This window comes from Nymphaea colorata, chromosome 4, assembly GCF_008831285.2.
Source record: "Nymphaea colorata isolate Beijing-Zhang1983 chromosome 4, ASM883128v2, whole genome shotgun sequence".
NCBI lineage: Eukaryota > Viridiplantae > Streptophyta > Magnoliopsida > Nymphaeales > Nymphaeaceae > Nymphaea > Nymphaea colorata.
Window position 1 is genome coordinate 11,044,785 of NC_045141.1, and position 72,089 is coordinate 11,116,873.

The window sequence follows — 72,089 nt, forward strand, 5'->3', positions numbered from 1 at the left end:
AGAGGATTAGATGCCCAAAAGATGGGGGCCAACCGAGCTCTGCAGACCCCACTCGTTGAGCCCGAAATCCTCGCCAGAAAACTGCTTCGTCCAGGAACAGCGTTTCTGGTTTCACAGAAGATTTCGTCCTTCCGAGCTTCAAATCGGATGAACAGAGAGGAATACGACCATGAAGCTATTATGGATGGAAAGATAATTAAAAAACGAAGAGAATGGAAGTTAAAACATCACCAGATTCCATGGGGATCCCAAGAATGAGTCGATTCTTGGGTCGCGGCAGTGACAGGCGGCAAAACTCAGAAATCGCCGCCAATTTCCGCCAGATTCCATCCGGGATCTCTCACACCGCCATCCTCCGTTGGATCTTCTTGGTGGGTTGAAGCGCACGGATGTTAGGAAGAGAATGGCACCGGAGTTGTGATGATCTGACGGTCGGATCGCCGGGAAAGTTGCCGGAAACACGAAGCGGTCGGCGGCGAAACTTGTCAGGAACCAGCCGGCGTGTTCTTCATTTTCCGGCTTCGATTCTCCACCAAATCGAAAAGTTCCAAAAGCAAACTTGTAGCAGACTTCGAGGGGAATGCCGTGGAAGCAAAAGCCTCAAAAGATTTTGATGATTGGTCATCCGATCGAAGGGGAGAATGCGTTGGCTTGCTGAGGCCTGTACGCGTTTCCTCCTCACCCGACTTCTCGACGGAATCGGTCTTCTGAGCACACCGAGAGCAGAAATGGTCGCCTAGACACAGTCAGATCGGCGTCTCCTTCCCTGCTGTCGAACCAACCCTCTCGATTTGGTCGTGGTCACCAACCGGTGCCTGGTTCGTCTCTTACGGTGGAAACGGTCGGAGGATGAAGAACCTGCCGGTTCTTCAAGCCTTTGAGCTCCCGGTAGAGAAGCACCAGAGGAGTTTGGGGAAGGGGAGGATCACCGCCGTGATCTCCAGTTGCAGAAAATGAGCTTCACGAGCTCTGGGGTGAAGGAAAGTTGCAGACGAGAGGAGGAAGAAAAAGGCAGCGTCTCACGACGCTTCTCATTCAAAACCTTGATCAAAATACATTTCAAAACTTCCCCTAAAACACTGTAGCAACATTTAAATACTGTTGCGCGTCCCGGGACGGTCTAAGTCTCGTCCCGGGTCGGCGCATGAGCCGGGTCGATACACCAACGTATCGAGTTAAACTCTTAGATCTAGGAACCGGTTTCAGAAAACCAATTCGTTACAAAAATCGTCCCGTCTCGGTCCGTCTCACTCACTGAATCGGTTCGGTCTGAAGGGTGGATCCTGATCCATGGATCTGCTTTGTCGCTCCTGCTTCAGACCCGCTCCGAATCTGTTTGGATCTGGATCAACTGTTCGGGTCTGGATCTCTGCATCTGGATCTCCTGTATCAAGTCCAGGGTCAAACATGGTCTGTTGCGCACCTCTGGTCAAACCGGTCTGGGCTCTGGTCAACGGACCGCTGGGCTCGGTCTGGTGGAGCTGGGCTCGGTTGATAGCCTCCCTAACATTTCTGAAGGCATCTGGAACTCGGACCGTAACCTCACAATGATTCTCGGTAGGGTCTGGGCAAGGCCGTTGGCAGAAGGCAACCTCCCTGTGGTCTGCGGCAGGGGCTCGGCAGCGGCTGTCCGGCTGCTCTCGGCGGTCTCCGTGTGCGCAGCAGTGCCCGGCGCGGCAGTGCCCGGCGCGGCAGTGCCCTGCTCGGCTTCGGCTGGCCCGGCAGCGACGTCTGCTCTACTCAACCGACGCTGTCGTGCGTCTGTCCGGCCTGTGCTGCGGCAGCTGGCTCGGCCACGCCCATCTGCACCTCCTGGTCACTCTAACGGTCGTCCTGGCTGCGGTCAGCGCTCCAATCCTCGGCAGCTCGCTCGACCATGCCCGACAGCCTCTCCTTGTCCACCCGGTGGTCGTCTTGGCCGCGGCCAGCACTCTCGTCCTCGGCAGCTAGCTCGGCCACGTCCGGCAGCGCCTCCTGCTCCTCCTGGCAGTCGTCCTCTACACGGCAAGCACGTCCGTCGTCCGCGGCTGGCTCGGCCACGCTCGGTGGCTGCGGGGCGGCCTCGGCCGGCAGTGGCTGGTCTGGTAGGGTCTCGTGGCGTGCTGCTGCGCTGGGTGCGGCGTCTCCAGTGCTATGACCTGCTTCCACAAGGGTTAGTACAGCCCCTAAACCTCCTACGTCGTATGGCTGAGTCACACACTCGCTAAGCCTCTCGGGCTCTCCCGGCGACAAAGGGTTCGCGCAGTCGAGCATTGCGTTCCGGGTCGTTGGTAGTATGTGGCATTCGGCAGCGAGTGAGGCTAATCCCGGCCTAGTCCTAGGCAGACCCGTATCAGTTCCACCCCGTTGAGACTGAGCTTGTCCCCAAGCTCTCGTACCCTGAAGGTCCTGTACTACTCTCTTGAAGAGTTCCCATGTATAACCGGCCCAGGTGCTCTCACCATGGTGTTTCCCTCTGTCGTAAGTCTGACCCACGAGCCTCGTGGCTCTAGTGCACTGATTGCCCACACACATTACAACTTTTGTTTTGGAAGTAAGGGCGTGTAAAAAGAAAAGCACTTGACGAAAGCACGGTCCATAATCCCTGGGAAGTCTCTCTAGTTGGGACTCTCCCCTAACACGAAGTTCCTTGGAAGTGTTTGATGCCATCATTCCTTGCACTTTCCCGCGATTGAAAATCAGCCCCATGTGTGCTGGTAGCTTGGCTAAGAGCTGACCCTTGAAAGCTGCCAAAAGGGATCTAAGATTGGTGGCATTCTCCATTTTTCTCATACTTCCTTTGCCCTCATTTGTAGGTTCTGCACCTCTGATTGTTAGGGCGTGAGTAACACTTTGGGAAGGCTCCAAAAATTTCTGCCAATGGTTCGTCCAAGACCTGCTAATCACTGTGGCATCTGTCCATTCTTCAGTTATCATTAGCCTTGGTCTATCCCTTGTTGCTATACCGCCCATTGGATGCCCAGAAATTACTACCACTGTGTTCTGCTCTGACCCTCCACGTGTGGACTTTGTTGGAAACCTTGTGGGGGTATCGCCACTCTTCTTAGGTGGCCACTCAGCCGTGGGGACTCCCCACAGAATCGTCCTCATCCTTGGGACCCACAATTGCTCCCTAACGACCGTTGGTAGTCGTAGGTGCTCCACGCTATCAACCCGAGTTGCCCAACTTTTGTTAAGACCACTCTGACCCGATTTTGTAGTGGCCAAGCATAGGAAAAGTTTTGGTTTAAGAACCGGTTTCAGCTCCATAAATGGGTCCTCAATCCAGTTTTGACCTTGACCAACACCGATTCCTACTGCATGTTCACTCTCTAACACTCCACATGTCGTTCTTTGCATTCGGTCGTGATGGTCTTTTCCTCAAAAATTTCAGCTGGTTGGACCATGATAGGCTGCTCATTGCTCAACACCATCTCCACCACTTCGGTGTGCTTATCTTCTGACATTCCATGCTGTTCGAGCCCCATGTTGTTTGGGCTATGTGTCTCAAAACTCTCCGTCTGTTGAACGAATTCGTCCCCTTGGAACAATAATCGGAGCTCATATCCTTCAAGGTCATAGACTGACGATCTTTTAGCTTGTTGAACATGGTTACTTTCATGTTTTCTAAGGCTGCCAGACTCCACCTTGGCTCTTGGTTGGCTAATGACTCTCAATGTATAACATCCCCCTTGGACAACTTTGTTCGTCACTTCGCCCTCTTGGGTCTCTTGAGGGTCCTCATTGTTGGTAGGTGAAATTCCCTTTTCTTCTTCGTCATCTATGACTACCAACATGTGGATTCCTTGGCACTTGTGACCCTTGACCCACTTTTCATCGCACGACACACAAAGGCCTGCCTTAAATCTTTCATCCATTTCCTTTGCCGTGAGGTAACGGATAGGCACGTTGTCCCTAAAAGCCGGTCTTGGTTCGACTTTTGGAAAAACGGGAGGTTGAGGCTTGGGGGGCGGTTGGTAGTGGACCATCTTGTGCTTGTTGATTTGATGTACCTTGGCCTTCTCTATCGCTGCCCTCTTGAGGAGTTGGTCCTCAACCTTGCGTGCCTTGGCGAAACAGTTGCCAATGTTGAGGTTATCGTCGGATAACAACTCAACTCGGATGTCATCTCTTAGCCCGGACATGACCGCACCCATGAGTGCATCATCGGGCCATTCATCTACCATGCAAGATAGATCTTCAAAGCGCCCTTGGAACTCTTCTACCGTAGAAGTTTGCTTTAAGTTAATGAGTTCCATGTGGTAGTTGGTGTAGGTAGACGTGCCAAATCGTGTGAGCAATGCTTGGGAAAAAGCTTCCCACTCCATTCGTAGGCCTTTTTTTTTGTACCACCGGTAGTACCGAATGGCTGGCCCTTCGAAGTTCATCATTGCGTTAATGATCTTACGATCCTCTCTTGTTCCTTGGCACTCAAAGTATTGCTCGGCCTTAATCATCCAACCTTGGACGTCTTTACCGTGAAAACGAGGGAAGTCCATCTTAGGGCCGACCTTGGTTTGCCTTCTTAGGACCTAAACGACCAAACTCTTGGCTGCCATCATCCGAAATGTCCTCATACTCATTTCCCGTTGGGAGGCGTGAGGTGGCTGCCTCGTTGGGTCCCCACGGGCGAGATCCTCGAATGTTGATTTCCCTTGGTCTTTGGGGAAATGACCCGAATTGTTGGTTGGTCCAAGTCTTAGGATCCCGAAATGTTGGTTCCACGTGGGTTTGGGTAGCTTGGTAAGACGTGTTGGGAGTCTCAAGCATCCCTTTGCTTTTTTCTTCTCGACTCACTTCTTGACGTGAAAACATTTCCATTTTACTCATTCTTTGGTTAAGTGAATCGATACTTTCGGACATGGGTCCAATCTTGGCGGTTTGGCCAGCCAACATGCTTAAGTTCCGGTTGATTTGCATCATTTGATCGCGCATGTAGTCCTCAAAACCCGTGTGTTGCGCTTCCATTTGGGGAATGCGCTCAAGTTGGACGAGCTTGTCCTTAACGATGTTAAGATCGGACTCTAGGCGCGAAAAACGTTCTTTGTTTGGGACACTCTTGTCGCCCGCCGCTTGTGCCAACTCGATTGCGACGTCTTCGCTTCCCATCTCCGATTCGCGTAGTACGGACAACGGGTACTTATTCTTGGCCATGACGGCTCAGTCTGCCCCAAGTGGCTCTGATACCAAACTGATGGGACCCCAGGTCGGACCGCCTAAACTAGCTGCCGAATGCCGAACTCCCTTCCCAAGGATCTCTTGAGATAGACGCGGAACACAATAAAAGGAGACTTATACAACTCAATCCCTGCCGGACATGCAACCCCGGCTAAAATTTTTTTCTAGGACATGAAAACTGGAATGGGTTCCCAAAACCCCAAAGGCCAACTCCTAACAAGACGCAAGGAGGGACGAGGCTAGTACAACCGATGCGATACAAGTAAGCACTCACCTCACTCAACGCGCATCACATTCACATAACCAAACCATTCACGCATGCCTAGTCGAGCAAACCACACCCGTAACCCCTAGGTGGTCAAGCAGCCCGTAGGTGTGTCTTCGGCACTCATGCCTAAGAGGACCTCGGTCGGCCGCAACGCCTTCAAAGGCGTGCTCAAGCAAAAACATCCAATCCCCGCTCTATAGGGGGGAAGTCGACACCAACCTTCCCGGAGCTAGTCCGGGGTCACGCCTTGACCAAAAAGTTAGTGTCAAGGCACTCAGCAATCAGCCCACTTTGTCATGTGGGTTGAGCCTCAAGATCGGCTGGGAGGACGAACGCGTAAGTCCCGGTTCGACTCCCTTCTGCTCGGTCCTGTCTCAGCAACATACAGCCGCAAATGGGAGCTGTCTTCCCGCGAGTGACTCCTGCTTCAGCAGCTCGAGGGTAGCAGGGATGGAACCTGCTCCGCCGGGCAGCTCTGTCATAGCTACCGAGAACAGCAAGAGGAAGGGTCGGTCGCTGCTCGGGAGCAATCTCTGTGGTCCCCGAATCTGATTTCACTTCGCTCGGACGGTAGAGGACGAGGGTTCTGGTTCAGCCCTCGACACCGCAACAGGCAAGGGTCTTCTCAGCAGCTCCAGCAGCAACAGCGAGGGATTCTCCTTCTCAGGTATGCCCAACAGCAGCAGAGGGTAGGGCTGCACAACTAGTCGAGCCAACTCGGGCTCGACTCGAACTCGCTCGACTAAGCTCGGCTCGAGCTCGACTCGTTTATAAACGAGTCGAGTTCGAGCTGAAAGTTAAGCTCGAGTAAATAAACGAGTCGAGTTTGAGTTGAAAGAACTCGACTCGACTCGACTTGATTTTAATTTTTTTTTTTAGTTTTTTTCGTTTTTATTTTCATTTCGTTTTTTTTCCCTCTCATTTTTCTTTCCTCCCTTTTTTCTTTTTTGTTTCCATTTCGTTTTCTTTCCCTCTCATTTTTCTTCCCTCCCTTTTTTCTTTTTTCTCTACATTTTCTCTTCTCCCCACGCACACCTTTTTCTCTCTCATTTTTCTTTCCTCCCTTTTTTCTTTTTTCTCACCTTTTCTCTTCTCCCCACGCACACTCTTTCTGGCATTTAATGTCAATGCCTCCCTTTTTCTCTTTTCTCCCCCACGCCGATTTCTCTCTGCAGATCTCTCTTCTCCCGCAGCATTAATGCAATGCCATTATCGGGTGTTGTAAAACGAGCCGCATTTATGGCAGGTGTTGGAGGAACACCGTGAAGGAGAAATAAAAAATCGAGCCGCTCGAGTCGAGCTCGAGCTTCAAAACAATTTCTCGAGTCGAGCTCGAGTTAAAGTAATGAAACTCGTATCGAGCTCGAGTCGAGCTCGAGCTGGTTAAATATAAGTCGAGCCGAGCTCGAGCCGGCTGAACTCGAGCTCGACTCGGCTCGTGTGCAGCCCTAGCAGAGGGAAGTGAAGAGGAGTCGGACAGTGCCTCCCGTTCAGAACGCCAAGAGCCGAGGGTATAAGGAACGCCTCGCACGGAAGAGGAGATCCCAGCTTGCTGTTCGTTCAGTCGTCCTCTGTTCTTCACCGGAGCCCAGCGTCGTCTTGGATCGAAGGTAGCTCTGGACATCGGCCTCCCTTGCAGTCAGCAGCAGCTACAGACGATGGCAGGGATCCGGTCTTGGACTCCCACTCAGTTCGTGAAGGTGAAAGTCTCGACAGCAACACCCCGTTCAATGAAAACCCGCACCTCCCTGTTCTTCTCGAGGGTTTCTGTACGCCGTAACCCTCGCTGGGTTCCTTCGGTTTCTCCTCACAAACAGCAAGAGATATATTGCATTACAGAGAGGATAATGAACCAGAAAAGCACAGACAAGAGCGAAGAAATGCACCGGATGAGGTGCTTGTCCCGAAGAGAAGCTTGAGGGAATCCCTCTGTTCGTGGAAGATGTTCGAGTAGGGTGTCTACTGCTCGTTTGGGACGGAGGTTCAGCCATGAAGACAGCTGCTGATCACGGAGTTGCAGCTGATTCCTGGTGAAGGGAGCTAACTCTGGGTCGCCAGGGAGTGAGGGAACACGAGGAAGACAAAGCCCGACGTCGTGGAAGATCGATTCGTCGAAGAGAAGTCCACCCGAACTCTGTTTGCACAGGTTCTGGAAGAAGATGACCCGCCAGACCTTCGATGCTTCAAAAAATCTCCAAAAATCGTAGAGAGCTCCAAAAATAGTGAAATTTGGCTGAGAGGAAGCCAACACCCAGAGGATTAGACGCCCAAAAGATAAGGGCCAACCGAGCTCTGCAGACCCCACTCGTTGAGCCCGAAATCCTCGTCGAAAAATTGCTTCGTCCAGGAACATCGTTTCTGGTTTCTCAGCAGATTTCGTCCTTTCGAGCTTCAAATCAGACGAACGGAGAGGAATACGACCATGAAACCGGTATGGATGGATGGAAGTTAAAACATCACCAGATTCCATGGGGATCCCAAGAATGAGTCGATTCTTGGGTCCCGGCGGTGACAGGCAGCGAAACTCAGAAATCACCGCCGATTTCTGCCAGATTCCGTCCGGGATTTCTCACACCGCCATCCTTCATTGGATCTTCACGAAACTTGGTGGGTTGAAGCGCACGGATGTTAGAAAGAGAATAGCACCGGAGCTGTGATGATCTGACGGTCGGATCGCCGAAAAAGTCGTCGGAAACACGAAGCGGTCGGCAGCGAAACTTGTCAGGAACCAGCCGGCGTGTTCTTCATTTTCCGGCTTCGATTCTCCACCAAATCGGAAAGTTCCAAAAGCAAACTTGTAGCAGACTTCGAGGGGAATGCCGTGGAAGCAAAAGCCCCAAAAGATTTCGATGATTGGTCGTCCGATCGAAGGGGAGAATGCGTCGGCTTGCTGAGGCCTGCACGCGTTTCCTCCTCACCCAACGCTACAACTTCTCGACGGAATCGGTCTTCTGAGCACACCGGGAGCTGAAATGGTCGCCTAGACACAGTCAGACCGGCGTCTCCTTCCCTGCTGTCGAGCCAACCCTCTCGGTTTGGTCGTGGTCACCAACCGGTGCCTGGTTCGTCTCTTACGGGGGAAACGGTCGGAGGATGAAGAACCCGCCGGTTCTTCAAGCCTTTGAGCTCCCGGTAGAGAAGCACCAGAGGAGTTTAGGGAAGGGGAGGATCACCTCCGTGATCTCCAGTCGCAGAAAATGAGCTTCACGAGCTCTGGGGTGAAGGAAAGTTGCAGACGAGAGGAGGAAGAAGAAGGCGGCGTTTCACGACGCTTCTCATTCAAAACCTTGATCAAAATACATTTCAAAACTCCTCTAAAACACTGTAGCAACATTTAAATATTGTTGCGCGTCCCGGGACGGACTAAGTCTCGTCCCGGGTCGGTGCATGAGCTGGGTCGATTCACCAACGTATCGAGTTAAACTCCTAGATCTAGGAACCGGTTTCAGAAAACCGATTCGTTACAAAAATTGTCTCGTCTCGGTCCGTCTCACTCACTGAATCTGAAGGGTGGATCCTGATCCATGGATCTTCTCTGTCGCTCCTGCTCCAGGACCCGCTCTGAATCTGTCTGGATCTGGATCAACTGTTCGGGTCTGGATCTCTGCATCTGGATCTCCTGTATCAAGTCCACGGTCAAACATGGTCCGCTGCGCACCTCTGGTCAAACCGGTCAGGGCTCTGGTCAACGGACCGCTGGGCTCGGTCTAGTGGAGCTGGGCTCGGTGGATAGCTTCCCTAACATTTCTGAAGGCATCTGGAACTCGGACCGTAACCTCACAATGATTCTCGGCAGGGTCTGGGCAAGGCCGTTGGCAGAAGGCAACCTCCCTGTGGTCTGCGGTAGGGGCTCGGCAGCGGCTGTCCGGCTGCTCTCGACAGGTCTCGGCGGTCTCCGTGTGCGCGACAACGCCCGGCGCGGCAGTGCCCTGCTCGGCAGCGCCCGGCGCGGTAGTGCCTGGCGCGGCAACGCTCGGCTTCGGCTGGCCTGGCAGCGACGTCTGCTCTGCTCGGCCGACGCTGTCGTGCGTCTGTCCGGCCTGTGCTGCGGCAGCTGGCTCGGCCACGCCCGTCTGCACCTCCTGGTCACTCCGGCGGTCGTCCTGGCTGCGGTCAGCGCTCCAATCCTCGGCAGCTCGCTCGGCCACGCCTGACAGCCTCTCCTTGTCCACCCAGTGGTCGTCCTGGCCGCGGCCAGCGGCAGCTAGCTCGGCCACGTCCGGCAGCGCCTCCTGCTCCTCCTTGCAGTCGTCCTCTACGCGGCAAGCACGTCCGTCGTCCGCGGCTGGCTCGGCCACGCTCGGTGGCTGCGGGGCGGCCTCGGCCGGCAATGGCTGGTCTGGTAGGGTCTCGTGGCGTGCTGCTGCGCTGGGTGCAGCGTCTCCAGTGCTATGACCTGCATCTACAAGGGTTAGTACAGCCCCTAAACCTCCTACGTCGTATGGCCGAGTCACACCCTTGCTAAGCCTCTCAGGCTCTCCTGGCGACAAAGGGTTTGCGCAGTCGAGCATTGCGTTCCGGGTCGTGGGTAGTAGGTGGCATTCGGCAGCGAGTGAGGCTAATCCCGGCCTAGTCCTAGGCAAACCCGTATCAGGTCCTAACACGACGGAAGGTGGGCCGTATCACCTAGTTGTCACTCCATAGCAACCAAGTGTTGAGGGGCCGGTGCCCTTTTCACCAACAGGGTTCCTTATACAAGTGTTGTAGGTGATCGCTCCACGCGTGTGGGGAGAAACACCAAAGACTTCTAGTCTACCATAAATTTCAGGCTACCTACTGCTGTTGACCTGTGGCTTGCTATTTGCTTCTTTGGGACTAGGTAAGTGCCTATTCCATATCCTATTTATGTCAAGTCATCCCTAGCCAGGCCAGGCCATCCTTGGCCAGACCAAACCAAGCCGTCCCTACCAGGGGCTAGGGCAGGGTCTTACAGCTAGCTACTAGCCACTAGGGTGAGAGCCGCCGCGAAAATTGGCAACGACATTGTAGGTTATTGGCGATGGTAATGACCATCGCCAATAGCTTAGTTTGTTGCAACGGACCCACCCACCATCTTTCACACTAATTCCACCAACACTATCTATGTCTCATCATCTCTCTACTAGTCCTCAACCCACCACATTGGAGTCAACCTCCTCTACCTCGACACTATTTTAGTGGTAAACCATAATACTCTCCCACATAGGCCGATGTAGAGACACAACCTTTTCGAACTCACCCCATGATGACCCAAACTCAAGATGGAATTCCATCTGTCCTAAGGCATTTTCTTCCACACACCCACTTCCTAGTGCCTATCTTGCCTTTAGTTCCACCGATAGTGAGCCAACATCTCTCAAACACGCTCTCCAGACATTTGTTGGGTTGATGAAATGCACCAAGAAATATCTACCTTATAAAAGCTAGACATGGGAACTTATTCCACTGTATCCAAGGAAGCATATTATCAGAAGCAAATGGGTTTATGAAGTAAATGTTGCATGCGCAAATGGGATAAAGTTCAATGGTTTAAAGCTTGCTTGTAGCCAAAGGTAGATTTCTTGGATACTTCCAACATGTGATGATGTCCGCTACAATCCATCTTGTTTTTAATATTACTTCATCCTTCAATTGGCCTATTTGTCAACTTGACATCTATGTCACCGGTGTGCGGGGTGCGGATGTGGGTGCGGATGCGGGTGCCGGTGCGATACATCTCAAAAAATTGTGATGCGGCGCGGTGAGGATATTTATTATTATTATTAATTTATTATTATTATATATTAATAATATCGAATTTGATAAAAAAAACTAAAAAGAAAACTGAAATCAATACCGAGAGGTGCTGATGGGATTGGATGCATTCGAATGCCTCACCGGTGGGAGTCTAACGTTTGTCCTAGTCGACTGATTGTGCATTCTGATGAACAATCTCCATTGCCATTGCTTGACCGTCCTTATTTGTACGTGCGGGGAGAATCAGAGAGGAAATGGGCAGGAGTGAGCATGACTCAATGATTGGGACTGATGCTATCAAGCTCTGCTTCTGCATTTGCCGATTAGGGAGTATCTAATAACTCGCCGGAATCTGACAACCGAAGGACAATCGGCGGACGGTGACCAATGGAACATCATCGCCCTCAACCAGGGAACATTCTGACAAAGTTTGGAGACATTCCGTCCAAGATCAAGGGAGAAACTAGCACTGAACGGAATTTGGTGATTTTGGGCGGTGATCCTCGCCAGAATCCGCCAACAGGCGGCTGCATCCCCAAATTCGCTAGAATCTTGGGTTTTACTTTGAATTTGGTGACCTTTTCCTATGATTCTGCTTTCTTTTGAATAATCCACCGTTTGGAATTGATTTGTTGCTGAATCTATGCCAAAATGATTGGATCATTGGGAGAAATCGCGCGACGAAGCAGGAATAGTGTTTCACAGCAATAGGCGATCGCTAATTCAGTTGGTGTTCATTCCTAGATAGTTCCGAGCTGCTGAGCATAGAACGATCATCCTCCTAGATGTCTGGAGAGTCATCCCACGCGGTTACAAATTTTTTGGAGCATAGGTGAAAGCTTGGTGAAAATTTTCAACTGTAGCTACTGGTTACTAAGAAGGGTGCAGGTTGGGTGCGAATCTGGGTCGCACCCTCGTCGTGTCGACGCGGGTCTTCACCAGAGTTGCCACACCCTGGTGACATAGCTTGATATCAACAATGTCTTTTTCAATGGACAATTTTTTGAGAATGTTCATATGATTCAACATCCCAAATTTGAAGATCCAACCAGTCCTTATCATGTTTGCAAGCTAAAAAAGCGAGAGTTAAATAGGCATCCTATGCCTAGTATCTCATCTTAGTTCATATTTTAATCTATTGGATTCAAAGTTTCTCATACAGATAATTCTTCTTTTGTATGCATATCCAGCTCTTTCGAAATTTATTTAATGGAGTACGTTGATGATTTTTGAATTAACATTAATCAGTCATATGCATTGCAAGATTTCATTCAGCTGCTTAGATGTGAAGTCTCTCTAAAGGATTTAGGCAGTCTTCATTATTTCTTGGGCATTGATGCTACACAATGGTGGATCTTGTATTGAAAGCCTTAGTGGCTACATGCAAGCCCCTCTCGATGTCATTCAACACTTCCATGACTTTGCAAGCGCTTGATGGATGCAACATGGACTATCCAACTTTGTGCTAGAGTGGCCTCCCTTCGATACCTACCTATAAACTCGCCCAGATCTTTCTTATGTGATCAATTGTGTATGTTTGTACAACCATTAAACAAATTCTTCAGTATGTCAAAGAGGATAGTCAACTATAGTAGTTTGATCTCTTTGTCCTATGCCTTTTCAATATTTGTTTATTCTGACATTGATTGGGCAGGTAATCCAGATGACTACAAACCCATTGGTGCATATGCAGGTTTTTTTAGACCCATTAATCTTCTCTCGTGGAACTCTTACAATTACTCTATTGTTGCTTGCTCAAATAGTTAAACCTAGAATTAAGCATTGGCCGATGGAGCTGCTGAGTTTACATGGCTTCATTTTGTCATGCATGAATTGGGAATTACTCTAGCTTCACCACCTATTGTATGGTGTGACAATCTTGAATCTACGAACCCTGTCGTGCATAAAAAATTGAAGCATGTAGAAATCGACATTCACTTTGTTCAAAACAAAATTATGCCACATAAACTTATTGTTTGCTATATTCCTTCCAAAATTTAGAAGGCAAATATTCTTCTTAAGCCCTTACCTCTTGTATATTTTAATCTGCTTCACGTCAAGCTCAATGTTCTTCACCACCACTTGAGCTTGAGGGGATATTGATGATCATGATATAGATGAGCACCAACCTTGCCATCATCTCTCTAAATCTCCCAACCGTAGACAAAATATCAAGAATCTTGGAGAAAGGAATGATGAGAATAGGAAAACTGTTATGGAGATAGGAAAACTTGCCACTATTGACATTTCCGCTTTTGAGTTTCCGACATTGCCACTATCAAGGGGAAAACTTGCCAGTATTGTGGAGATAGGAAAACTTTTAGCAAATGTGTGACGTTCATTTGGTCTTATGAAATATTTTTGGAAGAACTATAGCAAACCACATCATCCATAGTAGATATTGATGTTTCCATTAATATTTATTAGAGAACCTTATTTGAGAATTTACTATTATACAAATTTGAAAACCTAGGTAGAAAAATGTGAAATTATGCATGACATCGAAGCTTAGACTCCTTTTGGTTAGCCATTGCAATGAGCTAAGCAAAGTATTCCTTCAACCGTAGTCAATCTTTTTCTTATCAAGTTCCTATTTTTCAATCTGTCTGCACACTTGCTTGTTCCTACTACTTACCAAGCTTCATCAATGTTTAGCTGTGCATTTCCAATCTTTTGCTGGAGTATTTGGATTGGGTGGCTGCATATTCAAAGCTTATGGCAATATGAAACATTTGAAGGATTTGAAGGCATGTACCATCTTTGAGATTTGGTATTCTCATCCATTGCTTGTGGTTAGTCTTTGAGTCTGGTATTGTCCCACTAGTTTTCCTATTTTGCTTCTTGTTTGCTTAGATCTAACCTATAATTTCAGACTTGATTTCGTAATTAGTTATAGAATTAGGCTTTTATTTCAGTTTGTTCCTTGTTTTTCCTTTTCATAATTGAGTAAGAGTGGTTATGGCCCTTAAAGAGGCCAATTTTGTTCTGTAGATGCATAGATTGCCTCCTAGATGTCACATTAGATCATCTTGAATGCTATTTTTGTTTTTCTTTTCATGTCTTAGAGTGAGTTATTAGACATGCGTTAAGTCTGCCGCTAGTATCAAAAGTAGCTTGCATTAGAGTGGCACATTAGGTGCAAGCTGGTGATCTTTAGTTTTTATGTCAATATTTAATTATTTTTAGAGCTTATATTATGAATAAGTAGTTTGAAAGTGTCACTGTAAGTCCCATTGATATTCTCTTTTTACTTTCAGTATTATATATATATATATATATATATATATATATATATATATATATATATATATATATAATTGTGCATTTTAGCATTTGGTAGGAACAACTAAAGGAAAAGATTGATAGCTTGCTTGCAAGAGCATCTGATACACCTGGAAGTGGTGATGTGTTATCCGAGGTGATAGAAGAAGAAAGATATGGTCAAGCATAGACAATGGGATAGGTGTACGCCCTTCACAGTTCTTTGATGCCGGTGTAAGCAATACAGAACTTTGCAAGAAAATGCTGAATTGAAGCGAAAAGTTGACTCTTTAGAAGCAAGATAAGATAAGCTCAAAGATCCCTTTAATTAGGTACTTGAAACAATGTCAAGCTCATTCAGTTACACTTTCTACTAATTTTTTTCCAATGGTTTTTAATTGTTACAAGCAATTTCATGCATGTAATGCATTTTTCTTTCTCATTGCAAGCTTACCGATACCTCCTCAATTCCCCTCAGTTCTGCCTCAGTAATTACTGATGATGGATTTTTTGTTAGGCCCACTATCCATGTCTTTGTACTTACATGTTTCATGGAACATATATTGTTCAATGTTTCATGGGACATATATTGTTCAATGTAGATTTTTGTGGGGTTTGTGAATCTTGAACCCTTAAATGCCTTTATGACATAGCATTGTACTATCACTTTTGAAAGGTGCCTTTTTGTTAGATGAGAAGTGAGCTTCTTTTATTCCAATTGTAAATATCAAAGGGACAAGATTTTGATTACAAGGATAGAATCCCAAAAACAAGATTGGGTGAACGATAATATTGACAAATCGACATGTAGTAACAATCATCTTTCATTTCTGCATTGTTCTTCAAGAGCACCAATGCTTATTTAGTTGGTTCTACTTATTGCACTTGGTCATGAAATATTGTTGATCTTGTCAACTTCAATTGGAATGTAGTAGTCCTACGTAACTTTATTTTGGTTAAAACGCAAACAAATTTCATGTACATGGTACAAGCGATAATTGGTTTTGATTTGTAGGTGAACCCTAACAACGTGATATTGTTTGCAAGTGTGGACAATGTTATGATCAGCTTACCAATGTCACTTTGGTGGAGCCTACCTTTTGTAGAATTTACTTGCCAGTCAAAATTTTGTTTGAGATTAATTGTGCTATGCTTTTAGACTTTATAAAAATCATGTAATTTTTACCCAATACTGGATTATGTAATTATCAGCCAGTATATTAAAAAATTAACTCAATTTTTACCGATGGTTAGCAAAACATCGATAATAACTTTTACCGATGGTTAGCATTATCAATGTTGATGTTTTTAGGAGAAGTCCATTAGTATAGGAACTAGGTTTATTTTCAATTAAAGTGTAGTAAATCAGGATTGGTGATAGTTTGACCAGGTTAAGAGTGGTTTCACCAGTAGAAAATTCTTCACTGCCAATTGCTTAGAGGTCAATCTTTATGGCCCCACTTAGATTTAAGTAACTTTTAGTTTTGTCATTGTTCAGATGTAGAAGATATTAGATAATTATTCTCATTTTTATGCAGGTTAATTTAGGTTAGAGGTACTTATTGCCACATTTGGATTAGATTTACTAGTAGTAAGTAGCTTTACTTGCACTAATTAGTTCAATTGGATTTGCATTAGGATAATTTAGCATTGCATTAGATAAATTAGGTTATCGTAAGATATACTAAATTAGACTTCCTTTTTAGTAGTTACTTTTGCATAGAGTAGCTTAGTATTACCTTGGCAACTGAAGTACACTAGAATTATTTATCTAAGGTAATTAGCTGTTAATAGGGGTAACTACATGTATTAGGTTAATTTTAACCAAAATTAGGTGAAACCCTGAGTAGCACCCACCTAGGTGATCACATGGCTCCCTATGAACATCTTCTACGACCTTTACGAAATATGCCCCACTATGGTGTATTAGACCTTAATTGCTTTTATCCCTTGTTTTAGTTTAAATTAAAGTTAGTTTAGCTTTAGAATCATGTCATTCAACTTTTATTTTGCTCTCATTTGTATAAATATAATTAAATTATTGTTAATATATCATATAGTAAGACATCAGCTTGGCACACTCCCTTGTAATGTATACCTTTATTTTGTAGCGTACTTTATCTTGTTTTATTTCTTGTCTAGAATAGTTTAAGAATAGTTTTCATTTTTCTATATTCTATGTTCAGTTTAAGTTATACTCGAACATGTTTAGCTTAGCTTTACATAATATTATTTAGAATGTACCTTAAAAGATTAAGTTTTAAATTGTGATTTTACCAGAAAATTCCGGCAACAGCTTGCAGGCAACATCCTGTACATGTTCTTAGGCTTTTTGACCTAGAATTTTTGTTGTAGATTCTTTTCAGCAGTTACACTATGTAAGTGTCTCATTAATCTGCCCTAAAGACTGGGTGTAATTCATGACACATCTTGCTTAGAGTTTCATGAATTTACCCTAACCTTTGGAAAGATTCATGGAACAATCCTTAATGCCAAATGATTCTTAGGGTGTTAACTAATATTATACTTATTTTTATGTGAATCAAAGCTTGTTTTAACCTTCGAGCCAACTATATTGGTTCTTATATGGGCAGTAGTGGATAGTACGGGTAATCTCCTTTTTAAACTGTTTTTTTTTTTTTTTGGTAGTCTTCTTCAATTCACTACAAATTCTTTTGAAATGATAAATTCAACCATGTGGCGTAAAATGTAGGATTTCAATACTACGACAAAATGAATAGGTTGAGAATAATATTATGAAGTTGGTATATATATTTCCGTTCTACATTGAAATGTCTCAATGCTGAAGTCCAACCTCGCTAACGTTGACTTGAGCAACTTTATTAGAAAGAACTAGAACAGAGAAACCCATATGCAAACTGATGTTTGCTACTGAAACTAAACCTGCTCAGAGGTTCTCTATTTTCTTGACCAACAGGATATAGACAGTTTAGAATCCTGATGCCATCAATTTCCCTCTTCGTCTATTTTTATAGTTTGGAAAAAACACTACGCAAAGAGAAAAAAGAAAAAGAAATGATGTTGCCTTTGATTGAATGCTGTAGTTGGTAAGACTTAGAAAGTCAACTCTTTCAGCACAAGCAACTGTTGGTCCAGCTTCGATTGGCCCACCAAACCGCATAGAGATAAACAACAAGTCTTTGTTCAGATTCTTACTCAATAAAGAAAAGCTGTGAGTGCTTTGATATATTAATTTTCTTTGACCCATCTCTCCATGTCGTCTGCCTTGATTGATGGTGCCATGGCTTGTTAATGTACTCGCCTTTGTGTTTGAATGTTGGTGTTAGTGGTACTTTATTAAGATCAATGTAATTACTTGAATACGCTTGGATATTTTTAGTTAAAAATGATTCAAACTATTTAATTTTACTTGATTTAATTTTTTACAACTCAGTTTTCATTCTATTCTTTAGAGTTACTGTTTATTAACATATAATGTTTTTATTTATATCTCGTGTTTATTTAAATGTTGTTTTTATTTTGATTATATATATAATGTCATATCTTTATACCACATTTTCTAAAGCTAATCCTGTGGTATCTTTATACCAGCACCCGAACCGACTTAGCTGTTGGTATAACTATGGAAAACAAGACAGCAGATCAGGGACTCTTGCGAGGAAGGAAACGTGAGAATGTGTGGCTGGTGCAGCCAGAGAGGGAGCAGTCCCAGTACAGCACTACAGTTATAACTACCACATTCAGCGATTCCTTGGAGTAGCGTTAAAGTTAATTCTGTGCAGCAGTTCCTGCGCCAGGAACACTAGTAGACAGAAGAAACGGTAAAAATACATGACTTTCAGGTAATTTCTTTCCTAGTCGATTTCTGTCGACCTTTTGGCGGCAAGATGAGTTCTTTGTTCCGATCCACTTTCTTGATCATGCAGATCTTCCTCGTGATCATCATCTTCTTCTTCTTCTCTGGATCACGTTCTACGAGCAATAGAGCCTTAAGACAAGAAATAGGGCCAAATCCAAATGAGGTTCTTGGACTCATTTGGCCTGAGGAGAGAGAAAGAGTCAAGGAACGACAGATTCAAAAGTCTCCTGGAGAAGAAGAGGGCAAGAGGAAACTGCGGGTCTTGCGGAAGGTCGGAGCCTTTCTTGGGCTCAACCACCATGATCAGAAGGTAATGCAAAGACTTGAGGAGATCGGGCCATCGCCGGCAGCAGCTCCACGGTCCGCTAATGGTGGTGGGGATGTTGCTGAAACTCCATCCCCCGTCCTGCCTTTCTTCACAAACAAAAATTCACATCGTCACGCTCTGCGCCCTGCTCTCGTCTTCCATGAACTTAGCATTCCTAGAAGTGAAACAGATGGTAGTGGGATTCAAGTTGGTAGGGGAGCCATAGCGGCTGTTGTGTCTGCAATTGGAACCGCTGCAGCTATCTTCATTATGGTCTTCTTTGGCTTCTCGATATTCAGGAGAAAGAAGCAGAGACCAGTGAGGGCACTGCTGCTTCCTGGCTTCTGGGTAGATAGCGGGTCGGAGAAGCCTAAAACAAGGAGCTTGCTGAACTTTGCAACCAACGATGTGTTTGATCAGGGCCCTGAGCATTTCTACTTGAGTACGCTATGTGAGCTCAAACAGAAATCCGGCGACAACCCAAATGTGATGACGACGAATTCAGACGATTCATTTGGCCAAGATCAGGTGAACAGGTCAAGTAGCCGGAATCAGTTCCCACTCCACTGCGACGGAGTTGTTCTTGAACTGGCGTCGGTGGAAGAATTGGCGTTCCATTCTGCCTGTGGATCCCAATCATCCAGCGGACGGGTTTCTGATGCTTCGAATGCTAGCTCAGGCGCATCGTCCCTATCGTCACATCCTCTGGATTCCCCAAGGTCGGAGCAACTTCCCCCAGGAGGGCTGCCTTTGTCACCGTCATGTAGAGGAGCAACGCCGGAAAGCGCTTCAGTTTCCCCTCTGAGATTGAAGCCATCTCCGTCCCCTTCATCACTTAACTCTCCTTCTCCTATAGCTGCACCTCAGGATGAAGCACCACCAGCACATTCTGCGAATGTTGGTCATCCGCCGGTTGATTGTAGGAGCGGTACTCGGACTCCCCCTCCTCCACCACCTCCGTTGCCACGTTCTCCGTTCTCGCGTCGTGTTCCACCGCCTCCATTGCCGAAGGGATTAAGAACAACTGAGACCAAATTGGTGTCCACGTCCCAGCACGAGCAATCTGGACCAGCTGGTAACACGCGGCACCGCCGGCCGAAACTGAAGCCGCTACACTGGGACAAAGTTAGGGCCGCACCAGATCACTCAATGGTGTGGGATGAACTCAGAGGAGGGTCATTTGAGTAAAGGATCCTATCTCAAAACCTTGTTACTCCCCTAGAGACCGCGTCATTAGACTTTGGTTTTTCTTTTTTTGGTAATCTTCCTTCTTCGCTTTTAGAAGGTGATCATGGAACCTGACATTCTACTTTTGCAGATTTGACGAACAGATGATTGAATCTCTTTTCTGGTACAATATGCGTAATTCTTCACTGGATGCGGAAGTCGGAAACAGAAGTTCTTCTCTGAACAAGCATATCTTGGACCCAAAAAGACTGCAGAATATAACTATACTATCAAAAGCAGTCAATGCTTCTCCAGAACAAGTTTGTAATGCTTTAATTCATGGTATACATATATTAGTTTTCTACAGGAAGCTGTTATTTCTGCGATGAATTTTATATTTTGGAAACAATATTTTGCCGCACGTCCCTGTTTTACAGGGGATGGGTTGGCTGTGGAACAATTAGAAGCACTGGCCAAGATGGCACCCACTAAAGAAGAAGAAGAGAGGCTGTCAAATTACATTGGGGACACAAGTGAGCTTGGGTTTGGAGAGAGATTTGTCAAGGAAATTCTGAATTTGCCGTTGGCCTTTTCAGGAATTGAGGCAATGCTCTACAAGGAGACGTTTGATGATGAGGTCCATGGCCTCAGGAAGTTACTTGTAATGGTAGAGGTAAATGGTAAACCAACCATATGATCTGAAATGCTTCATTACAAAGACTTGTGCCCCTGACTTTCTCTCTCTCTCTCTCTCTCTCTCTCTTTCTTGTCTTATATATATGTAGGATGCCTGCAAGGAATTGAAGTCAAGTCCCCTCTTTTTGAAGTTACTGGAAGCTGTATTAAAGACAGGAAACAGGATGAATGATGGCACCACTAGAGGGGGTGCGAAAGCTTTTAAGCTTGATGCATTGCTTAAACTTGCAGATGTAAAAGGAACAGACGGGAAGACCACCTTACTTCATTTTGTTGTTCAGGAGATTATCCGATCAGAAGGTGTCAGAACATCTGATATAAAAGATGATACCAGAACATCTGAATTTACAGAAGATGGTGTCTGTGACGAGTATAAATGTGAAGGCTCTGTGGAAATAGAAGAGCGCTACAGAAGTATAGGCCTTGATCTTGCTTCAAGACTGAGTAAAGAATTGAGCAGTGTGAAGAAAACAGCTGGTGTAGATCTAGATGTGCTAGCAGGCTCTGTTTTAAAACTATCAGAACGTCAAACGAAGCTGCGGAGTCTCATCCAAGAGGACATTTTATTGATGGATGATAGAGCAAAGGAATTCGTTAAAATGATGAAATCTTTTCTCGGCCTTGCTGAAGACGAAATTAAGAAGCTGCAGCAAGATGAAAAACGTGTTCTGCATATGGTTAGGCAGATAACGGAGTATTTCCATGGTGATATGAGCAAGGATGAAGCCAACCCACTTCACATATTTGTGATTGTGGGTGATTTTCTTCGAATCTTGGACCAGGTGTGCAAAGATATAAACTGTTCAAAGCCAAGCAGTTCTCGGTAAACTTCTAGGACGCCTAACTTCCCTGTGTCCATTAGGGGTTTAACTGGATTATGAAGGACCAAAGCTTCTCGTTCTGAGGAAAATTTGCAGGTCAAGGATTTTATGTTTCTCCATCACGAGTAGTCAGAAGAAGATGTTCATATGCAATAAAAAGAAAATTTACAATCTTAGCTGCCATTAAGAGCTTTTGTATGCATTGCTTGGCGCCATGCCCCCACTGTGTCTACAAATTTTGCAGGCACGGAAGCAAGTTGACCTGGTGTTGTGGGGTCTGGCAGTCGACCCCGAAAAAGAGTAATGTATTCAAATTGTAATACTGAATAAGGAAGCAGAAAAACACTGAGGTGATGAAGGTCAACATTGAGAGTCCGCTATCAAACACAGGACGTTCCCAATTAATAGATCAAGAGTGCAAAGTTCCCTGCTTAATGAACTTCTTGAATCTTACTTATGCAGGGAAGATATGAATATCTTCCTTGTGTTAGACAATAAGAAATGGATCGGCTGCTTTAGAGGGTTTTTGTAGAAATGTCAATGCATTGGATCCGAATCGGATCTACTTTTAACCATGTCTAATCTTTTGAAATTCACATCTTCAGATTTGAAGTCAGACTTGAGTATGAACGAAGAAAGTCATACCTGAATCTGAATCCGAAGATTTATGTCATAATTCAAAACTGTTTTTTATATTCATATCCGAATCCAATTTTTGAACTCAATCCGACTGATTTTCAAAATGTAAGAGCATTAAATGTAGGATGTTTATTTAAAGCTAGTTCTGATCTGAATCTGATCGGATATTTATGCATATCATCCAAATCTGACTCTGATCGGATGCCATTTGCTGATCTGATTTCTTAATCAGATATTAGACTTTTTTCTCATCTGACTTTTTCAGCATGGTCCAATAAGATATCTAATCTAAATCACATCCCTAGATGTTTGGAAGTGCCCATTCCAGTAAGTCATGCAAATGGTTAGGCAGCAGGCCATAGGATCGTAATTCTTCTTCCTGGCCTCCAGCAAGGTTGATTCAGAATGTGATTCATAAAAAACAGCTACTGCAACGAGTGCCTTTCCGTTCAACACCATGATGTTACATATTTTCAGGAAGAAGGAAACAAAAACTTCGATGTATCATAGTTTCTAGATTTCAGATGCTTTATTGGGTAATACATTTACCAGAGTTGGCTCTATCGAGCTATCAGTTTGCAAGCTTCTATTGCGACATTCTTTGTTGCCCATAGTTCATCATCAGAATCACTGTCGCCTCCTCTACAGAAGGGTCCTGAATTGCCTCCACTGTTCTCATAGACCTAGTTGATCATTGGGTTGAAAACCATTTTGTCTTGTGCTTCTCCTTGGGATACAACTTTCCGTCTGTCAGCTTATTGTCCAACCACTCCATGGTTTCGTGGATCAAATCGATCTTTTTTTGACATCTGAATCAATCCTCTGATCTTCCATTTTATCTTTTCAGGGACAATGTTGTTCATGTTATAAATGTAGGTTTCTTGGTTTTTATTGGCATCAGTTCGTTCCTTCATTCTCCTTCCTTCTCTGCAAATTCTACTACTCAATTAGGTCCATTATTATCTCAAACTATCCACATTAGTCAAGATGGCACTTATACCAAAAACTAACACACATGGAAAATACATATCAAACACTAAGATGCCCAATATGTAATTGAGAAAAATTACCCTGAAATGTTAATTTGAAAATAAGCAATTTTTGTGGGTCTGTATGGGCCATTTGTCAACAAAATGCCCACACCTGCCTCCGCCCATGCATGCACTAAATTTTTGAAATTAATTTGTCTACAGAATTGCATAATGGTAACTTAAGCCGATCAACTAACAAGCAGAGATCTAAGTTACTCAACTCACAAACACAAAGCACTTTATCACTTTCAAATCATTATAAAAGTTTAAGGGCCACACAATTGTGGAACTTATTGTAATAGAGGAAATAGAACCCAGAGTTTATTACAACCCTTAAGTACAAGTAGAAAACAAACCACCTAAAAAAAATTAAACTATTTAAATCCTTAGGACAAGTTGGATTTGTCTAGATCTTGCTCCAAAACAGTTCTATCTACCCATGTTTGCCCTTTGCCATTCTGTTCCAAAGCCCTACTAAATCAGGACTTGCAAAATACTGCCACAGACCAACAACACCAACAAAGATCTGCTAAACTAAAACTAAAATACATAAAGAGGAAAGACCTAATCTACCATACCTAATTGCTAAATAAAATATAAAACTAAAAAGTAACAACAAAGATGTACCAATGCTGAAAAGTTCAGAAGTTATCCACTAAACTATTGTCTCCACTGATTTATGCTTCTAAAAGGAGCCTTTATTGACTATTCAACTACAGTGAATCAACGTGATGCTCAGTTACTGGTTTAGTTGGGGATTCTCATAGGAAATTTGGTATCATGTTTAGACTGATATGATAATGAAGATTATGTGAAAAGTCAGACCCCATGTTGCAGATTGCAACTTCTGGACATGAATGCACCTTTCAATGTGATTACTCAAAACCGAATATAGTGGGATGTGACAATGGCTGCATCTGTTCCAAAAGTTGGTTCCACATCATGCTACAATGACCATGAAGGACCCAATTTCAAATTTTTAGCTGATATCTTCCCTAAATTCGACGAGCTATTCTCCATGGAGAACTTGTCTTAGTAGAACAACTAAAGAACTTGACTCATCTAAGGCTGTTCATGAGCCGAGTTCAAGCCAACCTGAGCTTCCTTGGACACACTCAAGTGGCATAAGCCACATCTAGCTTGGCTCGAGTTGTATAGCTGGAGCTCAGCTCAGCTCGAGCTAAGAGAGCTCGAACTCCGCTTGGCTAAGTTTGAGCCATGGTTCGGCTCGATCTTAGCTGAGCCCTAGATAAATAAATATATATATATATATATCTTTTACTATAAAATGAGACCTTCAAGTTTGAACCTTGAAGCTGAGGGTTTCCAGCCTCAAAGAAGACCATTAGGGTCATTTTTCACTTGTGATTTAAAAGAAAAAAAGGTATTTTTTTACATATTCTTTCTCCACAAGCTTATTCAAGTTCACCGAGTCAAGCCTACCTAGCTCATTCTTTACTCACTGAATTAAACGAGTTCATTTTTTATTTGAACTCAACTCATTTATTAAAGAGTCAAGTTCAAGTTGAGTTTTACGGGGCAAGTTCATGTAGAGCCCGAGTTGGCTCAACTCGTTGAACAAACCTAAACTCATCTCAGAAGCACTCAAGGAACATTTCACTTAGAAAAAGAAAATGAAGGAAACAATGAAGTGATTCCATCAACCTTCAGTAACTCTTCAAGAACCTAAAACTTCTTAATAACTAAAATGCATAAGAATGATCAATTGCGAAAGACAACCCTTGCTTTTCCTATATATGTTCTATAACCTATAACGTTAATAAAAATCCTAAGAAACTGATAAACTAACTTAGGTTATTTTAAACATGTGATTTGGCATTTAAGAAAAAGTTCATTTGAAGCTTATCTGAAGTCTACATGAAATGATCCCTAAAACTCACGGTTTAGAGTCTAGGTTTGGGGCAGCAACGACTACTCCTAGTTTGCAAATCAAATATCAACATAATTACTCAATTATATTGCATTTTTTTCTGTTGAAATTTTCAAACCATGTTTGCCATCAAGAAGTGGGACATCATTGATTCATATCTAACATCATACCAGCGAGAAGGGCATAGTAATGGAACTCGACTCACTTGCTTCATCAAGTTGGTTTGAGGCATGTAGAGGAGATGAATCGAGCACTTCTCACTAGGAAATGCTGCAGACTATTGTAAGATAATGGCCTTTGGCACAAATTTATAAGAACTACTTGTTTAAGCTCACTTTTTTATGGTAAAGCAGGCGATTAGAGGGTCTTGAGGTGGGTAGGTATATCGTATGGCTGGAATTGGGCCCAAGACAAGATTGAATGGAGGGTAAGCAATGAGAAGCACACTCGTTTGTGGACAGATTGTTAGAGTTTTCATCATATTGATTCACATGATTAAGAATGAGCTCCATATCATGATTATGGGGAAAGTAGAGATGTTCAGCAGTGAGGGTATTAAGTGTCCAATCCCATTGATTTCTACCATGCTAAAGTAAGATTAAATGATTTAATAAGAGAGAGGTCTGGAAAGGGCAAGCTCCTAGAAAGAGTAATCGGTTTACTTATATATCCTATAAGGGTAAACTTCCTACTCTTAATAGGCTAAAGAAGCAGGATATAGATATGCACCTTACCAATAGGTGTGTTGTTTGTGGTGGGACTCAAGACTTAATAAACATGTCTTGATTAAGTGTAAGGCAGCCAAAGTGGTGTGGGAATGGATAGCTTGCAAGTTTGGGGTCTTCAAACTTCGTCAATGTGATATAGTATTTGAAATTAAGAGATGGATGAAAGTAAACAACATGGAGAACCAGATGTTGGCGAATAGTTTTATTGGTAACTTGTTGGAGGCATGTGGAATAGAAACACAGGTGTGCATAGAATGTAGACTATATCTGATTATATTTTGCAGCAAGAGGTCTAGAAGACTTGTGTATATGCTTTTTGTTGTGTTAACTGGTCCAAAGAAGCTGAGCAAAAAAGTGAGTATATGGCTCAGCTTGTGCGTCTGCTGTGAAGAGAAAAAGGAAGACAGTGGTGTAGTTCTATTTTTCAATATCATAAATGTAAAGAATGGAGGAATATTGAGAGTAGATAAGTTGAGTTGTGTAGGTGACAGGTAGCTAGATGTGGCTATAATGGTTGATCCTCATGAAAGGGAGATGGAAATCCTTGACAGAATGCCCTACATCCTAAAGAATATGGGAGGAGAGTTCGCATTATCTCATCTAATGAAGATTGAGTAAGGAAAGTGCACCAGTTTTTGGAAGGAAAGAGAGTATCTTAGAAGTGGAGCTTATATGTTCTCTCCGATGTGCTTGGATTAAGGAGGGCCCAGCACTAGTTGAATAAGTGTCTTTGGTAGGGAAGAGATGCAAATTGATCTTGTCTTTTTATTGATTATACCAGCAGCTATAAATGCGGTCAATTCTTTTTTGGTCTCTTGGAAAAGGTTGATTGAGTTCTTTTGTGAATTCCACTGCTAAGGTTTTTTTTTTATGACTGCCTCGTTATGTATATATTGTTTGCATTGATAAAGGCATGGATGTATCCCCCAACAACTTCTTTATTTGAACACCTCATAATAGTCGATTTTTCTGCTGAAGCAAAAGGTTTATGGTAATTAGAACTTTAAATTTGATACAATCATCAAACTATCTCTCAATAGAGCAATTTGCTTCTCTATTAAGTTTGTAAAGCTAATGATATGCATAATCACTAAAAATCAAGGCTCAACACAAGAAAAGATAAAGTTTGAAAACTGAGGCTCAACAAAGATAAGATAGAGAAACAAAACATGGGACATAGAATAGTGTGAAAATATTTTGATATATGGAGGTTTGGTCATGATATGTCCATGAAGGTAGATTCTACCATAAGTAAACATTATAGTCTTTTAACTAGTTTGGTCTACGATGTGCCAATAAACCGGCTGTTGGGAAATAGGCTCCCTTCCGTTTATTGTAGAAAAATTAAGATGTGTACAGGTAGAAAAAACGATATTCAAGATGTTGAGCATCAGCCACAAAAGGAGATAAAAAAAACTCAGGCACGCATAACCCAGCTGCCCCAAAACCAAAACCAAAGGTCAAACCACCACAAGAGTAGATGTTTCTGATTAAAAAGCAAAGGACATTAAGCACAAATGGTAGCTGTAAAGTTAAGCATTAGCTGTCATCATCTCTCCCATCTATTTCCCCATCTTGATGCATATGCTTACCAGCCTCTATAGTGGCAAAAGTACCCTTACACATTGGTTGAGTGCCCTAATGTGTTGTCATTTATGATTAATCGGCATTCTGCCTTCCAGCACAGCTTTGAGTCTACGCTTACAGCCTTCATTGTTCGCTATGATCGCAAAATTTCCATTAACTCTCTCAATAGATTGTAGCCAGCTATTCAACATGTGCAGTTCAGCCTCATCTTCCCTAAAGCAAGCTTTAGTAAAAAGGGCCTCACTAGATTGCATACTTCTTAATCTCCACATGCCCATTACCATGGTTTTAACACCCATCTTGCAGGTGACTGATAAAAAAGGGATATGAAGAAGAATGAACAAGGAATTTTAACGAGGTTCGGTGCTGAAATCACCTACGTCCTCAAAGTCTCTCTACTCTCTTTTCAACATGTTACGAGAGATAGAGGTTCCACTATTTAAAGAATACAAACACAATCTTGTACTCCTAAAATCATGGAGTTGATATACAACTTGTTTCCTTCAAAATATCGCTTCATATTTTATCTCTTTCCATAGATAAAGAGATTTGGACGTCAACCTCTTCTTCACCCACTCCTGATTTTTTGGCAATTGGTTGCACCTTATCATCTTCTGATTTCCCCAACTTATGCGGATGATCATCTTTAGCCACATGAATTGATTCTCTAACAGCCCCCTCAAGATCAACGCTTGGTTTTCGACGTTGAGCTTGGTATGAATAAAAGCATGACGATCTTTGGCTAAGGGCTTAGTGAATATATCTGCAATCTGATCTCGAGTAGAAATGTAGCTAATTGTGAGCTCCTTCCTTGCTAATTTATCTTGAACAAAATGTAAGTTTATTTCTATGTGTTTGCTTTTGTTATGAAACACTGGATGTGATGCAAGGCAAGTAGCTCCAATATTGTCGCACCATATATTCGGTATGCTACAATTGGGTACATTAAGTTCTTTGAGTAGGTATTGTAGTCAAGTTATTTCTGCAACAGTATTTGCTAGAGCACGATATTCTGATTCTGTACTTGACCTTGAAACTGTGGATTGTTTTTTCGCACTCCAAGGTATAAGATTTGGTCCAATGAAAATAGCATATCCTGTAGTGGATTTTTTATCATTTGGATCTCCTGCCCAGTCTGCGTGAGAATAGACATTTATGGAATAATATTGTCCTTTGCATATAACAAAACCATAATCAATAGTTCCCTTTAAGTATCGTAGAATTCTCTTGACTGCTTTCCAATGTTCATTAGTCGGAGCATGCATAAATTGACAAACTTTGTTTACTGCAAAGGAAACAACTGGTCTAGTAAGAGTAACGTACTGAAGTGCTCCCACAGTGCTTCTATAGATACTTGGATCTTGAAAAGCTGTACCGGAGTGGAGATGCAGTGTTGGAGAGACAGCCATGGGAGAGTTAGCAATTTTGGCATCAAGTAATTTTGTTCTTCGCAATAAAACTCCAATATACTTTCGTTGTGATAATAGAACTCCTTGCTTATGGTTTTCAACTTCAATGCCTAGAAAAAAATGTAAGTCTCCAAGATCTTTTAAGGCACACTCTTGTCCAAGCATGCGTTTAAGATCATGCACCTTTCTTGGAGAATTTCCAGTGATAATGATATCATCTACATATATAAGAATGAAAACTATATAATTCTCTTGTCTTAGAATGAAGAAGGAATTGTCTGTTTGCGCACCTTTGAATCCCATTTGTTGAAGAATGAGGCTGAGTCTTGAAAACCATGCTCTTGGAACTTGCTTGAGTCCGTAAAGGGCTCGTTGAAGCTTACAAACATAGTTTGGAAAATTTGAATCTTCGAATCCTTGTGGTTGATCCATATAAACATTCTCATTGATGTGCCCATGAAGAAAAGCATTTTGTACATCAAGCTGCCGTAAATACCAATTTTGTGTGATAGCAAAAGAAATAACAGTTCTGATTGTGGTTGGTTTAACTACAACTAAAAGTCTCGAAATAATCTACTCCTTCTTGCTGACTATATCCTTTTGCAACCAACCTCGCTTTGTATCTTTCTAAACTTCCATCTACTTTACGCTTTATCTTATAAACTCATTTGCATCCCACAATATATTGCTCATTTGTACGAGGAACAAGAGTCCAAGTATGATTTTTCTTCAATGCAGTAATTTCATTTCTCATAGCAGTGATCCAATTTGGATTCTTGCTTGCTTCTTGAAACTGTATATTATCTTGATCCTGAGAGAGCTTGGCTAAGAGCGTCTGTGGAAGAGAGTGTTTTGTTGAGTAAACCTTTGGTTTCAATATGCCATCTTGGAATCTAGTTGTCATATGATGAGTTCTTGTGAGAATTGGTGGAGGAGTCGTGCTTTGATTTGCATTCTCACCTTGACAAGCCATGCTTTGATCTGGATTCTCAGATGGACCATTTGATTGATTAACACCAGTAGGAGTTTCGTGTGTCTTCTCAATATTGTCATCACCACTTTGAGATAATGGATATTGTATAGTGACAATCTGGTTGTCATGACTTTCCTTTCTGTAATTTTCCTTGTCAAATCTCTCTCCATTTTGATGGAAGGAGAACCAGTTTTCATAAAAAATAACATGACGTGATATAAAAACTCTTCCTGTTATGATATTGAGACCAAAATATCCATGATGCCTTGGTGTATAGCCGAGAAAAACGCATTTTTCAGATTTATGCTCAAATTTATTTTTTTTGTACGGCCGCAAGCATGGGAAACATGCACACCCAAAGATTTTTAAGAAATTGTAATCTGGTTTGGTTTTGAACATGACTTGAAACGGACTTAGTCCTCCAAGAATTTTGGTGGAAACTCTGTTTATAAGATATGTGGCTGTATGGAAGGGATAAGACCAATACTTGTTTGGTACGCATGCATCAGCCATCATAGTGAGCCCGGTTTCAACAACATGGCGATGACGTCTTTCAACTGCACCATTTTGTTATGGAGTGTGAGGACAAGAAATCTTATGTCCAATGCCATGTGATTCAAGAAAATCAGTAAGACCTTGATATTCTCCACCCCAATCGGAATGCAGAAATTTAATTTTTGCACCTGTAACAAGCTCAGCATGCGATTTAAACTTTTGAAAACTTCATATAAGTCTGATTTGTTCTTGAGAAAGTATATCCAAGAATATCTTGAATAGGCATCAACAAATAAAGCATAATATCTATATCCATCAATACTAGTTATGGGCGCAGGGCCCCAAACATCAAAATAAACAATATCTAAGAATCCATGTACTGGTGTAGAAGTCTTGTTAAAGGGTAGACGATGACTCTTACCCTTTTGACAAGCTTCACACACTTTATGTTGCATAAAATCATCATAAGGCAAACCAAAATTATTCAAGATGTTCATAACATTCTTTAAAGAGGGATGACCAAAATGTCTATGCCAAGTGTCAACCGAGTCCTTGACGCCAACATCTCTAGTGGTGAAAAAGACTTGCTTGTTCTTGTTCAAGGTCAGTTTGTATAAACCTTCTTCAGTTCGACCTTGAAGCAGCACTTTCCTTGAGGTGAGATCAGGTGAAATTCAAAGAAAACATTATTCTCCTTAACAAATTTGTGTACTGACATGAGATTCTTAGAGATGGTAGGTACATGAAGAATATCACTCATGACAAATCTGTCAAAAACAGTAGAACCAATGTGGTTAATAGCCAAACCTGATCCATCTCCAATAAGGACACCATCATCACCTTGATACTCGAGTGTAGAGATAAGTTGTTCAAGTCACTGGTCACATGATGCGATGCCCCAGAATCTGGATACCAGTTTTGACTATTGGTAGAGCTTTGGTGAGGGGCCGGGGCCACATGATATGCTTTTGGTGCCAAAGAATGATTATTTTGAGCATAAGAGGCAAGTTGATAGCAGGAGCGTGCAGAATGGCCAGGTTTTTCACAAATTTGGCAAGCGATACGAGGTTGATTACTTTGAGATCGGCCTCCACGATTTCTAAAATTGCCACCACGGTTTGCTCTTCCACCACAATAAAGTGATCCTCCACGGTTTTGATGGTGAGAAAAGAAACTAGTCTTGTTTGTCAAATTAATAGAAGCATTTAGCTGATCAGTTTCAACACCAATACTCTCTATTATATTGTGTTCTTGATTCAAGAGTAAACCATGAAGCTCTTCCAACATCACTGGTGTAGATCGGGTCTCCATTGAGACCCTAAAAGCATGATACTCATTTGGCAGTCCTTTCAATAAATACATGATAAGATCATCTTCATCAACAGGTTTAAAGGCAATAGCTAATTGATGGGAAATAGATTTTGCATGCTGAAAGTATTCATCTACTATCTTGTTTCCTTTCTTTAGATCCTGAAATTGACCTCTAAGATGAATTATGTGTGAACGAGAATGGGAAGCATATGATCTTTTTAGGACAGACCAGATTTCATATGCAGTTTCCAAGCCAATGACTTGACTCAAGAGGTTTTCACTCAATGAGGTGATAATCCAACTTAAGACAAGCTGATCATGCTTTAACCATAATATATAATCAGGATTAACATCATCAGAATTTCCAACAGTTTTGGGCGGACAATGGATTGTTCCATCAATATAACCCATGAGCCCGTAAGTGATCAAGATGGGTTTGAATTGGGCAGCCCAAAGCATATAATTATCTGTTGTAAGTTTGATAGAGAGAAACTGAGAAAAGTTTGACGGCACCTGGTTGAAGTTGAAGCTAGTGTTGAGAGTTCTGTTCAACATTGAAGAGGTTGACGATGAAGATGTTGTCATCACTAAATGAAGCCGATGAAGCCACCAAAAGAAAACCAATGAAGCCGATGAAGTCAAACGGATGAAGGCCAAAGACGCGAAGGCCAAAGGCTACTGTGTCTTCGTTTAACGTATTGCCGGCACTTTGAAAGAGTGGGCACTGCTCAGATAGCGGGACACGCTGGTGGGATTCATCGAGCAGCTTTGACACGGTGAATGAAGATGTGTCGGGGCACGCCGAGTTCGTCGGATTTTCCCGGAATCCCTCTTTCGTGCCGAAAAAAGCACAAAAATTGTAGCAGACTTCAAAAATCTATTTCTCCCTGATTTCTGAACGGTTTTGGATGGGTAAGGGCTCAAAATACTCGGAATTTCGTCAGCTTTCTCTTCAGATCATCAAAAACACGTTTTGATCTCAGGATCGGACAGATTTAACGCCGAAAGTAGTTGGACTCCACCAGAAATAAAGAACACACGTCCGAGGGAAGAATCTCTGTGGAATGATTCACCATCCAAGGATCAATACCTAGAATAGATACCGTGATGCTCTGATACCATGATAAAAAAGGGATATGAAGAAGAATGAACAAGGAATTTTAACGAGGTTCGGTGCTGAAATCACTTACATCCTCAAAGACTCTCTACTCTCTTTTCAACATGTTACGAGAGATAGAGGTTCCACTATTTAAAGAATACAAACACAATCTTGGACTCCTAAAATCATAGAGTTGATATATAACTTGTTTCCTTCAAAATATTACTTCCTATTTTATCTCTTTCCATAGATAAAGAGATTTGGACGTCAACCTCTTCTTCACCCACTTTTGATTTTTTGGCAATTGGTTGCACCTTATCATCTTCTGATTTCCCCAACTTATGCGGATGATCATCTTTAGCCACATTAATTGAATCTCTAATAGTGACAATTTGAAGTACATTGGCTTCCATGTTTAAGCTTAAGAGAATGCCCTCACACAGGAGTCCAGTCAGCAACCAAGTCGACATGACCTTTTGTTCCTTGTCCTCTAGCTGCATACTTTCAAACACCTCCTTAGCTAAGTACCAAACAACAGAGAAAATCTGTTCAATTGTGAGTGTGGTCATTCTCTCATGTGCCAATTCATTAATAAACCACCACAACTTCCAAACAATGATTGAGAATAGCAACATCCAACATCTTCTAAGCCATTTATCCTTGAAAGACACCTTGTTTCAAAGCTGGATTTCTTTATTTATACTTTGTTGTGGGAGCCTACTCCTGCCAAACTTTGAAATGGTCTTGCTTCACACCATTTGCATTGCCGAACACTTGAGGAGGACATACAAATTGCTGTCCTCCTTTCTTTTGCATGAGTGGTATCTATTTGCCAAATGCACTCTGTGCCTTTGTAATATGTCTTGAGTGGTCAGTCTCGTGAGGCTGCCAATGTAAGTAGTCCAACTTGCTGTAGCTGAAATATGTCTATTCCATATACCTTTCTGTCAACCCTCATGACTACCCTTTTGTCTTATGGCTTCACAAATCCACCTAGAGCTTAGTTCCTTGAGTTCCTGGGCATTACTAACTAGTAGGTCAGCCCCACTAGCTAGTTGAATATACCCAGTCGCGGCTAATGCCTTGCTCAGCAGAGCTAGTCTAGCCTCACCCATCTCCTTTACCTCATCCATTCAATGCTTCCATTGATCAATTATGACACCATATTCCTCCCTACTCATTGATTTCACCAAAATTTCATCATGCCACCAATATGGCTAGAAAGAGACTGATTTTCCATCATTAATCTTCCACTTCATCCATTTTTCTATCTTATCCTAGCCTTTTTCTAAGTTTTTCTAAGCCCAAGAGCCCCTCCATGGTTTTCACACTGCCCATAAATTCTTAGATTTAAGATATCTCGCCCTGCACTACTGAGCAAAGAGGAAGTTTTCATTAAAGGAAAAGAAAAGCCTACTCGCTAGTAGTCATTAACATCCTCAAGAAGGTGTATACTAATCCCTCCTTCCACTTTGGTCTTGCACAATGAACGCCAAGCTATTTAGTGAATATGTCAGTTGTCCTAAGTATCAGCCCAAATGAACCTGGCCGTGCATCTCTCAAGCTTCTTCACTACATCTCGTGGGAGAGAGAAAGATTGCATCCAAAACTTATCCATGGAGCTCAGGTTATGAGTGATAAGGTAAGCATGTCTTGCATAAGATAGGAGTTGGGATTTCCAAGGTGTCATCTTCTTCTCAAATTTAGCAATCAACCCTTACGCAATGCTCCACATTTAAGTTCCTCGTCAAAAAAGGAACACCCCAGATATTCCTAGGGCAACCTAACTACCTACCAGCCACCAATGTTGGCCAACCTTTGCTCTAGTGGAGCGTCTATGTTAAAGGTAAACAAAGAGGATTTGGAGTTATTGATTATGAAGTTCACTCTCTCTTTTAATTGGTTTAACATTCTCTTGATGTTGGTAAGTGATTTTCACTGAACCAACACTAAACAGCATGAGATCATCTACATCTACAAACATTAGGCAACGGACATCTGGTATGCTCTAACTGAGGAGGGGAGGTGAATGGCCCTCACTCTTTGCCCCTTAAGATTCCTAGCTACAATTTCCATTACTAGGATGAATAGGTAGGGGGGACATTGGGTCGCCTTGCCTAACACCCCTCGAAACAGTGAAATCTCTTCCCACCTTTCTATTAATTATCATTTCATAAGAGACTAAGGAAACACAAACCATAAGTTTTTGCACACATAACCGTGTGAAATCTAAGATACCAAAGGCAGTTTTGTAGGAATCTCCAAGATATTCTATCATATGTCTTTGAGATGTCAAGTTTAAAACATGCCACTGCTTCTTTCCTATTGTCAAATAAATGAACCAGCTCATTGGCCATAGTAAACTGATCATGGATCACTAAACTTAAAAAAGGCCCCTTCAATTATCCCAATCAATCAGGGCAGGATCTTCTTCATGTGTTGAACCATAACTCTAGCAATCACCTTGTAAAGGTTATTGCAGAGGGCAATGGACCTAAAGTCCTCAATCCGCCGAGCTCCTCTTTCTTAGGGATGAGCATTAAGTCAGTTCTGTTTAAGCTCGCACCATCTTCTCTGTTCTCAAAAAATTGTCCACCACTCTCTAGATATCTAGTTCAATCTCCTCCTACATGATTTGACAAAAGGAGTTCAGGAACCCATCAGGCCCCGAAGAACTATCCTCGTCAAGAGTCATAACTGCTTTCTCAACCTCCGCATAGGTGGCTGGTCCCAAAAGGGAGGAGTTCCCTTTTGTGTTGAGTTTTCCCTCCCAAATGTCATTGGGGATATCGCCACTCATTCTATCATCATTAATGATGCATTCAAAATAGCTGCTAGTTGCTAACTGCTTCTAACACGCTTTCGGGTGTAGAGAAGATTTGGCCTGCCACCTCAAGATCTGCAATGTGATTCCTCCTTGACCTCTTCAAAGTGTAATGCCTGCTCCAGCTTCTTCTTGATGGATTCCTCTTCCCTAGATGCCCACTCATCCCCTACCTCACTATTCATTTGAGTTTGCCTCAACCGACATTGTAGGGACTCTATGTTCTCCTCGATTCTCCCAAAGGAAATTTTATTCCAGTGTATAAGACTATTATTAAACACCTCAAGCTTTTGAAGGTCTCGCAGTGTAGGACACCCCTGCACAGCTGCCCCCCAAGCTTCACTAATAACATGGCTGCCTTCCCTAGTCAGTAGCCAGGGTTTTATGACTATCAAACGTTTGTTTTTCCTATTCTGCCAGATGACTCTCCATCTTGACTATGATCACCTTATGGTCTTATGTGGCTCGGGGGGGACGTAGAAAGAATACATAGGACATTCGTACGTCTCTCTCAAGTAGAATTTGTGAAGCTCCAATCAATTTTACATAGGATCCTATCCTTTCCTTGGTGCCCATTGGACGAAGTATAGTTGCTCTGGTTGTCACATAGCTCCTTTAAATTGGAAGATAGGATGAACCTATTAAAGTCAATACATGCTTGAGCAATTAGAGCCTTACCAGTTTTATTAAGTCTGTTTCGCATAGCATTAAAGTCCCCTTATATCAACGTAGGAATTTCCTGGGCATTAAGAAAATGACCCAGCTCTGCAAACTATTACTTCACATAAGAGGGTTATTTGGCATGTAGAGAGCTATTATCTGAAAGATCTATTGTGCAATGGTAAAAGAGAAATAACATGCCAACCACCACTAGTTTTTAACTCATCCATGGTTATGAGCATACTCCTAGTTCTAGAGACATAAAATATGTGTTCGCCCTTCATTCCCATTATCTTTCGTTTGCACCCCTTCCATGTACAGCCGATGAGAAACACTGTTGATTACCATCTCCTTAACTTGTACATCAAGGAGAAAGTAGATCATTGGCCTTTCAGAATTGCAAAGATTTACGAAGTCTTGCTGGGCTGCTGGCCATGCAGCCCCTCTCATGTTCCAGCAAGCGAGTTTTATCGGTGCATCGTCGACTGATCTCCCTCCCCCCTCCCTTCCATAACCACTTCAATTCCTCCTGGCTGTTTCTCATTTTCTTTTTCCGGCCTATCTCCTTAATTAAGTCATATCTTTCTTTCCTTCTCTTTTGTCCAACCCTGATCCATTTGTTTTCCCCATCCCCTTGCTTAGTCTTTTCTGCTAGAGGAATTCTATCAATGGACTACTGACCGTGCTTCTTCTATCTATACCCATTAACATGGATACCTCTCCCCACGTTCTCCTGGGGTTTAGTTCCTTGGTCTCACCCCCATTAGGTTTCAGCATTGCTGGCCTCCTAGATTCAAAGGTGAAGACGGGAGGGAAGCTGAGTTGCTCCATCTTATTTTTGTTAGCCAAGGCATCAAAAGGACTTGGGAGCTAAGGCTATGGAAGGGTTACCTGAGGGTTGGTGATTCTTCTCCAGTGCCTGAGTATTGACTGTTCCTCTCCCATTGTTGCCTTGCAGTCCTTTCCCCTTGGTAAGCTCCTTTTGATGACCAAATGGTGTGTGTTCTGCCTCCCACTCCCTGGACTCGTTCCTCATCTTTGCATCACCTAACATGGTCAGTTTGGCAATGTGTGGTCCTCGCTCTCGTTGGTGCCCCTTCCAGGCTTTGGTCACCATTTTCACCATGGACCAGGGGTTTATTGTGGTTTGCTCCCCTCCCCCTCTGTATGTCCCTTACACGTTGACCTCATATGGGTGAGGGCACTACAAAAGTCATAAAATGAAATCCTGGATTCGTAAACAATCTCCTGTAAGATAGATCGACCATCCCCCAAATCCAAAGAAATCCACAGCACCATGGAGAAATTGATCGGCACTTCGATCATCTCCCTTGCAAAACCAACTTCCTCCCATTTGCCCAAACAGCTATCTTCCTCTGCATATTCTCCTTTTAGGGCCCTCGCTATGCCCTTGTAGCATTATTCATTCCATAGGTGAATCGATAGCTAAGGGAGCTGGATCCACAACAAAACTGTTTCTAGCGCATTAATCTTCATCTCCTGGCCAGGTTGCCATCAGCTGGCGATTAGAGTGCGGTTTGCCTACTCTCCATGTCATTCTCTTTACAGCTTCAGCCAAATGGTGTGTGTTCCGCCTCCCACTCCCTGGACCCGTTCCTCATCTTTGCATCACCTAACATGGTCAGTTTGGCAATATGTGGTCCTCGCTCTCGTTGGTGCCTCTTCCAGGCTTTGTTCACCATTTTCACCTTGGACCAGGGGTTTGTTGCGGTTTGCTCCCCCTCTGTATGTCCCTTACATGTTGACCTCATATGGGTGAGGGCACTACAAAAGTCATAAAATGAAATCCTGGATTCGTAAACAATCTCCTGTAAGATAGATCGACCATCCCCCAAATCCAAAGAAATCCACGACACCAATGAGAAATTGATTAGCACTTCTATCTTCACCCTTGCAAAACCAACTTCCTCTCATTTGCCCGAACAACTATCTTCCTTTGCATATTCTCCTTTTAGGGCCCTCGCTATGCCTTTGTAGCATTATGCATTCCATAGGTGAATCGGTAGCTGAGGGAGCTGGATCAACAACAAAACTGTTTCTAGTGCATTAATCTTCATCTCCTGGCCAGGTTGCCATCAGCTGGCGATTAGAGTGCGGTCTGCCCACTCTCCATGCCCTTCTCTTTACAGCTTCAGCCAAATGGTGTGTGTTCCGCCTCCCATTCCCTGGACTCGTTCCTCATCTTTGCATCACCTAACATGGTCAGTTTGGCAATGTGTGGTCCTCGCTCTCGTTGGTGCCCCTTCCAGGCTTTGGTCACCATTTTCACCCTGGACCAGGGGTTTATTGTGGTTTGCTCCTCCTCTGTATGTCCCTTACACGTTGACTTCATATGGGTGAAGGCACTACAAAAGTCATAAAATGAAATCCTGGATTCATAAACAATCTCTCGTAAGATAGATCGACCATCCTCCAAATCCAAAGAAATCCACGGCACCACGGGGAAATTGATTAGCACTTCGATCTTCACCCTTGCAAAACCAACTTCCTCCTATTTACCCGAACAGCTATCTTCCTCTCCATATTCTCCTTTTAGGGCCCTCACTATGCCCTTGTAGCATTATTCATTCCATAGGTGAATCGGTAGCTGAGGGAGCTGGATCCACAACAAAACTGTTTCTAGCGAATTAATCTTCATCTCCTGGCCAGGTTGCCATCGGCTGGCGATTAGAGTGTGGTCTGCCCACTCTCCATGCCCTTCTCTTTACAGCTTCAGCCAAATCTTCTTTTGAATCAACCCTGATTAGAAACCTTCCATTTCCCACTATGGAGAATAGTGGGTTCTTTATCTTCCCTCATTGGTTTTTTAGGGAAGAGAAAACAAAACTATAATCCATCCCTGATCTCCCACCACCTCCAAGCAATCCAGCAATGTCCGTAAATTTAAAGGGCTCTTCCAGTCGCTTCACTGCCTCCAGGTTGAGTCTCACCACAGGGTTTTTGCCCTAAAAGCTGACTTGTGCTTCCTCCATTTCACCCAGGCAAGGCTTTTCTTGGATATTCACCACCTTCACCCAAGAACGCCTCCATCCATTTCCCTCACCTGCCTCATCGCCTGCCAGTGCACCCTGATTAGGGCTTTCCTCCGCTTCCTCAGTTTCACACTCCATTTCCCTCCAAGAACTCCACACCCGGTAACATGCACCCAATCAGGTTGAATAGTTTGGTCTACGATGTGGTCTTGCCAAAAGGTGAAGTGAATATTGTATGGAGCTAATCAACTACGAAATTCAATTCAGCTAAGGTGGTAGGTTGATGTGATAGACGTTGAATGAGAACAAGGTCGGTTGTTCTTGGTGGAGGTTCCCCATTAACATTTTTTGAAGAGACTGGCTCCGAATATAATGGTGGTACATTTTGCTGGTAGGTAGAGGGATGACTATCTCTGGTTTAATGGTTATCATCCTCGACATGCATGAGTTTGGTAATAAGTTACTTAGTAAATTTCATGAACTTCAGATCAACCTTTGGCTCAAAAAATATTTTTTTGTTTTAGAGACAATTTTAGGCAGAGGAAGACATTCTAAGGAAACATCTACCAGGTTGAGACCTCAATTTTATTGCCAAAAAAAAAATATTTACATGAACAAAATGGAGGGCTTGCGGCCCTACATCACTGCAACATGAACAAAAAAAGAGGCACCAAACACGAGGGATCCCACCATTCCTAGCAAAAAGGCACCACCAAGTGTATGGGTCAGCATTCTCGAGCAGTCTATATAGCAGGCAACTCCTGACGGATACGAAAACTCAACTAAGAAAGATGCAGCACTATGGAGCCATTGAGATAACTTCTTACAAGTCTATTCATCAGCCTGTGTAGCTTCTGTTTGCTACATTGAACGATGAAGGCCCTGTGACCACATATTCAGGTGCCAGAACCAAGAAGGTGCATTAACGAATGGGGTTTTGTTCTTAGTGTTCGCTTATATCTTCGTTGAACTTTTCCATATGGAGTAATTATCTCCCATTAAAGTAGTCAATTTGACTTGAGCTTATTTGAATGGTGAAAGAAATAATATGATTATTCACAAGTGCTTTATCAATTTTATTCTTCAATAGGTTGAAGGTTATTCAAAGTATCGCTAAATACGGTAGCCAACAAGAAGTAGAGGAGGAAACTTTGTTAAGCTTGGACCTAACCGTCATGCCACATTGAAACTTGAAGATGCCATTGTATCTTTCATTAATGTTGTGCCAATAGTTAAAGAATGAAAAATTTATATTGTTAAATTAGAAATTGCTAAATTAGATTTGAATTTGACCTTGGGTTTCCTAATCCAATATCTAAATAAAAAATTGGCCATGTAAAATGCAGAAGCGCTTAGATTTTCGAGAAGCCACTTTGGTTTATAAAAGGATGAACTGAAACTAATTTGTCAAAAGTTGTTGGGTTTTTGAGAAATTGCAACCTTTTGTAAGACATCATATCTACTTGGTAGAGGGCATCCAATCTCTTTCCTTTTTCTTCTTATTCACTAAAATAATTACTTTTTTTAGTGCACTTATATTCCAGTATGTGAAAGCTTTATCATTCCTCTTCTCGACCATATTATATTATGACATTACCGATGCTTGATAGATTGAAGAATAAGTTCCAAATCTCAAAAAAATATCCATCAAGCTTCAAGTACTATGAAGAGATCTTGAAACATTATTTATAAAAGGCAATAAATGTCATTAAAATGTTTTTCCCAGAATTCTTAGGATTATCAAATGAATAAGGAGCTACGGAAACAAAATTGAGGAGACAAAATAACTAAAAATATTTTAAGAACTTTGATATTGAAAATATTGTTACGTTTTAGTAAGAAAAAAAAAAGCCCTGCTGAAGGATCGCCTCCTAACTTTATTAATTATAAACTGTGCAGCCAAAGCAACACAACAAAAAAAAACACCAACAAATGGCGACGATAGAGTAGGAGGAAAACCAGGGCCGAACACATTCAAAGACAAAAAAAATGCAAGAGGGAGACAACCCTGGGGATTAATAAACATGATAAAGCGTAGAGGTTAATTCTAGCACAAGATCAGCATATAATACATAGAACTTATGGCCCGTTTCTGAGATCTTAGAAACCCGGAATTATTAAGGTACTTGCACTAAGCTCATACTGTAACTAAAAAAAAATCATGAAAGTGTCTAAAATATTACGCTTAATGAACTTAAACACCACTTTATGGTCATTTGTCTTGGTAGTCATTCTCTCACTTCTTCAACTCACTAGACAAGCGCATTCTTAACCCAATCAGTTATACTAGATCCCTTAAAGTTATGTTGAAGCTTATTTAATGCATATTTTTGTAGCTAGATTTTAGTTTTTATTTAAAAATACTAAAAAAACATGCTTAATTTTTAGTTTTTATTTTTAAGTAAAAAGATGCTGAATTTATAATATTCATTTAACAGCTTCTTCTTTTATGTAATATGTAAAGTTAATATTTCTCGGCTTTTGTTATTTTTGAAATGTTACGGCCTATAAGCGAAATCTGTTTTATAATTTCCCCTTATTTGACCAAACTTTGGTCCTGTCGTTGATGGAGAGAGGGAGAGGTTTACCTTCTCTCGTACTGCTTTTTCTTTTCTTTTTCTCTCTCTCACCCATCGCTTCCCGTCCTCATCCGCTCGCTCCATCGTAACTGAAAGATCAAAAATAATATAATAAGAAAAACGCAGGAGACGACAAGATTTGATTCTCTCTCTCCCTCTTTTTCTCGCTCGCTCGCTCTTCGCCAAAAGGTGCCATTACGCGTGGAATTCTGAGACTCTTGCTCATGTTTTTCATCACCTCTGAGGCGTCTCTGGCCCTTTCACTCTTTTCCCACTGCTTCTTCAAAAAGAAATGAAAAGAATGAAAAGGAAAAATTGGAAACAACCCATCCATCTACCATTTCTTCAAATCAAGAGAAGTGGTTCTGACTCTCTTTAAAGCTTTCCCTTTAACGGCATCTTCCTTCTTCTGAAGTGGGCAACCTGCAAAACTCCATTTCTCTGCGTCGAAAGAATTATCTTTCTTAGGGAAAGGGGAAGAACTCTCTCTCTCTCTCTCTTTCTCGCTTTCTCTCTCTTCATGCAGCCTTCTAGTGAAGGAATGGCGTCAATGGGGGGTTCGCTGAGCTCCCAGCATATGTCCATCCAAGAGATGCAGGCCCAAGAAATCACAAACCCCCAGAGCAGTAACCTAGACCACCACCAAATCTCACACGACGATTTCCTTGAGCAGATGATCTCGACCCTTCCGTCCTGGTCGGACCTCTCGCCTTCCTCCTTTCCTCAAGCCCTTCCTAACGGCGGCTGCAGCAGCGGCAGCGACGCCTCTCAGAAGCTCTTCACCATGTCCCTGATGAGCAAACCGGAGAACGCCTCGCCGGACGCCGCCCACTTCATCTCCTCTTTCGATGACTCCACCTTGCTTGCCTCCCGCCTCCGGCAGCACCACATCTCGGGCGGCGGGAGCTCTCCTGGCGGCGGACTGCTCGGCCTGCTCCAACTCAACACGCCCAATCTGGGTCTCAACCCCTCCCAACTCTTGGGCTCGACGCCCATGGCTAGACCGCCTGCGTCCGCGGCGGCTAGCTGTGTTGGCGATACTGGCGGAAACGGCGGCGGCGGAGGAGGAGGGGGCTTGCCCATCCCTTTAAGTCTTGGTCAGGGTAGCGACCCTGACTCCTCTTCTGATTCTCGTCTGAGAGACGCTGTTGTTGATGCTTCCTTCAAGAACGTAAGGACCTTCATCCTTCTTCCTCTTACAATTGTTCGACGCTGATCTAAGTTGCAAAAGGAATCGATATTTCTTTCGGGAATTAAATGCATGTGCTCTTCTAAAAGCTTGTAGTTAATGTTGTCAACGTCTAGCTCGCCAAAATTCACTAACTACGCAAGGGATTTATTGTTGAAAATCACCTTTCTGTTGTCTAGTGCTTTAATTCGCTCAATTTTCCGGCAAATAATTTTCATGTGGAACTATAGAGCTGCCTCTCTGTTAAAAAGGCTAATGATGAACAAATTTTAAGAACTGAATGCTAAAACAAGTTGAACGCTATCAATATCATCCCTAAAAGTTTCCTCTCTCTCTCAAATTGTTCCCCTCCGTCCAGTTTTGAGCTTCATTTGGATCGCTAATGGCGGCGTGGTTACCCATTTTTACAAAAGAACTTGCTTCTATTAAATTGCCGTCTGCAAAAAGGTGTTTATGATTCTGAAAATCGCTGGGAACGTAAACTTCTGTCTCTAGACTCCCTCCCAACACTAACTCTAACTCAGAAACGTTCTTGGTTTAGTGCGTCGATGGTTCTGCTGCGGTTCAAGGTTTGTTCAATGGATTCCAGACGACCAGGAGTTCTCCGAACAACAACCAACATTTTCAGGTAAGCAGAAAATCTTCCTTTCTCTCTTATTTGTGTATCTTGTCATGTGTAAGATACGAATCGCTAAAAAATGTTCCCTTCTTCTTCTTGGTGTAGAGTTATGGGGCGCAGAATGCCGGGATGAATCAAGCTCCAGCTTCCGTTCAGGCACCAGGAACCGCACCTCCGACGAGGCCAAGAGCGAGAGCCCGGCGCGGTCAAGCTACCGACCCACACAGCATTGCTGAAAGGGTAATTAGCCATGCATGACATGAGATGTTTTCTACTCCCAAAATTTGAGCCAGCAAAATCCTTTCTTCCTTTCGTAAACTTGGTTCCTTTCTTTCATGTATGGTCTATGGCTAATGGTTGTTTTATTACTTTAGTTGCGTAGGGAAAGGATTGCAGAAAGAATGAAGGCCCTACAGGAACTCGTTCCCAACGCGAACAAGGTCTGATCAGTAACTAAATGTGAAAGCTTCCTAAAATTATCATTTGATCATCGTCCAGGCACTGCTCAATTATTGTCTCCACGAGCTCTGTATCTCTGATGTCTGAATGAATGAACCTATGCAGACGGACAAGGCTTCCATGCTCGATGAAATCATCGATTACGTGAAATTCCTTCAACTCCAAGTGAAGGCAATCTCTCTCTCTCTCTCTCTCTCTCTCTCTCTCTCTAGCTGGTTAGTTAAGTTCATTTCCTGCTACCATGTGGTTAGGTCCTGAGCATGAGTAGACTTGGCGGAGCTGCGGCAGTTGCTCCATTGGTTACTAACATTTCTCCTGAGGTATGTAGCAACTATCTGTTTCTCCATAGGAGAAGAAAAAGTATTTGTTGGTCCATTTATTTTATTTCTTTGTCAATATATGAGTTCAAAGACTTCCATTCTTCTCCTTAGAAACGGAATATGAAATCTCTGGAAGAGATTTGACCATTATCGAGATCACAGGGATTTTTACCCCTGCTTTGATGGTTTCCTTCCTTGATAAGTTGAAACAGAACCAACTCGGCCTTTTTTATTCTCGAATTCAATTCTGCCTTTTCCTTATCAACGTATAGAGAGAGAGAGAGAGAGAGAGAGAGAGAGAGAAAGGGTAATAATAATATTTAATAGCAATAAGAAAAGGGACAGGGTACTATTGGATCCTACATTTCTTGCCGAAAAGGAGAAAAAAAAGCTTCTTTCTTTTCCTGGTTTTCTTGTTGCTTTGTTTCCTATTGCTATTGATGCCATGGAGTGGGTGGCGATTCCATGATGTTGTCGGCATTTTAGTGAATAAACTAACAGGGGTTGTTATCAACAACAACAACAACAGGCTAGTGGCATCGGACGGAGGAGCAACGGCGACCAGACGGCGGCTACGGCGTCGTCGCAGGACGGTCTGACGGCAACAGAACAGCAGGTTGTGAAGCTCATGGAGGAAGACATGGGCTCAGCAATGCAGTACCTCCAAGGCAAGGGCCTGTGTCTCATGCCCATCTCCCTCGCCTCTGCCATCTCCAGCGCCACCTGCCACTCTAGAACAGCCAACGCCAACACCAACAGCACCGCCACCGTCCGGCCGTCCACCATCATCGACCCCTCGCCTCCTTCTCCAAGCATATCTGTCTTAACCGTGCAGTCCGCCTTAGGCAGCGGCGGTGGTTGTGCAGCAGACGCCCTCAAAGATGCCACCTCTGTTTCCAAACCGTAAAAAGTCCAGGAGATCTCTCTCATATCTACTTACCATGGCATTCTCAGTTTCCTTGAAAGCCAATTTCTGAACTCTGTAACCAGAAAAGGAAGCGTTTCTCCTACGAAGTGTTACACGTGAATGTAGAGAACTAGTTAATTAGGACCTCGAAAACCAATTTCAGGGACTTGGAATTCTGAAAACATGAATGTGGATTTCTAACAGCCATGGAAATCGGAGTAGATATCAAAGTGGCAGTATCAAATTTGTATAGGCTTTTCACTGCTGACCAACTTGCTATTCCTTTTTGCTTTTTCACCTTTGCTTTTACTTGCTACTATGCACCCGGATCTCTTTTATCCTTTTTACTCATCCTGGTCCGTTGTCTTCATTTATGATGAAGCGTTTTAGCTGTCATCAACTAATAAATAAATCTTTATAGAAGTGTGCCGTGGGTCTATGTCTCATCAAGTGGATGAGATTAACTCCTAGTAATGCTAAGGCTTTTTCCTTTCCTTTTTCTCCTCTTGGACGTTTGTCTTCATTTGTCAACAAGACTTTCAGCTGTCGTTAGGAAATAAGTTTTTATAAAAGCGTGCTGTGAGAAGATGAGTTTAATTATTATGGGTGCATATTTGTTTATGCTTGAAAATGATGGCTGGCAAGAGGAGTAATCCTACTACTGGGCTGAGAGTTGAAGCTCTTACACAATTCAGAGACTGGTTACCCCCTGGAGATTGTTCATATATATATTTATCAAATCTGTCATTCATGTCTAGTTCTTATAATCCACGTTTTCTTTTCTAAACAACTGCAAATATACCTTCGCATCCACCACACAAAAGATAAAAACTGAGGAATTGATGCAAATCGGCTAGTCGATCATGGAAGGAATATATGCTTATATTTCACCTATGACTATCACCACTTCCAAGATATCTAATAAAGTTTGAAACCTAACCAAGTTCTGTTCTCCTTCATTCCAACCATCCAACTTCTCAGGTTATTTACAGATGAAATTTTCTACTAAAAGAACACCCAAATGGAAAAAAGCATTAATGGATCGTCCTAAATACTGATCGATCATGAAACTGTTAAGTGATTAACCTAATTAACCACCAGAAGATCTTGTTTACCATTTGATCAAACATTCGGATACAATTTATAGGCTTGGAGGAAAGTAAAAAAGAAACTTTTCGAGGCAACTGGATCCAATGAAGCCAGTGAAATCTCATCTTTCCTTTGCTGAAGAAAACTGATCCCCTCTTTTTTGTCTGCCAAACCGGGTTCTCACTTTCTACCCAAGTCCCAAAACAACTCTTGACCACAAAAACAGGAGAAAAGAAGAGGAGCTGGGTCTCTTTGATGTACTTTTTTCAATAAAAAGTCAAACCAATCTTAATCATGTTTTAATATCCAAAATGAAATGGGTGAAATGGATCTATACAAACATGTCAAATCCTCTTTTTTTTTTTTCTTTTTTTTTTTTTGGCTTTTGATTAGGACCAGGGCAAATTGGATATCGATTGGCATGGGGTAGGAAGGGGGTTGAATTTAGACCTAGAACGGAGCACTGGATTTGGATAATGGAGCCACATGAACCCGCACCCATGAGAGGCCCAACTCCCCCCGCGTGCAAGTGCAACCGGCGACCGTCAGGTCCAAGCGGCTTCCCTTGCACCCTTTCCATGAGGCGGCAGAGGAAAGGACCAGGCAGCCCCCACCCTCCACTCTCGGCAGCCACCTACGGTGGAGGGCAGCTGGCGACGGCCCACGGATGCCCAACCAGCTGGGGCCCATTGCCGGCTGCAGACCAGCTGAGCGGTTGTTGACCCCGCCTCCTTAATAAGGACGGTGCCTGATCATAGAAGTTGTTCCCTATGGACAGAGATACATGAGGTCTTTGTAGAGTATCTTCACGGTTTGGAACTTTAATTCAACTAACAGTGTTTGATTTGTGTAAACCTGGGTTCTGCCACATGAAGCAGTTCCACGAGACATGAGTCACTATCTTATGGCCAATTAAAAACTTATTAACTATATCTTTAGTACCTCGTAAAAAAATAAATCTTAACTTCACCCCTGCTGTCCACCTTAACTAAAGCCATTGTCAGTGCCAAATCAAAGAGACATTAAGGAATATACACCTATGCTTTGAACTGTTGATATAATGAATTGGCACTACCCAATTTAATTAAACGCTCCACAAAAATAAATCCTTCTAAATTAGATGAAATTTCTCATGCGTGTAGGTCATACAATTCGGCCCAATATAATCTAATTCACCAAAGGAGTACTGAAACAGAGAAAAATGGATCCAGTAGAGCCCAACGACAATGTCACTTGTGTTATACGTCAAGAATTAACTTAAACCGGCTAACAGATAGTAAAAAATAATATTTATACTTCATCATGCTTTAATAAAGAAAAACATCAGTTCTTTGTGCTTGCAATTATTATTTATATAAAATTTACCATGATGTAATAAGAAGTTAAAAAGGTAAAAAAAAAATATTTCAAAAATACAAAGTAGGTTGCTTGTTGTTGACAGTGAAAGGACCCAACCACACTAAGACATGATTATGCCCTTTCACCGTCACGGATAAAACGGTGCAAGACCTAAGTCACTCTCCCGAAAATAGGACTGTTTGATACAAGGAAAATGGGACTATATTTTCACGGGCTTCTGTTCAAAGCCATTAACTTTTGACTCGGTGCGGCTAAACAGGGAGAGATAATCTTCTGTTCTGTGAACTATTAATAGCCCTTGAGACACTGGGATTGGTGGTCAACCTGAAGGACCATCGCATAATCTTTGCGCTATTTCAGTAGTAATGGCGTCCAAGGGGCAGGTCAGACTAAGCCAGAAAACTTAATAAGTGGGCCACAGTTCTTCTTAATTAACAAAATTAAAGGGGAGTTGAGTTGTTAATGCGTTAGCAAACTTTCAGAAGTGGGTGGGAAGTGGCATGCGGCTCCATCTGCCCCACTGTTAACTTTGTTGGTGGATCAGATCAGAGGTCATGTCATATATGAACACACATATGCACCGACGCGCACTCATAGTTAGTTTCGAAGGTGTTATTCAATGGGAGGTTGGACCGTAATGTTTGCCATCTCATCACCTCAATAGTCCAAGCTCATACTGGCATCTCATGAATCTGGTAGAATATATTCTTGGGGTCAAAGGGCACCATATATATATGTATATACTTCTCGCCTCAAATTAAGGAACAAAATATGTTCTCACCTGCAATCATCTTCACCCAGAAAAGAGAGAAAAGACATATGGTCGGGTCACTAGTGGGTTGTTTTTAATAGTCTATGATATTCCACCCTGTTGTAATAAATTAACGCAATTGTTCAAGTAATCTCCTGTGTTTCTGCTACCAAATGGCAAATTGTTTTTAAACTCCAACTCGAACTCGAGCTCAAGTCCAGTTTAGCGGAGAGAGTTTGAGTCGAGCTCGAGTTAGCTTTGAGCATCCGTACATGCAGCAAACTTTATTAAACTAGAACTCTAGCTCAAGTCCAGTTTAAGGAGGCCAGTTTGAGTCGAACTCCAGTTAACTTAATAAGTTGGTGGTAGAAACACACTTCAACATATATATTATGTGGAATTTTAAAATAAAAGGTATGTTCAAAATCCAATAATACAAAATGCAATAAAAAGTGCCATGCATGGGATGTGGTAAGGCCTAGATGGTAGCTCCAGCTGCATTCCAACACCGAAAGCACCTGGATCTGTCTACACGTCCCTGAGGCAGCAGGCTATGGTTGGGTTAGGTTCACTAGGCCCCAACTTTGCTCATGAACCATTAAGCATCCTCGGCGGTGACAGCTCTGGTTAGCACATCAGTCAATTCGGTCGTCGCCTCGGTGACGATGTGCTTTGGCTCTTACTTTTTCTCGTGCGAAATGGCAGTCCACCTTATAAGTTAGGTCTGCTCATGGAAGAGTGGGTTTTGCCTAGTATGAATGGCATGGCAACCATAGTGTAGAATCTGTATCATTAATTTGGAGTTTTCGACACCCTTGCCCTTCAGAAGAACAGACCTAACCAAAACCACTCAAAGCATGCAGAAGTGATTGATTTATCCAAGTTAATTTGGATGTCAATTTGGCAATCGAATTTTTTTTCCCTCGTTCAGCCATGTAATAAGATTGGCTCTGTGAAAATATCAGTATCTTGAGGTTGATTACTAATCTTTGGGCCTTTAGCCTAATCCATGTCAAATATCCAGTAATGATCACATTAGCTTTTCTTTTCAACAGGTTGCCAAGCCTGGGTTTTTGTTTTAGTTAGGTATCTTAAAACTTTGTAGATAAACTCTAAATGTGGAATTCTTGGTTAATGCATATATTGTCTTATTTTATTGTGTCCATTTGTTGGCAATAAGATTATTGGTCGGAAATTTTCTTTTAAGAACTTGGTCTTTCTGCCTAAGAACCCAAGCAAAAAATTAATTTTTTGCTCGAATTAATGTTCCTACGGAATTCTAGACTGCACCTTTCTACCATCTTGATGGAAAAGATTCTACTAGGGGATATGGCTCACCTTAGAGAGAAAACAACAAATACCAAAGAAATAGAAGTTCATTTCATAATAGGATTCCATACCCCTTGCCAATGCTTTAAAATTTTTCCTCACTCAAGCTGTTTTCAAAAGATGAATAACTTCCACTACAGGCTGCCTATTATCTGTCATAGGCAAGTGTGTTTTTGTTTACATATGCCAGTAAGGGCTGGGCAAATGAGAAACTTGCCTTTGAGGGTAGCTTTTCAACTCTCTTTCCCATCTTGTCTTGTTGCCATTGATATTCAACATCTCAAGAACTGCAAAATCATCTGTCATAAGAAAAAAAAAAATTGAATGCCGTCCGTGTAATAGACAGATATAGCATCCTCTCTCCCATGACCAATAGTTGTCCCTCTTAGACAACATTCTGTCTAATGTGCTTACAAGAATCTAGAAAAAGGCTCAATCACCGTAATAAATAGGTCAGGAGAGATAGGGTCTCCTTGTTTAAGACCTTCTTTCAGTTATAACAAATGTCCATCTACCATTGATCAACAACGCTACGAAAAATTGTTGAAACTCTATCATTGATCAACCTTTCTAGGTTTTTAGAAAATATCATTTTGCTGATATTACGCAAACATGTCAGTAAAAGACATTAGTGACACTATTTTTATTGACATCCAGCATAAAATGTTAGTGAAAGTTTTACTGATTCTTTGCACAATTTTGTAGAAATTTTCTTACAGTAATAAACACATGCTTTTCTTGTAGTGCATTCATCACTAAATCCAAGATAGGACATTGACTTGGCCTCAAATTTAGAGGCCAATCCAACCTTATCCCTGGAGTTGCCCTTTTACTCTTCCTCCCAATCCGAAGTCATTAAACCATCCATCATCTTCACCTTAGTAGAAGCCCCAATGATTGTCCAAGTCATCATTCACTTCCATTTGAAGGTCGCTACTAACCAACCTTGCTGCAACACCTCCCATGCCCAAGGTCCCCCAAAAAAAAAGAAGAAGAAAACCCTAAAAGGTGCAGTAGACACATCAAAAACCCAAAACCCTACCACCAACACTCATTCTTCTACTCCCTCCCTACTTCATGCTATCTTAGTAATACAACGCCTTGGAATAAATTGTATCTAGAAAATTATAAAGGGAAATTCATGTAAATTGAAAACCTTTTGTTGTTCAATATTCGTGATGAGAATACTAACTAGAGGAGGCAAATTAACTCCAATTCTATCAAAGATGTTTCCTTTATATAATTATCATCAATGAAGGGTTCTAAATGTAATGGTGAAATGTACATGTGTCAATATGTGCAAGGGATGTAATATTTAGGTAGATGGTCAAATTCTTCAAGGAATTCTAATTATATTATAACAATCTTTAGTCAGAGAACAAGTCTTGACAACATTATTATGCTTCTTACATCAGTCATCTTGATGAAATTGTTATTTTAACATATCATAAAGACCTTTTGATGATAATCATGTGCATTTTAATTGTTCAAGACAATAATTAATAATTTGTAACGATATGTTGTTCTTTATGAAGGATCAAAAAGTATTGTTATTCAGGCAAACTATGTTTTGTGTTGTATATGTTGTCCAATTATCCTATTAAAGAAGTTATTGCCATGATCACTAGCCTAAAAGACATCTCACCTTTTTAAGCACTCTATCAAGTGGACCTACTATACATCATGAAGAAAAAAATCAAGCTTTGCACGCTCACCACAAAAGTTGAGATTAGGAAATTTTCCTACCTCCCAAAAAAATGTAAAACAATGTTGGACATCTATGAGTTTGTAAGGTTAAAGTATAAAAGTGATAACTTCATAGAGTGATATAGAGGTCGTTCAATCTTAAGAGGATTTTTTTCTTTATTTACCAAGATGAAGAAAACATATTTTCATTGTTTCTAAGTATAATTGGTTCTTATTTCAGCTAGATGTTGAGAAGATTTTGGTATGGTGACGTAGAAAAAAATTGCTATTTATCATGCTATGAGGCCTCCTCTCAATGGAATCTTGAGCTTGTTTTGATGCTTACAAAGGCTATTTATGGACCCCCACACTCACAATTTTAAGCTTAACGTTGACATTGACAATATAAATAAGAAATCCATTACAGCTGATTTTTGTGTCTTTATTAGTTTATTCAAAAAGCAAAAAGCAGAACACTATTTCTAGACCAAGTGCAAAATTTGAGCATAGAGCTATTGGCTGCAACATTAGGAAAGCTAATTTGGACTAATTCTCTTATTTTGGGATGGAAACAATAGTGATTTGCCTATAAAGACGTTATATGGCATGTCATCATTCACATTATAGTTAATCTTATTTTTCATCAGTAAACAAAGCACATAAAAATCGACTGACATTATATTATAGAAAAAGTTAACAATGGTGAGAGATGTGCTCTATGTGCAAAAATATTGATCATCAAGCCTTGTAGAAGGTTTGACTTAAGCATCATGTCAAGCAAGAGGGATTATGTTAATGTACATGTCCCACCTGAAAGGAAAAGTTGGACCTCTATACTTTAGCAATAGGTTGATCTCTCAGTAATTTCTTTTATTTAATACATCGCACTCAAATCTTATTTTATGGGAATTTATCATGTAGTAATTAGGACTAGTCATTGAGTGGTATCCTTAGCTTGCCTTCGACAGCATTTCTAATATGTCATATATGATGGTGAGGTAAATTTTAAATAGTTCAAGCGAAATTTCTTTGGTTGATTGTAGATGTAGGCTGCATAGTTGAACCCATATAAATGAGTCACCATTTGATTGCCTTTGTTATCCTCTACTTGCTTCAAGTTCTTATTTTTACATGTACGTTGATAGGGCTTTCATAACCTCCTAGCTTGCCCCATCATGTTACATTGTGGCACACATGAAGTAGAATGAGTGCAATGGAATTATCATGAATAATTGGCTCCCAAGAAATCAAAGTCATGCATAGGTCCTACCCAGATTTTGTTCAACTTAGTTCTCTACAGAAGGGGCTTGATATTGGTTTGTCCTACAAGCCTCTCAAGGTATTAGGTATGATCCAATAGCTTTATCACCCTATTAAATATGACTAAAGTATTCTAGAAGATGGTAGATGCTAGCTTAAGTATGCTATTTGCCATAAACATTTCTAAAATCTTTCTTTGGCTCCTTTGTTGTAACAAAATGGAAAAACAAACTTCCAAGATATGGAGCTCAAAAGTGCTTAGGAACTAGGACATTACTATGTGATTATCATTCTCCCACCCAAGGGCAGAGGCAATGGGTGGCAGCAAGGACCATCCCCCTCCTTCTCCACCCACCAAACACCCGCCCCCCACCCAAAAAAAAAAAACCAAAAAACACATCCCCTAGATTTTGAAATTTTAAAATTTCCACATACAAATGTTTGAAAAATTATGTTTGTAAGAATTTTTCATAAAAAAATTGGCCTCTTTAACAATTCATTCCTCAACCGGTCGGGCCCCTTAATTAGATAAAAATTATGTTCTACCCCTACTCCCACTCTTCATATAACGGATCATCATAGCGGTGTTGCTCTTTCCATTGATTATCCTAATTTGATTTTTTGTTCAAGTGCAATGACATAGATTTCAACAAATAGAGATAATTATCACTATTAAATAAATGAAATAATGGAGATATGCTTTGGTAGATGACTATGCTCCTAGAAAATGGTTCTATTAGATAACTATGCTTAATTCACTATCAAATTAATTTCCTAATGAAATATCATGAAGAAAGTGGTGATCATTTCACATCAATAGATACTATGTATAATTTCAATATTTTATGGAAAGGAAAAAAACACTATTTGAAATGACAGAACTGGAGAAACTCTTGTCCTTAGCGGAGTTTTAAGATAGGCTAATATCTGTCTACCTCCTTTGCATTTTCATTCTCATTGGGAAAAAAAGTCATAGCATTTCATGGGAAAAGCTACTATCTTATGTGCAATTTGAAGTCAACAACTACCTAACCTACTACATTTAAGCAATGCAATATGCAAGCTATTCATTTGATGATGTTAGCTTATGTTACACTAGCAACTATACCGAGCAACCTTAAAAGTAATTAGTATGAAACTTCTTTCCTCATTTCGCGGTCAATAATATGACTTCACTCAAGCAAGAAATTTTGTTTTATTCTCTATTTTTGCCCAACTCATTTGACTATGTCACCTCATTCATTCTTCTTTATTTGTTTTTGACGTATTTTGAGTGGATGTCTCCAAAGTCAGTTTCAATTAATGAAGACTTTAACTGTCCATTAATTAAATGTTGAGGGATCGGCAAGTGAGCAATGAATGGTCAAAAATAGGGAACAAGTATGAAGTGGTTCTCCACATCTCAACTAAGAGATCTCAATTAATGTGAGCAAGTAGAAAAGCCTTAATACAAAGTTTTGCAAGTGTTTTGACGCATCAAATAGATTTTTCTATTTGAACCCTTAAATTAGCATATTTTATAGGAGTTAGAACATGTTCAATGCTTTTGAACCTCTTAAGTTTGCAAGTTAGCTGCAGCCATTGACAAATAAAATATTTGATTGTTGCTAATAAACTTCCAAATCAATTAAATTGGTCTAACTACATGTTTTCCTTTCTCACTTTCATACCATCATGTTTTGACAAAATTTTGTCCAAATTCAACCTCACCACCTTTATTTCTTATATGATATGGGAACACATATGAACCTACCAAGCTAGGGTTACTCAAGTGTGAACGAGCCACATTGGTGTGTGCATCATGTTCTCAACTACATCCACTTGCATAATAGAGGTACATATCACAAGCAAAAATGAGTTTAGGGGGCATAAGCAAGAGGCTGGGAAACATCTTATTGGGCATAACATTGTCTTAAAAGTGGTTGGCTAGCTGGGGTTGGAAATCATGTGAACTAAGGGGATTAAGTAATTGAAACATTACATTATTTGGAATGTTGATATTCTAAATAACGTAAAGTTCCTATTATCAAAACACCCCTAAGAGAATTGGGGATTTCAGACTTTCACTCTCCTTCTCACTTAAATGGTGATGGCTATTGACTGAGGAATACAATTGCTAGTCTAACATAACCTGTCGACAATATAGCCAGATTTATGTAATTGAAGGGCTGCAATTCCACTAATTAAGTTGAATACCTAGGTTTTAAGATAGCCATGTCTACTATGGTGGTAGCATTGAGTACATCATATTCAATTAAAATGAAAACTTAGTAGAACTCATCTTGGACATGAGTTGTCTCAACATTAGAAGCATCCACCAAGCTTTTCAATAATACCAACAAATTATATATATGATGTTAACATGAGACTATGGAGTGGTACTCAAGTTGTCAGATATGATATATATGATGTTAAAAAGAGACTATGGAGTGGTACTCAAGTCGTCAGTGCATTATTGTTGCCTATTGAGTATTTGAGCACTCAATGGTTTTCCTACCAAAATGTTTCATTTTTCACAACTCTTCTTAAGCCAGCTTTCATATATGTTAGAAAAAAAAACATATGATAGTTTATAAAATTAGATTAGTTCCCCTATAATTAACTGTTGAAATAACCTGCTGGAGGAAGACCTCCCACTTTTTATTAAATCAAATAGAATCTGTATAGCAAGTCTACATGCATCCAAGAATACCAATTGACTATACAGAGATCTCAAACTAAGAGTTAGGTGACATAGGTAAGAAATAAAATTTTGCAACAAAATGATTATATACAAAATTTCTAGAGCAGGATATCTATCCAGCATCAAGACTTTGTGAACAGTCTCCCTCGGCGTCATGTATTTGTTGTGCAACTTACCTCTTCCCTCCATCTTGGCCTTGATCCATCTGCACCACCCTTTTTTGGTTAAACCCTAGAAGAACCCAAGCAACTTCAGCTAGTCTTGTTCAGCTAAGAACATTTTTTAGCAATTATATCTTAGGTATCAGGTCCTCCGATCTCAAATAGCATATCTCTATCTTCGCCAATTTGTCTGAATACCAATGAATTGGATACATATCCCTCTTCTCTGACCCTTTAAAACTTGTTGCAATCTAAATACATATGTTAGAAATAGGGATGCCAGGTCACCTACTCGTCCAACCCATTTTAGTTAGCTAGAACCCTAAGCTTTCACGGTCCTTTTTTGACACTTGAACGGCAGTGAGAATGTATTCCTCACACCTCTTCTAGATCTTCGCAACTTCGTCTAAAATTGTCAGTCTTCTTGACAAAAATTATTCCCGAAAATTCAAGGCCCCCAAATTTTACATGATTTTGACATCCAACTTTTTTTGAAACTAACCATGAACTATTTGAGCTTTTGAACCATATTCTGAGGTGGCAGACTAATGCATTGGAATTTAAGCAATGATATCCCAAGCTTGCTTCACTAGTATGCATCTAAAGAATAAATGGTGGTGACTCTCAGCTGCTTTTTGCAACTATAACATCAAAATCTGCTATCAGCATGGCCCACATTGGTTTACCATGTGTAATCTCGTAGACTATAACCCACTCTGCTTTATGATCATCACCTACAATAGTATCCAGGAGTAACCACAACTCTGACTTGTGTCGAGATGAGAGATGCCATGTCTTTCCTGGCTGCTTAACACACCAGGCCCCTTATGTTCTATGCGACAACTTGCATGGAACCTAGACTGTAGATTCTTGTTCAATGGGGTTGGTTGGAGCACTTGCTCCTCTACTCTAGCAGCCTCAGGGTCAGGGACATCATCAGAAGGCTGGCTTCTATTAGTCTTCTTCTTTTAGTGCCCAGCTCCTCACCCATGTCTGCTTGGTCTTAGTTATCAGTGTATTTGAGGGGATGTCTATGATGCCCCTTCCTTCGACTCCTTCCTTTTTGCTATGATATCACAACCCTTGTCCTACCCCTAGCACTTCCACTCTCCACCAGCTCAATTATTTGCATTGGGATAGCAACAAGTACAAAACCAACTGGAAGGTCTGTTAAAAAAAACAAAAAGAAAAGAAAACTACTCACCACTATTAGGTGGGAATGGGTTCCACATTTTAGCATCAGTCTCCTTCTTAGTAATTTTGCCCTTCTCCATGTTTAGATCTCCACTTGAGCTTGCATGGTCCTTTGTTCTCTTGGATTGCTGGCTAGTAGAGAATGAAGAAAGTAAGAAGAATTTGTTATGTGTAGTGATCTCTCTACATTGTTCAAAGGCCTTGAGAAGAGAAGATGCATTTTGTGTTTTCTTTCCACCATCTTTGAGGATATAATTGCTTCAACGGAGACCTATAGTCCCCAAAGTTATGTCATTTGGGTATCACTTAGGTGGATGTGAGTTCAGAACCGGAGTTTCTTTTCATATGTCATCTTGAAATGTAATGATCTACCTACCCAGAAAATATACCCATTTCTTCTAGCAACACTGGTCCCAAAGTTATGTCAACTTGAATCTTAGCAAAATTGTTTCTAACCAGGGACATCATGTGATAGTCAGCTTTAATGAGGACTCCTTGAGTTCTTTTTCAATGCATCTAAAATTTTTTGGGTTACAAAACTATGGAAGAAACCCCTTAACACAAGCCCATAGGGCCGCTGATAGGAGGAGTTTGATCTCCAATAGCACACCCGGTAGTCATTATTAAGTAATTCACTGGCAACTGTCATCCTTGTCTTCATAGTGCAACATTGACTTTCTCTTTCAATTGAAGACGAATAAGGAAATTGTCTTTTCCTAGCATAGTGAATGTGGGAGTAACCGAACAGTGAATGTAGGAGTAACCAAACCAATCTATTAAACTAATAACTTGTGGAAGATAGTGTTTTAATTGACATGAACCTTTCTAGAGGTGCCCAACAAACGCCCAATGAAAGGGAAAAATCATTTTCTGATATGTCGCTTTTGGAACCATAATTTTTGGTCAAACATTATCCTCGACAACGTTATTCGGAGGAACACTATCCTTCTTTTCTACTTCTTGGGACTTTGAAACAATATTCATGCAAGTTTTCTTCTAAGGCTGGGCATCAGGCCAGGCCGCAGCTCACCACAGAGGCCAGAGCTCCGTCCGGTTGTTCGAAACCGAGCGCATGCCCAGCCAGCCCAACCCAAATAACATTAAAAAATGATATTTTTAATATAAAATAATATAAATTATGGGGCTTAGTCTGGCTGGGCCTGCCCGATGCCCAATTTTCAGGCTCGGCCTCGAATCGGGTTGGGTACCAGGTACCTGGCCCGATGAACAGACTTACTTTCTTCTCAACCAGGGTTTCCATCTCCAGCTCCACTTGGAGATGGCTGTCACTACCAGCCAAATCCCGTGGCGCCTAAGAAGGTCAAGGCATAAGGCGACGCTGCCTCCAAACCAGGAAACCCGGAGACTGTACAAGTTGCAAGTTAGTAGGAATGGAAACAACTTTGGCACAAGTTTCCTGATAATTAACTAATGTGCACCCAAGTTAACTGATTATGCACAAATGCATATCTAGAGTTCTATTTTAAAATTTAAGAGTGTAGCCACATGTGAGCCAGTGCAGCTCACTGCTTGCATAGTTTTGCATGTTTTGATTTGAGAATGAGGCTGAATCTAGGTCCAGCCATGTGAGGTGCCCTAATTGAACTTAGTTCTTTAGACGGGTCCTTCATTGGTCCTGGATGTCCTTAGTCTACTATTTACATCTTTAGCCACCGAGGAGAGAATCTGCTACAGCTTTTTTAAGTTGTTACCTAATGTTGTTTAATGAGAAATTTCTTACTTTGAATGCACTGATTAGATCATTTATAAAAGAATAACTTAATTTGAAAGTCAATACATAGTTTTACATAACAACTTATATATATATATATATATTACCTAATGTTGTTTAATGAGAAATTTCTTACTTTGAATGCACTGATTAGATCATTTATAAAAGAATAACTTAATTTTAAAGTCAATATACATAGTTTTACCTAACAACTTTTATATATATATATATATATATATATATATATATATATATATATATATATATATGTGGACACGACCCTTTCTCACTCTGACATGGTCGGAAAGGTGATCCTGAAAAAGAGGGGGAAATGGCTTTGAAAATAATATGGAGCTGAGGCATTTACAGAGAACTATAGTGGATGTCCAAGGTGGCAGAGGAGATATTGATGATACAGTATTTAGGTGATGAGTCGCTTTCAGACAGAGAAATTTTCATTTCAGGGATCACCACTTCGCAATAATTTAAACAACGGGCCTGGTATTTAATTACTTTACATGGGTACCACTTTTATTGGTAAGTGTTCAACAAAATATGACCGTCTCAACGAAAAAAATAGTAGTGATGCCCTTTTTTCTGCCTAGAAACTGTAGGCTTTAAAGAAAAAAAAAATCGAGAAACATAAATCTCATTCTCGGAATAACAATATTTAACTTCGACAGCTTTTATTGGTTGTCAGTAAAAGTTAAATCTTTCTTAAAACAAATTTAGAAAAATGAAACTTGTGCATAAAATTATGGCCAAAAAAGTAGCCCTGATGGTGGCGGGAAAGAGAAATAAAAGTAAGGGAAAAGCAGCGGGTAGTGGGATTTTGAGTGGCTTCTGTTTGTCTTTTCCCCTGCGGCTGATGCTCTTCCTCTTTGCCTTTTACATGCTTGGACTGTCCTTTCTTTCCATCTCACACTCCGTTGTTTTTTTTTTTTTTTTTTTTAAGTCAATGAAACGGTGGGTTTATTGAGAAAATGAAAAATAACACGGTGACGACATAAAACTTGTATGAAATGCTCGTATTAAACTTGTGCTATTGACTAAGAGGAGACATATCATGGCTCCTCCACTAGGAGGAAGTAGGTTCACTGCGACCAGCCAAACTTTTCACCTAACTCCTTATCACTTAGGGCCTCTTGCACTTAGGGCCTCTTTGTTAACAGTTACACTTTATTATTGTCTCATCACTTGGCCTCTTTGTTGACAGTTACACTTTATTATTGTCTCATCACTTGGCCTCTTTGTTAAGAGTTACACTTTATTATTGTCTTATGAATCTATTCAATTTTGAAACATATTCATAAAACACTTTAATAAATGTTTCATGCATTTGATTTATTTTTTTATAAATTCATCCAACATAACAATGTGTTCTTGTTGCCAAAGGAACCCTAGGTAGAAGATCAGTCTTTTGTTGTCTTTATTTTAGTTTTCTTTTTATAAGTAAAAGTAATTAATGGATTGTCTTACTGCCGTGAGGTGAGGGGCTTTAGTCAAAGTCGTGAAGGGATTGTCTTCCGCACAACCTGAGCGAGCAAGCAAAAAGCTTTAACCTTTCCTGACTCCAGATCTGCACTTGGGTAGGGACGGATCCGGTCCACTTGAAACCAAAACCGATGAAGGAAAAGCAATCCAAATACTGAGGACTTGTTATATGGTTTGGTTGGCAGAATCTGCATCCTGGAACTGATAAAGATACGACCCGATTATCTCCTGAATCCCGATTCTGTTCCACAGACTTAAGTTTGAATACCATCCGAGTCTAAATCCAATTATAAATCAAATTTGGTAGATATTTGTGGATCTGACCCGAGTCCAGGCGGTTTACATCCCCCAGACCGGGGATTTCCTCCAAATTCATTCTGGGTAAAAAGAGATGACTCTCGATTTTGACTTCCTTTCATTTCCGCTTTCCTGTGTAAGTTTGAAGAAGACTCATGACGTTGACGTCAGGAAGTCGGCACTTGCCACAGATTATTAACGCTGATGCCGGTGTTTGGTGTCTTTTGCTCTTCTTAATCAATCAAAAGAAAAGAAAAATTCGGATCTATATTAGACCCCCCACCTTTCTTTTTCTCTTTATCACCGTGATGGGTACGGCTGACCATGTCCTCTGTTCAAATCTTTTGATGGTATCGAAGAATGTTGAACTTGAGATTATGTCTGTCATTACAGATTACAGAAGCTAAGTGGATCGGCTATTGTTCTTTCATTTCCTCTCTCTCTCTTCTTCTCTTTCTTTCTCTCTCTCTTGTACCATCCCTTTCTCATTTCCCAATGATTTGCTCCTCTTTTAACTCTTACCTATCCTTTTTCCCTTGTGGGTGGAAGGAAGGAATGAGAGAGAAATAAAAATATTAGCAAATGAAGAAGCTAAACTATTTTTTTTTTAAGAATACTATAAACTCCTCAAAGGTGGCAAGGGGTTTTGTTTCAAAAAAAAGTCATTGTTTTTCTCTTTGTCTGTCTTTCTTTCCTCCTTTGAAGGGTATATAGGAGTCTTGGAAAAACAGTTTGATTTTCATATTTGTTAACTCATCTATACAGCTTGATCTCTTTGAAATAGACAGCCTCGACCACTCTCATCAGGCCAAGTAAATGAGAATCTGGAATGTACGTGCTTTCCTAACATATGTATATGTAATCCATAATATTAGACACTCAATCATATGCGCCAATTGATTTCATAGAGATTAGACAATAGAGATGGAGTTGCAAATATGCAAGCCAAGCTATTTTTCAAATATCTGGAATGCCCTTAAAAAATTGAAAGAGAAAGAGAAAAGGAAAATAAATGAGTTTCTTTAAACGAAAATGTTTTGAGTGCTTTAAGAGATATATTGGACTGCAAAAAAAAAAACAATTTTGCTTCTACATTTTCAGTTTAATCTCTATTCTCTTGTTTCTATTAGAATCAATAACCTAAATGATTACCATCAAGTCCGGTATATGATGGTCAAATAAATAAATATTATATATATATATATATAAATACACACGTTAGGGGGCCAACCTCTATAATTAGATGGATTTTTTTTTTGTTGCAAAAACCCATTGCAAAAAGGGCACTAGTGACGGCATTTACTGAGTCAAGACATTTAATGATGAATGAATGTACCTTTTGCAATGGCTTTCAGCGAAACAATATTTGAAAAAAAACATTTAGCCATGGAAATAATAGGCTGATTTCAGCTTTCTTTTATATATATGAATATATATGAGGTAAAATCTTTCGGCCAACCAAAGGCTTGTCCAAATTATAGCCGCATTGGATGGACGTGATTAAAACACAACGTGCAGTGCATGGGTCAATATAATATGAGAGGCCGAAGGGTTTCTCTGCCCAAAACCAGACTCTATATATATATATATATATATATATATATATATATATATATATATATATATATATATATATATATATATATATTTGTGTGTGTGTATGTATGTAATCAGTTGGCTACTGCAAGCAGATGGCTAAGTATTTAAATATGCCACTAAAAAACGTTACAATCCGCAACTAGAGAACCATAAATCATGGTTGTACTGTAAACCAATGCTCAGGTCGTTCAATGCTTTTGGCAGTAGTTGTTTAAATACTATGTCATCCAACAACATTGAGTGAATATATGTATGACAACATTGAGTGAAAATATGTATGTGTGTATGCGTGTTTGTGCATTCTAAAATTTATTTTTGGTTTTTTGAGTGCTTTAGAAAAATAAAGTTTTGTTTTGAAAAGAAAGAAAGAAAAGAACTTGCATGCAGTAAGAGGATTGGTCATTTCTGGCACTTTCACTAGCGTTGACTAATTCAAGGGCTATGTTTATTCTTAATGCATTTCATTTTTACTTAAACATTTTCTTTACCGTAAATGTTGTATGATGCTTGAAAATAGTTTTGAATATTGGTATTTCAGTGACATTTGAATGAGAAAATTTTCAAATATCATTTGAGGGGATAAATATTTTTTATTTAAGAAATTTTGAAATCAAAACATTTTTACAAGTAGTGTTTGAAAATTTTTTAAAACTAAGGTTGATATTTTGAAAATTTTCTTTTGAAATCAATTACTGTTCCCTTAAAACTTTAAGTAGATTTGAGATATTGTACTAATTTGGTTATAAAGTAGCTACAGTTTCAGGTCTTCCTACATAAGGTTTGTTAGAGATGTGGATGTAATCATTCATGAATTTCATAAGTAATTGTGAATGCATAAATACATCGATTGTATATGATTGAAATTAAATTTACTCATGTCATAACATTCATTAAAAACATTCATACCATCACATATATCTAGATTTTTTATACTTATTTCTATATTTTTTATTATTTGATCAAAATACTCTTGTAACAAAGAAAAGTTTTGAAAGTGGAGTGAAATTGTAGACCATCAAGCATGGCTTTATCATTGGATATTACTTGAGTTTTGGTTATAATGAAGTAGATAAATGAAAGTTATAATGAAGTAGATAAATGAAAATCAAAAGTTTTTTAGGTCTTAGATAAGAGACATTTGAAAGAGCAAAATAAAGAAAAAGAAAGATAAAGATGAAATGATTTCACAGAAAATTATATATATATATACTCCTGTTTTTTAAATCTTTCTCTATCGTCTTTTTCTTTCCAAACTCTCTTTCTCTTTGTTTCTTGCAGTTTAAAATCATCTTTTTATACGTAAGTAAGCTACAACAACTAAAGAGAAAGTGATTTTAGAAAGAAAAAGATGGTGATAGAGAATATATATATATATATGAAAGTTTATAAAAAAAGATCTTAAATAAAAAAGGAGAAAGATTTTAGAAAGAAAAAGAGATATTCATATACATACACATGTATATATATATGTACATATATATGCTATACATATATGAAAAATAAAATAAAAAAATAACTTGAATCATGTTCGACTTGGATAGAACTTGGGCTCATGCAAGAGCCTAGGCTAAATCACCATGACCTTATAGAATAGGATTTTTATTTTTGAAATTATTTTGAAAACTAGATTGAAATTATTGTTATATATGCATGTAAAACAATAAGTTTTTTTTTATTATAATAAAACTTATTTCTCCCACTATTGGGTATGGGAGAAAATCATGTATACATAAAATGAAAAGTTAATGACATAAGAAAGTTCCTCTTGAGATCCCTAATTGGGTGATCATGAGAAATAATCAATGTTAAACGTAAGAATGTCATGATGATACATTTTAACATCTGCACATTCATAATGTTTTCTCAAGTTATTTTAACTTCAAAAATTAACATAATAACAAAGAAATTTCAACTCAAACTCTCTTTTTTATCGGTCAGTTACATATTAATTGAAAAATCAATCAACTATGCATGAATATCATCTCAGACATAAAGAATGCACACATCCAATGAGCAAAGAGAAGAAAGAAAAATATTTCAATGAAGGAAAGAAAAATATAATTTTTATTCTACCTTACTCATGCTCTAAGTACACTTAAGAGTAGCTCTTCACTCCATGGATGAGATTTTTAAAGCTTTCTTGCATGGTCATAGAGAGATAATGAAGGAAAAAGAAAAAAAAATGAGAAAATGACTACATACCTCTAATTAGAATGCTTGAGAAGACGAATCTCCTCTCCTGTATGATTCGAAAGCCCCTAAAATGAGCGTCCAAAGTGTTGAGGATGTTCCCCAAGAAATCTCCTCATGCACCCTTGAAGAATGGAGGTTCAAGAGAAACCTTGCACTCAAAAGTTGGAGATAAAACAAGAAGAGAATTGAAGAGAGACCTAAGGAATAACTTGTGAAATCTCAAATGAAAAAGTTATAGAAGATCTCCAAGGATTATTTCATACCCAACATAGAAGATTTGGGGGTATTTATAGAGTGTTTTGTTGCAAAAAACAAATTTTGATTTCTTTTGAATTTAACAAGATTTTCATGCAAATTTTAAATTTTTTTGAGTTGTTTTCAAATGTTTTCTAAACAAATATGTCTTGATCAAAGCTGCTGCTATTTTGTGAGAATATTTAGTTTTAAGCCACAAATTAACAATTGTCCTTGTCCTTCACATTCAGGCCACTTCTGCTTAAGAATAATTCATAGCAGGAATGCCAGACGTCTCTTTTGGCCTCATTAACATGTTTAACTACTCCGTTGTGCATTGTCATGTTGCAGAAACACCAACTTCTCCAACTGACAACATGAACGTAATCCTTGTAGGAAAAGTGCTGCTGCCACTCCCAATTCCACTACCAAAGTCGGTACTTTTAGAGTTGAAGTTTATGCAGATTTACTGTGAGAAGGTGAGGAGTGCAGAGTGATGGAGGTAAAAATTTTCACAGATCTTGTGCAAGAAATTCGGAAGAGAGCCCGGCTGAAGAAGAAAGGTATAAAAACAAGATGGAAGCGATGGCCGCAGATTTTTTTGCAAGCAAGGCATCACAGCATTGTCAATGACATGCATGGTCTAGTGATAACGGTCAACACTTGAAATGATCGACTTGCGTGGTTATCGCCCTGCTCTGTTAGCAGGTCATTAGAGACTAACTGGCTCAGTCCTTGGTGTTCGGTTGTAATATACTCGACATTTTTTCATTACTCTCAGAAGGATCAGCAAGAACACTTGGCGATTAAAAATTAACAGCTGGAAGTAACATCTTCTGTGATTCAAATAAAATATCCCATCTTTCTCTTTCAAAGCAAAAGACAAAACCACTAATCTCTAACCAAGGCCAACCGGACCACTGCAACTGAATATCCAACAAGCAAGCCAGCTTCAAGGAGCTAGTTCTTGAATAAAACTCTCAAAAGGAAGTCTTGCCGATCATCAGACATCCGGAGAACTACACCCCACCCGACAAGGCAGAGTAGATACGAAAACCTCCTTTCGGGATAGGCCACCATCGTTGTCTTACCAATTCTCCAAACATGAAGAGGGCACGATAAAGTAGGAAAAAAAAAACATAAAGCACAACATAGCTAAACAACAGAATTGATTGTTACAAGACATGGCATGTTGTGGAAGAAAAAGGTTATCCATCAAGTAAAGGCTCTATCTATTTGACAAATTACCAAGAACATCAGCATGCCATTCACCTCCCAAGTGCAATTGTGTTTCTCCGAGAAACACAGCCCCACAAAAATTTCCCTGATGACCGAGTAAATGGCATTATATTAGGTTTCCCTTCATCACATGGGTGTTGCAAAATACATTACACTTGAGGAATTGTATACTTCGTTGGGAGCTACGGACCAGCACAAAAAACGTGAATGGTTGTTGCGAGATGCCAGCTTCGAAATGCAATGATTACTCCGGATGTGAATCAGCCTCTCGATCTTCGCTGCCGGTTCTTGCCCTTAATATCACTTCCCTGCTGTGCCTTCCCTGAACCGGATTTCCCCCTCACAGACGAGCCATTTGGTTGCGACTTGGTGGCGGATTTAGAGGTGCTGCCTCTTGACTTCATCGCTGGGGTGTCCTTCCTGTTCAGCATGGGGGCGCTTCAGCATCGAATCTTTGCCATAATGGCCAATAAAAGAGGAAAACCAACCAACCGACCTTTTCCTAAGTGGGGTTTCAACCTTCACTTGTTTGCCTCTGCTAGATGATTCTGAAGTTCTCATTTTCTTCTTTGGAGGGGGCCTATGGGGTAAAAACGAGAACAGAAAACCAATAACCTTAAACAACACAGCATGAATATATACTCATAAAACGGAGTACCCTTTCCCTTCCTTGATGATCCATGTCCTTTTGATTTCACCGTCAGTACCGACAGGAGACAAGGTTAAACCACGATACCAGCTTTGTAACTGGGATTACTTAAATACTACTAGCTTTGCAAGTGATAGTGCTTAAGCTGTACGCCCATATATCACTTAGAAATAATTTTTTGGCAAATGAAAGGAGACCAATTATATGTTTATTTTCCACCATGACTCAGCTATATGCTTAAACCTTCTAACCGAAATATAGACAAAGTGAATGGCTTGTATAATCCAACCCTTCTAACCCAAATTAGTAAAGCATGCCCTCAAAAATGGATGACTTGGATAATGAGCAGTTTCCTAAAATATCTAATATAAGTGGCAATCAATTAATGCACACTACAGAAAACATGCATCATTATCCGAGAAATTCGCAAAAATGCTTATCAAAGGATCAAAGGAAATTGATCAACATCAATCAAAACCCAGAAAAATTGAAGGATTGACTTACGTGACAGCCAAAGCATCATCACTATCATCACTTGCTGAATGGCCCTATCAATGGTCATAATAAGATTAGCAACAGCTGAAACACAAGGAAACCAAAATAACACCGATCTTAGACTTACCACCTCCTTTTCCTCAGCTTGGACAAACGTCCAGCGCTCTTTAGACAGCAGCAACTCCTCTTGATCACCATCAGCGTAGGACACCTACACAAGAACAAAATTGTTCCATAATGATTGTATAAAATTACAAAACTTGCAAAACAAAAATCAAAGGACAGATTCTCCTTACTTTATGTTTCTTCTTGCTTGGGTCATATGACACAACAGAACCCTCATAAAACCTGAACAAAAGGAGCACATAAAAAACATGTGTTAAATAATAAAAAAATCTACTCGACAAAAAAGGTAATTTTTTAAACACGGTATAATCAACCAAAAAATATATACTTCATCAAGCAGATAAAGCTCGTCCAGGCATGAAAACATCAAGCTGCTCGAATCCGCAAATAAAATTTTAATAAACCATTTCACCACTTCTTCGGATGAATAATTATTTCATCACTTACAGATTAACATTCACAACCACAAAATTCACGAACCCCATGACTAGTGTTCAACAGGAGCAAAAACAAATACACACACACACAAAAAAAAAATGGACTCTACATCATCACTTATATTTAGGGAGTGTGAAGCTAGCATCCACTTCGTGAGTAGTGGCAAAAAAACAGAATTGCAATTTTTTAATTTAACCAGAAACTCAAATCACCACATAATAATGAAAGATTACAACATTAGAATTTCATTTCTGCATTTGTGCATTTTCAATTCGTCCAGCAACCTCACAAATATTCAGGAAACTAATTGCAGGGAGTTCAAATAATTAAGAAATCTAAGTTCATATCAGTGACGTTTTTTAAATAGTGATCGGAATTCTGGAAAAATAATATCAGTAATCAATGTCGACAACCATGTTTACAGGAAATATCAGATGATAACCAAAAGGTGTCTCTTACATTTTGTCAAGTGGCCACCAAACTTTAATTTTAGATCCAACAAGACTTTCATCATAAGAAATCGCACGGCCTGTGGAGCCCGAAGCCTGAAATAGCAACACAGCAACCAAAAGGATGAGCACTCTTCAAATCTGCTCACCATTGAAATAATTTAATGCAACACAGAAATTTCATACAATCACCAAAGTCACTATGGTAGCCAAATGTGCCATTTGACAAAGTCAAAAGGTGGCTCATTCTTAAATGCATTAAAATAATGTACATGATGGTCACTTGATGAAAATGGTATCTCATTGATGTAATTAGTTCCTACTTGAGGAAAAAGCACAGTAAAACATACAGCAGAAAAGAAATATTGTTGTTCATCTTCCATCATACAATTGGGAGTTAGGACACATCTTGCATCAAACTATGTTTCTTTGTAATTTGATTTGCTAATTCATGGAAAGATCTTAACCCACTTCACATATACATCTGAACACCTACTAGCAAAAACATCTATAAATAAGTTTCTATAATAACTTAAAAACTTGAATAAATATAAAGCAGTGTGTCAAAAATGAACAAACCTCTTGGACTACTATTGCGACATTATTGAGAATGAAATCATAAGAAAGCTTAAACATGAGAAGTACCACATGTAATGATTATCAATATTCACGAAACCATACACAATCCTAAATCTGTAAACATGAAGAGCTAGAGTTGCAATAGAATGTTCAAGGCTGGCAATTTACATAGCAATACTGGATCTGTAAAGGATAAAGGTGATCTACAAGTTTTCAAAGAGAAAAAGAGGAGAGAGAATGGGGAGAGAGAGAGACCTCTCCCCTCCTCTTGCACAACGCTCAAAGTTGACCTAGAGCATTTTATGCAACTCATACTGCTGCATTTTTTCCATATATCCTACTTCAGATTGACAGGTGTAGATCTAACAAATCCTACCAAAATTATAGTTGTGGGAGCAAGTACCAAAAATTTGGTCACTATCAATTCATACAAACGAACATTTGCAAATTTAACTTAGCAAAAAAGAATAAACCTGAGGACAAAACAAAAGTACATCCAGTGACATCTTCATTCTAGGCAGCAGTTACTCCAAAGTACCAGAACTCTGGAGTGTAAAATAAGACTAGGTGTAGGCATTCCCATGAGAAGATGACAATTTAGTGAAATAATGCTACTGTGATTAGACCATAGTCGACCAAACACAACAAGGAAACATTCTAAATGCAACATGGAAGTCGGCTGTTACTTGCCAATGTGAATAAACATGCTAAACAAGCTAGATGACAGACCCCACAAAAAAGCCTAGGTGAGGCCTTACTGGTACTTAGCAACGCCTGCGCAGTCCTGTTCAGCAGAAACAAGAGGGAAAATATGAAGAGGGAAAAAAGGAAAAAAGAGGCAAACTTGAGGCTTTGAAAAACCTAAACCTGGACCAATATATAGAACGTAGAGCAAACAAAAAAGGAGTTAAAAATAATACTTTTTTGTTTGAACTGTCTAGATGCCTCAGTTTAGGCGTACACCTCAATGAATGTACTAGATTATAGAACACACAAAAATAAGTGTTAAAAATTTGAAAAGAATAAGATGTCTCAGTGTAGGTGTCTACGGTACTGCCAGTGTCTAGGCACATTTTTAGATATTGGACAACATTTTCTTTGAAGAATCCCACTAGATTGCTTGGGTATTAAAACACTCCACATGCAAGATGCACTAGACACTATAACTCAGCATAAAAGCTAAACCCGATTTCTTATGGCAGTATCCTTCTAAAAAAAAACTAGGTTGTTTATAGGGATGCCACTCCTAAACTGTCCATTGATCAGAAAGGATTTAAACTATCAAAAGCTTCATATACCTTGAATTAGTTAAAAAAAAATCCTCTCCAAATTTTTATTCATTACATATCTGGCTTGTGCAAATTCTTAGACAGGTGAGCAACGCGCTGAAAATATATAAATGCAGTATTCCACAAGAAAGCCCACAGTTTCTCTATAAATTAATGTGGCATCCCAGGATTATAATTCATGGCAATCAATATATCAAGTATCTGATTATCCTTAAAAGACAAACAACAACCGATGAAGCTATTGGGTTGAGAATGATTAGGCATACAAACAACCTTCGATAAGTTCAAAGCACCTTGACATTTATCAATTTGTTTGGCATGCTATAAATTTTAGAAATTCAAAGCACTTCATAGTTGATAATGGATAACAGAAACAAAAGAATTTGAAAGAAATTAGGCACAGATGTAGCTCTATTTTCATTGAAAAAGAAAGATAATCAGGAAGGTGATAGAAAAATGCACATTGAAACAAGAATACCAAAGCATCTCTTATTGGATAGTATTTGCTTATCCTTGCAGGAACAAGTAGCTATATATTATTGACAAAGTATAAAGATGGGAAAGTCATCAATATGTCAAACAAAATCTTGTTGAAAAGTGTGAATACAGCGAATTTAAGTTAAGCAATTTGTGACACGGTAACTAAAACATAATAACTTTGCTCAGATGACCAACCCCACCAAAGACATAATTACCTCAAAAATGTATACTAGTTAAATTGTACCCTTTAAGGTACATGAAATGAATTGTACGCTAACCATATTTGAGGGTAATAAAAGTGGTCTTTCTTGAAAGAGATACCTCATCTCTTTTTCTTCCAGAGGCCTTCTTTACAGAGGAACCCTTAGCATGTATCTTCCCATCCTTAGGTGTGACATCTGCAGATTTCTTCCCAACAGATGATTTCTGAACAATATCAGCAATGAATTATGAAACAAGGTGAGGAGCCATGTCTACCAAATATAGAAAACATCATACAGAAAATTAATTTGAAGCAACCTTATTGCTAGAATCACCAGTTCTCCGGTGATCGTCAACCTTCTCTTTTAGATCCTTGCTCTTTCTCCCACGACGTTTTTTTGTGGAGGTTCCCTCATCATCATTTAGACTGTCAGCTTTCTTTGATGAACGCTGTGATGATTTAACTTCAGAACTTTTCCTGCGCTCCAGTTCTTTTTCAGACTTACTAACTTTCACGTCTGATGACTGTTCTTTGCTACTATCACCAGATAAAGTACCTACATCTTGCCTAGGCAAAGTTGGCATTTCAGATTCAGCTTTGGCATCTTCCTTCTGAGCAGATTTTCCACGAACTTTTTTACGAGGGCCTGCATCGTTTTGTGTTGGGGAATGCATAGTTGTAACACTTGTCTCTTTTCCAGATTCTGCAGCTGCTTTTGTCTCTTTCACTGATGGACCCTCAGATGGCAAGCGTTCATTTTCCTTCATGCGTCTCTTTTTGATCTTTGGTTGCTCCACAGCCTTCTCTTCTGGGATTTTTCGAGAATCATTAGATGCATTGTTTGAACTTTTTGAAAAACTGGGTTTGCGAGCCTTAGTCCTTTTAGTTGCATGTTTAGACATAGCTTCAGATTTACTATCTTGCTGATCGGGATGCTCCGGAGCAACTTCAGTTGAGTCTGGTGCAACTTTTTTTATGCTAACATGGCTAGATTTTCTTTTTTGAGACTTATCATCTTTTGAAGAATCTTCTTTAGCAGATGTTAAAGATCCGTTACTCAACTTTGACTTTGCTGATGTTTCTGCATCCTCAGCGGCCCCACATCTAGCATTTTCCTCATCCACTTCCACTGCTTTCTGTACAACAGAAAATTAAACTTAAATAAAAGATGTTAAAAGATTTCATAAGAACTAGGAAATGAATCATTCCCCACTTGATAAAAGACAGTACACTACTACACAACCACATCATTAACATATTAACTTTCTCAAAAGATCCCACCACATGGCAGAAGACATGAATATCAACTACCAAGGCTATATTTCATGTGTCGATACATAGTCCACCAGCAAATATTATACCAATTTTACCAGTTATCTGTTCATCCGTTTTGGATGTTAAACAAACAATGTAACAGCTGTGCATTCATGTCCACCAGGCTTCCGACTTCAAAAGAGGCATGGCAAGACAGTACAAATGGGCAGTTTCTGCATCAACTTTTTTTGGATTATCTCTCGTCATTGTAGCCACATGTCACGCTAGGCCAACAATTGTATCAAACGATCTCCTTGTCTCATTGCTTCCAGCTTAATTTGGTTGGCCACTTGATCCTTAATGTCCAACCTCAATAATATTGTGATCATGGCTTTTGTGATGACAAACACCGCTCTATTTTGGCAACAACAACTCATGGCAACCAAAAACTACACAAAGCTAGATTTTAAACTCACTGCTTCAAATGGAAAGATCTTCCATTAGGATATGTTCACATTTAGTTACAAATATAAACGAATAATAGACTTTAAAATTCAATTTTTGAAAGGACATGTTTACATTTGAGAATAAAATCAATATCTAACTTAGTGATTCATTCTAAACTCAAAAACTTACCACTATTTCAACTGTCTAGACACTTGCAAACAACCATCATGTGGAAAAAATGGAACACAAGGTGATGGATAGAAAGAAATTTCTAATCAAGAGTTCCTAAACGAAATTACACTGAACCAAATAAAGACAAACACCATATGGGACACCAGGACATACAACTGTACACGAGATTCCCTAAGAAGGTCCCTAGGTAGAGCATTTCAAGGCAACACCATACTTTACAGTTTACACACACTTTTGCATAAA

At 40.5% G+C, this 72,089-nt stretch overlaps 3 protein-coding genes across 6 annotated transcripts in view; 2 read left to right on the forward strand and 1 right to left on the reverse strand.

Moving 5' to 3' along the window:
* The first annotated feature begins 18,079 nt into the window (after positions 1–18,079).
* Positions 18,080–21,605, forward strand: LOC116252256 (formin-like protein 11). 3 transcript variants are annotated; one of them, XM_050077254.1, is made up of 5 exons: positions 18,080–18,225; positions 18,310–19,733; positions 19,868–20,058; positions 20,154–20,389; positions 20,502–21,605. In XM_050077254.1, exons 2-5 carry the CDS (start codon positions 18,556–18,558, stop codon positions 21,237–21,239), a joined length of 2,343 nt encoding a protein of 780 aa, XP_049933211.1. In that variant the 5' UTR covers positions 18,080–18,225; positions 18,310–18,555; the 3' UTR covers positions 21,240–21,605. The 3 variants fall into 3 exon arrangements, with proteins under 3 accessions (XP_049933211.1, XP_031482262.2, XP_031482263.2); XM_031626402.2 differs by lacking the exon at positions 18,080–18,225 and having other exon boundaries at positions 18,265–19,733; XM_031626403.2 differs by lacking the exon at positions 18,080–18,225 and having other exon boundaries at positions 18,265–19,733; positions 20,313–20,389.
* A 20,001-nt stretch (positions 21,606–41,606) lies between these two features.
* On the forward strand, positions 41,607–45,369 carry LOC116253386 (transcription factor LRL3-like). The gene is made up of 7 exons (XM_031628181.2): positions 41,607–42,623; positions 43,183–43,269; positions 43,366–43,500; positions 43,635–43,700; positions 43,825–43,890; positions 43,971–44,039; positions 44,569–45,369. Exons 1-7 carry the CDS (start codon positions 41,973–41,975, stop codon positions 44,944–44,946), a joined length of 1,452 nt encoding a protein of 483 aa, XP_031484041.1. The 5' UTR covers positions 41,607–41,972; the 3' UTR covers positions 44,947–45,369.
* A 19,778-nt stretch (positions 45,370–65,147) lies between these two features.
* The window catches only part of LOC116252667 (sister chromatid cohesion protein PDS5 homolog C), a 22,445-nt gene continuing 15,503 nt past the window's right edge, over positions 65,148–72,089 (reverse strand). Inside the window, exons 7-14 of one of the 2 annotated variants that reach the window (XM_050077324.1) lie at positions 70,271–71,089; positions 70,073–70,177; positions 67,414–67,499; positions 66,687–66,738; positions 66,521–66,601; positions 66,400–66,443; positions 65,743–65,826; positions 65,148–65,666 (exon numbers count right to left, since the gene is read on the reverse strand). In XM_050077324.1, coding sequence (XP_049933281.1) covers positions 65,507–65,666; positions 65,743–65,826; positions 66,400–66,443; positions 66,521–66,601; positions 66,687–66,738; positions 67,414–67,499; positions 70,073–70,177; positions 70,271–71,089 — 1,431 coding nt within the window. In that variant the 3' untranslated portion in view covers positions 65,148–65,506. Of the gene's footprint in view, positions 65,667–65,742; positions 65,827–66,399; positions 66,444–66,517; positions 66,602–66,686; positions 66,739–67,413; positions 67,500–70,072; positions 70,178–70,270; positions 71,090–72,089 lie in introns of both variants that reach the window. The other variant, XM_031627091.2, reaches the window with a different exon arrangement.

Excerpts from the sequence above, each read along its gene's own strand:
- LOC116252256 (XM_031626402.2), top strand. The coding sequence starts at position 18,271 with ATGAGTTCTTTGTTCCGATCCACTTTCTTGATCATGCAGATCTTCCTC. Across the intron at positions 19,734-19,867 it reads CTCAGAGGAGGGTCATTTGA|ATTTGACGAACAGATGATTG; the intron begins GTAAAGGATCCT and ends CTACTTTTGCAG. Across the intron at positions 20,059-20,153 it reads TTGTAATGCTTTAATTCATG|GGGATGGGTTGGCTGTGGAA; the intron begins GTATACATATAT and ends CCTGTTTTACAG.
- LOC116253386 (XM_031628181.2), top strand. The coding sequence starts at position 41,973 with ATGCAGCCTTCTAGTGAAGGAATGGCGTCAATGGGGGGTTCGCTGAGC. Across the intron at positions 43,701-43,824 it reads TCGTTCCCAACGCGAACAAG|ACGGACAAGGCTTCCATGCT; the intron begins GTCTGATCAGTA and ends GAACCTATGCAG. Across the intron at positions 44,040-44,568 it reads TTACTAACATTTCTCCTGAG|GCTAGTGGCATCGGACGGAG; the intron begins GTATGTAGCAAC and ends CAACAACAACAG.